The 72,089-nt window shown below is 40.6% G+C and overlaps 3 protein-coding genes across 3 annotated transcripts in view; all 3 read left to right on the forward strand.

Annotated features, from left to right (window-relative positions):
* Positions 1-3,594: 3,594 nt before the first annotated feature.
* LOC308377291 (long-chain-fatty-acid--CoA ligase ACSBG2-like) lies at positions 3,595-20,766 on the forward strand (the record flags this gene model as incomplete). Its single annotated transcript, XM_080853874.1, has 13 exons — positions 3,595-3,849; positions 9,294-9,569; positions 10,026-10,114; positions 10,537-10,657; positions 12,741-12,821; positions 12,905-13,054; positions 13,814-13,981; positions 14,065-14,246; positions 14,696-14,929; positions 16,466-16,683; positions 17,134-17,273; positions 19,009-19,252; positions 20,687-20,766. 13 exons carry the CDS (start codon positions 3,595-3,597, stop codon positions 20,764-20,766), a joined length of 2,238 nt encoding a protein of 745 aa, XP_080710000.1.
* A 3,738-nt stretch (positions 20,767-24,504) lies between these two features.
* On the forward strand, positions 24,505-35,756 carry LOC308377292 (N-acylethanolamine-hydrolyzing acid amidase-like; the record flags this gene model as incomplete). The annotated part of the gene is made up of 11 exons (XM_080853875.1): positions 24,505-24,680; positions 27,077-27,241; positions 27,894-28,017; positions 28,170-28,260; positions 28,345-28,421; positions 32,552-32,724; positions 32,858-32,917; positions 33,000-33,066; positions 33,160-33,188; positions 35,295-35,358; positions 35,742-35,756. The coding sequence occupies 11 exons, from the start codon at positions 24,505-24,507 to the stop codon at positions 35,754-35,756; spliced, it is 1,041 nt and encodes a 346-aa protein (XP_080710001.1).
* A 6,166-nt stretch (positions 35,757-41,922) lies between these two features.
* Positions 41,923-72,089, forward strand: part of ppef2a (protein phosphatase with EF-hand domain 2a) — a gene marked incomplete at both ends in the record, with an annotated part of 34,689 nt that continues 4,522 nt past the window's right edge. Inside the window, 15 exons of the mRNA XM_080853876.1 lie at positions 41,923-41,977; positions 42,134-42,157; positions 42,504-42,631; positions 42,762-42,807; positions 42,932-43,107; positions 43,372-43,486; positions 43,573-43,619; positions 43,709-43,875; positions 43,983-44,019; positions 45,116-45,265; positions 45,444-45,737; positions 45,853-46,038; positions 48,649-48,791; positions 48,903-49,009; positions 68,959-69,122. Coding sequence (XP_080710002.1) covers positions 41,923-41,977; positions 42,134-42,157; positions 42,504-42,631; positions 42,762-42,807; positions 42,932-43,107; positions 43,372-43,486; positions 43,573-43,619; positions 43,709-43,875; positions 43,983-44,019; positions 45,116-45,265; positions 45,444-45,737; positions 45,853-46,038; positions 48,649-48,791; positions 48,903-49,009; positions 68,959-69,122 — 1,839 coding nt within the window. The remainder of the gene's footprint in view (positions 41,978-42,133; positions 42,158-42,503; positions 42,632-42,761; positions 42,808-42,931; positions 43,108-43,371; positions 43,487-43,572; positions 43,620-43,708; positions 43,876-43,982; positions 44,020-45,115; positions 45,266-45,443; positions 45,738-45,852; positions 46,039-48,648; positions 48,792-48,902; positions 49,010-68,958; positions 69,123-72,089) is intronic.

Below are 72,089 nucleotides of genomic sequence, written 5' to 3' on the forward strand. Positions count from 1 at the left end.
TCGCGTCGTGTCGAGGTCTGTATGATCACAAAGTGAATAGTAATCTGAAAACCTCAGACTCCTTTCCTCAAAGCGAATAGCTGTTTGCAGGTGTGACATCACTTGGGTCCATCAGCAAAGGTCACCACCTTCCTCTCCACAAACTTGAGAGAACTGAAAAATAAAAGCATGACTGCATACATGTGCCTACACTTGTGTAGTTCTCTTGATGGTATTCCATGAGTTACACATGCTGTTCTTCAGCATGGCTACAAAGCATGATGTGGTCCAAGCTAAGTAGCTCATGCTGGTACCAGTCTATGTTGAAGAAACTGATGAAAAAGTGCCTTTTAATGTTTTATTATTGTTTCATGACATGCAGACATAGACATAAAGCATACAGACATTGTAGGGAGTACCACCAGCTGGTCCAGGAGCATCTGGGACAGTTTGACAATCTGCTGTCAATCATTGGGACTAGCCTCACAAACATGACAACCAGCCACAGGGAGTCCATTGGTCCGGCCAAGTGGTTGAGCATTTGTTTGCGGAAGATTATGTTGTAGCTGGTAAAAGTAAAAGTACACTCAAGGCAGGCTCTTGCACTACCCATTTGAACTATAACTCCCTCTTATGTAAGATTTCTGGCCACTGTTGGATTCTCAACCGTGGTGGGCATTGTGAAAAAGGTGAACAGATAGCGGCTCCCACTTCGACAATTACAAAGGCTCCTTCTCCATTGACCTAGTGGCCATGGGGGATGCCAAATATTCAGGTAAGGCCGGTAGTTTTTTCATTTTCACCTCAAACTATTTTCAGTGAATTTTTGAAAATTTGAAACTTCAATAGCTTTTTGGTCATGTGACTTATCATCCTCAAATTAGTTTCAGAGTGTTCACTGACTATGCATACATGTTGCACAGCCGTTAGTTTTTTCATTTTCACCTCACACTATTTTCAGTGAATTTTTGAACATTTGAAACTTCAATAGCTTTTTGGTCATGTGACCTATCATCATCAAATCTATTTAAGAGTGTTCAATAACTTCACACTATTTTCAGTACATTTATGAAAGTCTGAAACTTCAATAGCTTTTTGGTCATGTGACTTATCATCCTAAAATCGATTTATAATAGATCAATAGATTTGAGGATGATAAGTCACATGACCAAAAACCTATTGAAGATTCAAACTTTCGTAAATTCACTAAAAATAGTGAATTTGGTCATGTGACTTATCATCCTCAAATCGATTTATAATAGATTAATAGATTTGAGGATGATAAGTGACATGACCAAAAAGCTATTGAAGATTCAAACTTTCGTAAATTCACTTAAAAAAGTGTGAAGTGAAAATGGAAAAACTAAAGGCTGTGCAACATGTATGCATAGTCAGTGAACACTCTGAAATAGATTTGATGATGATAAGTCACATGACCAAAAAGCTATTGAAGTTTTACATTTTCAAAAATTCACTGAAAATAGTGTGAGGTGAAAATGAAAAAACTAAAGGCTGTGCAACATGTATGCATAGTCAGTGAACACTCTGAAATAGATTTGATGATGATAAGTCACATGACCAAAAAGCTTTTGAAGTTTCAAATGTTCAAAAATTCACTGAAAATAGTGTGAGGTAAAAATTAAAAAACTAAAGGCTGTGCAACATGTATACATAGTCAATGAACACTCTGAAACTAATTTGAGGATGATAAGTCACATGACCAAAAAGCTATTGAAGTTTCAGACTTTCATAAATTTACTGAAAATAGTGTGAAGTGAAAATGAAAAAACTAAAGGCTTTGCAACATGTATGCATAGTCAATGAACACTCTGAAACTAATTTGAGGATGATAAGTCACATGACCAAAAAGCTATTGAAGTTTCAGACTTTCATAAATTTACTGAAAATAGTGTGAAGTGAAAATGAAAAAACTAAAGGCTGTGCAACATGTATGCATAGTCAGTGAACACTCTGAAATAGATTTGATGATGATAAGACACATGACCAAAAAGCTATTGAAGTTTCAAATTTTCAAAAATTCACTGAAAATAGTGTGAGGTGAAAATGAAAAAACTAAAGGCTGTGCAACGTGTATAGCCTACATAGTTAATGAACACTCTGAAACTAATTTGAGGATGATAAGTCACATGACCAAAAAGCTATTGAAGTTTGAAGATTTATTTTGAATTAAAACATTTTGTTACAACCTGATATGAAAATAAACAAAATAAAGGCTGTGCAACATGTATGCATACATTTTGAACAGTTCAACATCATTTTTATGTTTTTAGTTCATGTTGTTGAAAAGCTATTGACTTTTGAAATTTGAAATGTGTAATTTGTTGATGGTCCCTAAACATACGGGTGTCCGAATGTCTGTTGAATATCCAACTTCCAACCAACTTTACCACGGTTGAGTTGGTTGGATGGAAGATGGATAAAGCAAAAAAGCTGTTGGGAGCTTTGGGAACAGACAAAGAAAGAGGGAAAAGGAGAAGACATGTCAGGGGATGCGACAGCAATTAAATAAGTGGATGATGAAAGGCAACAGGTAGGTTTTAAGGTGACTTTACGTTTGTGCTTGGAGGCTTGCAAATAATGTTAACAGACTAGCTAGCAGGCTAGCTAGCGTTTGCTGACATAGAAATGTAGCAGCCAAATGGGGGTTTATGGCTAGCTTAAGCCTCATCAGTTAGGCTGATGATAGCTTCATTTAGATTTTGGTTAAACCCCTACTGTACCAATCCCATGTATGACACATCTCAATTTTATTAACGGCATAATTGTTGCTGCATACCCCCCTGACACTGGGCAGTTGCACCCCTGGTTAGAACCATCAAGGCGGCTCCTGGCCTTTTGTCTAGGTTGATGGGCCATCAGACTTTAAATGACATTGCTTGACCGTGTAGCTATTTGTCTCTGTTTTGTTACCGGCTTTCAACCACGAGAATGAGTAAGATCTTTAATAAGGGTCTCAATAACGTTTATAGGCTATGTGTAGCTATTTGTTTTGTCTTTGTGAGAATGAGTAAGATATTTTATAAGAGTCTCAACAACGTATGTCTCATATGCGACCGTCTCTGTGCAATTCAGATCGCGTCCTAAGTGAAGCGCACTTCATTCACAAAGTGGTATATAGTAGGCCAAGATCTTTAAGAGTCTCAACAACGTATGTCTCATATGCGACCGTCTCTGTGCAATTCAGATCGCGTCCTAGGTGAAGCGCGCTTCATTCACAAAGTGGCGACTCTCGCCCACGCGAATTGTGCCTGATCGCATCCCGGACCTTAGCTCAAATATTGCTTCAGGATGATTGATATGGGAGCATATGGCAAGAGCAGTTAAGGAAGTACATTTTCATCATCAGCTTTCGGCCAAGCGCTTCACCATGATGTCCTCAACCAGGGGCGTAACTGGGCCCGTCGTTAGTAGCCTACGTTATGCCACTTTCCTCAACCTTCCATCAGGTTCACCTCTTCCAGGAGGCAACGGAGCCATACCTTATGCTTTTGTGGGAGAAGCATTTACCTTGCAGAGGACAATGATGAGGACATTTCCTGGGCACAATCAATCACCTGAGCAGAGGATCCTCGAGTTCCACCTGTCTCAGGCCAGATGGATGGTGGCATGTGCCTTCGGCATCCTGGCTTCACAGTGGCCAGTGTACAGGAGACCCATGGAGTCTCACCTGAAGTTGCTGAAGTCATGGTGAAGGTGACATGCATCTTGCACAACTTAGTCCTCTGGCACTCTGCTGATGAAGACCCCAGACACACTGCTTTCATTGAGCCCTGGCACTCTGCTGAAGATGAAGACCCCAGACACACTGCCTTCTTTGAGCCATTAGTCTGGATGCAGGGTAACAACCAAGTGGGCAGCACGATGGACCTCATTCTAGAACATTTTCTTAAGTGTCTTAAATTCTTACGACCTTTGTAAGACCAACCCCTAAGAAAGATCCCCGCCGGATGTGCTCTTAAACTGCCAAAGTATTTTCAGCTGGGCTCCACCAAATGAGGAATGTCACTGATTCTTTAATTGAACTTGCGTTCTTGTACACATTCATAGCTCCTTATAAGGGCATGCAACCACAGGACCGTATGCACACAGAATCCACAGGCAACGTGAAAGCAACTTGAGACTGATCAAAATTATGTCAAAGTGGAAAGCGAACACTGGTGGTGCATCGGCCAGTTTACGCAGACCTAACTTCACTGTGAAAAAGAAATGGGCTGATGTGAAGTTGAGTTAAATACATGAGCAGGCTACTTGGGGATCTTCATAGGCCCTATCTATATTGTGTAGGCCCATATGATATATTTTATTTATGGATATTCATATGTTTATATACAGAATGTAGATGTGAAAAGGTGAATTCCCCCTTCACACTGATTGGCACTAAAATGGAGGCCCTGCTTAGCAGGTTTTTTCTTTTCCTGTTAGACTGCTGAATGTTGTCCTCTGCTGATGCTTAGCAGATTATATTTTCAGTGAGATTGATGATTATTATCCTCAGCAAATTGCAAGGCTTAGCAGGTTTCCTGGATTGGAGAGGGTCGGTCCGTCACAGAGTGGATGACCTTTTCTTAAAAGGACGGACTCCCCCAATGTGACAGAGTAGATAATAATTTATGGGACACACACAAACTCTTCTTTTTTCAATAAATACAAATAGAATTTTGTATTACCAAATGATGAATGCACTTTAGTAATATCCTATTTAGCAAAACAATAATATAAAGAAAGTATTGTCATTTTATGATGTGACTATATTTTACTCACAATAAATTGAATGAGGGATTTCAGAAGGAACTCCACTTCGGTGGATTTAAGAAAACATTTGCCATTCTCCATAGTTTTTTCTTCTGTGCTTTCTTCTGAACTTCAGACGACTTTCAGAACGCTAAATAGCAGTCGTAACTCTGCCGGAATCTTCTCAAATGCGATTCCACGGGCCATCTTGTGTTTATTTGAAGAATCACATTTAAAAAATCTGTCGGTGTTAAAAGGCTTAACGGCTGAATTTGTGAGAAATCGTTGGTGATTGCGTTCACATCAACTCTATAGACATCCTCGGATTAAAATAATAATACATAATAATAATTACGAGAATATTTGTATCATAAACAATTACCTTTCACATTTATAGTCATGATTCTACGAGGTAGTATTTATTACATAGGTCTCTATTGCTCGTAGCTTGACTGTTCTCTCCCTTGTACGTCACTTTGTACAAAGGCGTCTGCTAAATTACTGAATGTGAATGTAAATGTACACGAACACTAGCCTGACGATGTCATACTCATAATTCTAGTCAGAATATGAGTCTGAGTCTGCTCCATTGAGTTGTGATTATGGGGCGTGTTTCAACGAACCAGGAAAGAAAATGCCTCTTCGCTCAATTGGATACCTAGAACTAATCAGAGCAACGTAGTATGACCATCTGATACATTACACTTTTACAGGATCCCGTAGGAAGGACGGCAAAAACAGCTTTACGATCTACAAATGCCTTGATTGCGTTTCTTTGTTCCTCTTTCAAAAGTTAAGGGGCTGTCGAGGTCTTCTAAAACCGACTCAATGGCAGAATCTACACATATTAGCTCTCCAGCGGCAGCCATGTTTGTTGAACACAAATTTGAACCGAGCGCTCTTAGGTGACGTGGTTGATTACGTTACTGTTCATCATCTGTCGATCATCGTATAAAGCCCGCCCTGGCACTTTGATTGGCTGTACTGTTTTCTACCAGGAAAAATGTCTCCCCAACGGCCGAAGAGCCAGACCGAACGTCCCGTCCAAATTTTCTTGTGGGCGGAGTTCGGGCTGGTATCCAGGCTACACGAACACTGCAAATGTAAGTGAATCAATAAATAAACACTAAACCCAATCTCTAAGAACTGTCACATAAACTTAGCCTACTGCATTTTATACTCCTACTCGTGACCTGTCTTCACACTTATGGTAGCCATTTTTCGATTTTTTTTTTTTTTTTTTAAATGACTTCTTAAATGTGTTTTACGGACTTCGGAAGTTCAACGTAAGAAAATATCTCCACCTTATTAATAAACACCTGTTACGAGTTGCTTTTGTGTGGATTTGGGAAATTTGACAGCACACTTGGCTATGGCTGCGTGCCCTAATAAGGACCTGGCGGGGCGTGTTTGTATGCAAATCCACTTTCACGAGAACGCGCATCAATCTAAGAAACTAATCGGAAGGAACACAGCTGAGAAGACTTCGGCTGCTTATGAACACATTTTCAAGCGTGCGGGAATGCAGCAGAAGCGTTTCTCTTACGTTGTTTTTGCGAAGTCGTGTAAGAAACATTTCTGAAGAAGTACAGAAAAAGATCAAGAATGAGGCCCAATGTATCTAAAGAGCCAAGTAATGTTTTTTATGAATATAACAAACCCTTTCATAGTTATTGAAGTTAACATGGGGAATTGATTATTTATGTACAGGACACCAAAAATGCACCCTAGCGATATTCAGTGTTGGGCCATCAGCAGAACAGTTCAAGGCAATTCACTTTCATTTATTTTCAGTTTTTTTTTAGCCTTGTTCCTGATATGCCACTTACTGGCAACTGTTACAACTAACATGAGGAAATGGATGGTTGAGTGGAGCTTCCTAACATTTTTCAAATTTTTGCATTATCTATTTGTATGTGTATCTAGCATCTAGGGGGGGTTTCCAGTAAGCAGGTTGAACAACTAACGAACAGTGAGATAATAAACCCTGACATGGGGGGGAAAGGTCATCCTAGTTTAGCCGACTGGAATTACAAATGTTGGTATGTGCTTCCAGCAAGAGTGAGCACAGTTGCATTTCCCCGGGGAGAAAGTTACTGCCCTAGCCAGTGCATACGATTGAAGGCCCTAGTCCAGGGGTCGGCAATTAGATTTGGACACGGGCCAATTTTTTTTCAGACAATGGCATCGCGGGCCATAGCTTTTTTTTGGGGGGGGTCTACTATTTAAATTATTATTTATTTTATTATATTAAAATAAAATAAACATCATCTAATAAATGATAAAACGTTTATTTGCTTATGTTCGCTGTTTTTATGCCGCCTGCTGCATCTCGTGTCGTCTCTCATGAAACAGGCACTTGCTTAGCAACCTGCCGTATACAAATATTCTTTTAGATGACGTGTAAAAATGATTAGCTGAACATTGCTATGCTAGTTATCGATGCGAAATGTCGTTGTCGAAAGCCTTGAAAAGAAAAAAATGATTCAGAATGCAGGACCTACAAAGAACCCTTTGAAGCTGGTTTATCTGTCGCCAACAAGTTGCGCAGGAAATTGTACGTTTTTGCACCCATGACACTCAACAGCACGGCTACTTTTCTGTCGTTCTCTATTTTGTTCGCAAAACAATACTGCTCAAGTCGTTCAATGTATGAAGCCCAGTCTTCCACAGTACTATCAAAACTGTCCATTTGCCCTACACATCCAGCCATCTTGTTAAATTTTTTTTTCTTTCAACTTACAGTAGCCAATGTCCAAGTTTTCTTCTTTTAGTAGTTTACTTTGTCACTCACTGTTTTGTTCATTCCATGCGTCCTGTTTCCCTCCTCCAGTCGTGGTTGATGATAGCTTTGCTGGTCCATTGATTCAGCTTAGCATCCACAGGGTTGGCAAAAACAGACGGTAAAAATGTCGACAATTTCTTTCTTCGTGATACTTTCACTGTACATATGGATTCAGTCCAGTCTCGTCGCCAATTGCTATGTTTCTACACTTATAACAAGATGAATAACCACGCAGGTGAATATAGATATAAACTCTTTACTGATAGTTTCAGTTATACACAGGATCACTAAACGGTATTTTACACAGTGCATTACTACACATAAAATAGGTCCTGTAACAAGAAGTTCCATGAACATAACAGAGACAGGACACTTTTTTTTTTTTTTTGCACAAGATTACGCGCACTCGCGTGCCAATACCGTTCCGACCTGTCTGTCATGGATAACTGCACAGATGTTCCACCTGTTGTTTTGTCACTTTAGGACGATCATCTATACCTCAATAAATGTTTCGAAATTGATGGGATTGCTGTATGCCTTTTTTGGGGTTGAAAAAAAAATGATTTTTTACATCAAATTAACGTCATCTCGCGGGCCAGACAGAATAGATGGCGGGCCAAAATTGGCCCGCGGGCCCCATATTTGCCGACCACTGCCCTAGTCCATTCATTTAGTGTGGAACCACACATTCTTTGAATATTACATTTTGAATACATTTCAATTCTGTTTTCATTCATTACATTTAAGAGATTTGACAAATATAGTAGTTTAAAATATATTGACATGGAATGATCTTCATCACATGATGATGATGATGATGGTGATGACTGTTGCCACCAGGAGGAGTTCTGAAAGGCCTTCAGAGGTATACATCTTCAAATTTGGTTTGGTAGCTTCTGATGCTTCTTTCTCCATTTCATTTTTTTAGATTATTTTTTTGGAATTTGAAATGTGCAGTGAAGTGATGAGAATAAATAATGAATGTGAAAACAATTTGCACATTCCTATCTTTTTTAGCACAGAAGCACAGATGAACACAGTGAGATGTTTATTTTAATGGAAGGTCATTTCTGTGTGGAGAACTGTATAATTAAAAGTTATCTATATGTTTTTCCAGTTACCTGGCAAGGAATCGTACAAAATGCATCGTACAAAATGGGGGAAAAACATGAACTACAAAAGGTGTTCTTGAAGCAGCAAAAACCAATTAAATGACTGGAATGTCAGTTAGAGGTGGGTGCATGGTCTTCTTCATTGATCATTTGTACGGCAGGGTGTTGCTGTCCTCTAATTATAGCAATGTTTATGGTGAACACATGCCACAATAATGTCAATATTATGGTGAACACATGCTAATGTCACATATCCTCTCTGGGGTTACCCTGACTTTACGTACACACTGGAACCGCAGGCAGTCAAATTAAATTGTAATTGTGGGATTGATGTGCATATCTGCAACAGAGGATGTAGACCAGCTGAAAGGTTAGTAGTTAGCAGGTGTCACCAGTGAACATGATAAGCAGTTAAACAGGAACACCTGCCCTGTGACATTCCACTGGCTTTGTCTCGGGAGTAATCTGATAGGGAACTTCTTTGAATTCAGCAGCAGCTTCAGCATTTGTGTTGTGTTGTGCTGGTGTGCACAAGTGAAAGAGAGAGAGGAAGAAACGCTTCAGTAGGCCTACATTACGCATTTGTTCCAGTGATCAAAACATTGAACTAACCTCTAGAATCGATGTCGTGGACTTGCTGTCAGTCGTGTTGTCCTGGTTCTCAGGAAGAGCAACTACCAATATACCGTCAACACAACGTCTCCCCGAAGCCAGCAGAGCTCTTATGGAGCACAGAGAGGGATAAGCCCGTCAAACTTCGCATGACTGAGTCGGGACCTGGCTCTGAGGCACCAACTACTATCCACCAGATGTTCGAGAGGACAGTGGATTGCCACGGAGATGAGCCAGCATTAAGGTGGAAAGAGGACGGAAAGTGGATCACCATGACTTATAAGGAATACTTACTTCAGTGCAGGTCGGCTGCCAAGAGCTTTATCAAAGTGGGTGATTATAAAAACATGCAACACATATGATTTGAAATATGTAGACAATTAACTAATGGCGTAGTATAGGAATGGTTGTTTTAGTGTTTTTTAGTCTTTGGTCATGGAGATGTAACCAGAAATTATCAGTTGAACATTCAGAGAATACTGACATGCCTGTTTGCCACTCAGCCTCACAAGTTCCATTAGTAGTGTTTCAAGGTGTTTTAACACAACAATTTGAAAGTGTCAATATAATTTTGAATACAGTAATTTGGAGCATGACAAAACAATATATTTTGTATAGTACACAATCTGCTTTAGTTTACAAAAACTGTAAACTGTTGCTATGGAGATAGAGCTACATCTCCTCTTTCTTGGTGAAGTTGATACATGCATGACAGTTGTCTACAAAAAAGTGATGTAGGTCAACAGAAACTAGACATTCATTCATTATGCATGTTTTTCAACTAGTTGGGGCTGGAGCGTTTCCATGGCGTTGGTATTTTAGGCTTCAACTCCCCTCAATGGTTTATTGCTGACATTGGTTGCATCATGGCAGGGTAAGCCTTTCAATTAAATTAAATTAAATTGTATTTATTTAGCGTGTGATTTGAAACGAAGTGATGTACATTTTTAGATGTCTGTCTATTTGCATACATTGATTACATTAATATAAACAATTTTGTATACAGTACCTGAACTTTGAATTGCAAAATTTAAATGTTAAATTAAGTTAGTTCATGCATTTATTGACATGAGTCAGTGTTAAACACAAAGATGTATTGTTCATTTATGTTAACTCATGTATTAGAACTGGCATGTAACTAACATTAGTCAGTAGGCTATATTACTAAATATTAACAAATCATCAACTTCGCACCTTTCATGTACTTCAAGGGAACTTTCATGTAAAATGTTTACCATCCCGGTAGAGAACATATGTATTATATTAACCTTTTGTTCTTTTGATTTTGGTGAAAAGGGGCCTTGCCACAGGGGTTTATACCACCAACACTCCTGAAGCATGTCAGTTTGTGGCCCACAACTGTGAGGCCAATGTATTGGTGGTAGAAAACCACAAGCAGCTTGTCAAGATTCTTCAGGTGAACTGTTTGTTACATTACACACCTTTATTGTCCTTTATCACTTGTGCATACAAAGTTGTTAAGCAGTAGAAGCATTTTCTGTGGTAGAGAATAACAAATAAAAACATAGCTGCAAGCAGCGATGTGGTAGCCAAGCAGGTCAGATGACCCAGGAGGCCTTCAATACACTCAGAAGAGGCTTTTGATATACTCAGCAGAGGCTGGATTCGAACCGATGAGGCTACCAACTACAGGACACCAATCACCAAATCACTTACCTAGTGAGCTATTGTCGGTGATGGAATTCAAAGAGTTCAGTTACTCTTTCAAAATAGAAGCGTTTTTTCTTGTGGCAATGGTTGTCAAATATGGACCAAGTTTTAACAGTTTAAACAGCTGTAATTCAGTCCTATTTTGACAAGTCGAGGTGATTGTGGTCTGAAGATAATCTGTGCCAAATTTGATGAATATTTGATATTCACCAAAAACGTTATATTCATTCATTCAAAATGGCAGCCACATCAATTCGGCCACATCAATTTGATAGACTGAAACTAACAAACGGTTCGCAAAAATCAAAACGCCAGGGGATAACTTTTGTGAGGCTTGGTTTGAAGATCATGTGTGGCAATTTTTTTTTCGACAAGAATTGTAGGAGGAGTCGCGAAAAAATGCTTTACCTTAACATTCAAACTAGCGGAAAATCTATATAACTGGGTATTATGTCATAGAGTGCGAATTCGTCTCTATCCAGGGAATCCAATGATATCTCATTTTGGAAAATGGGGCATATGGTTCAAAAGTAACGTGTGTAAACACATCTTCAACTTTGACCCATTGGTGGCGCTTGAGGGTTTGAGTAGGAGACATGAAAGTTGGTGAAATTGATGAGGGGACTAGTCCCAAAGAGTGTGCCAAATTTCCCAACCTTTGACCATGCGGTTCAAAAGTAACGTGTGTAAACACATCTTCAACTTTGACCCATTGGTGGCGCTAGAGGGTTCAAATGGGAGACATGAAACTTGGTGAAAATGATGAGGGGACTGGTCCCAAAGAGTGTGCCAAATTTCACAACTTTTGACCATGCGCTTCAAAAGTAACGTGTGTAAACACGTCTTCAACTTTGACCCATTGGTGGCGCTAGAGGGTTCAAATGGGAGACATGAAACTTGAGGAAATTGATTAGAGGATTGGTCCCAAAGAGTGTGCCAAATTTGGTGACTATTTGATATTCACCAAAAACGTAATATTCATTCATTCAAAATGGCAGCCAAATCAATTCGACCACATCAATTTGATTGACTGTAACTAACAAACGGTTGCGAAAATCAAAACGCCCGAGGTTAACTTTTGTGAGGCTTGGTCTGAATATGATGTGTGGCAATTTTGAAGAAAATTCGACAAGAATTGTAGGAGGAGTTGCGAAAAAACACTTTTACTAAACATTCACAAAAGCTTGAGAATCTATATAATTGTTAATGATGTCATATAGTGTGTTAAACTCGTCTTGATCCAGGGAATCCAAAGATACCTCATTTTGGAAAATGCGGCATATTGTTCAAAAGTAACATGTATAAACACATCTTCAACTTTGACCCATTGGCTTCGCTGCTTGGCCACCAATAAACGAACAAACAAACTAAGTTCACTCAATCACTCATTCTTGCCAGACGACCATGAAAGATGACACATTTGAAAGATTAGATTGAAGCCTCTGTGTAAAACTTCTCTAATTAAAAGAGATTAGATTGAAGCCTATGTGTAAATATTCTCGAAATTAATAGAGATTAGAATGAAGCCTATGTGTAAGACTTTTCTAATAACTGAAAGCGCCCAGACCTCCTCGAAAAATTGGTTATAAGAAACTTAATTTAATGTATTTACTTCTGCTAAGCACTTTTCAAAACTACTTAGCGCCAGAACATAGCTAAGATTTCAGATAATGTTTTTTTCCATGAACAATCGTTCCGCACATGTGTGTTAATTTGACCTGCACAGAATCAGATATAGCTTAGACTGGTTAGCCGGTCACTTGTGATGATTAATTATTATCTATGATCTATAATCTATGATCTATTGTCTGCTCTTTGTGTCCTACTAGGTGAAAGATCAACTGCCGCATTTGAAAGCCATCGTTCAGTACAAGGATGATCTAGAACAGAAGCTTCCCAATGTACACAGTGTAAGTTTGAAAACCGTGAGAAGAGGTAATAAAACATTTTATCCAGTATTTCACATCTTTTATACATCTTGTTATTTTCTCAGTGGACAGATTTCATGAAGCTGGGTGAGAATGTTCCAGAAGAAGAGCTTGATGCTTTGATTAAAGACCAATCACCGAATGAGTGCTGCACACTTATCTACACCTCAGGGACAACAGGAAATCCCAAGGGTGTCATGCTGAGTCACGATAATGTGAGTACCTTAAGGCCTATTCAGACAAGATCAGGGTTCAACACAAGTCATCAGATTAGAACTGGTTGCGTGAATCCGTGCACACGAACACCAGCCCGCAAACAGATTCAAATCTACTCACTTTGGACCCGCGATTCGAACCAGTGCGGATATAGTGTGCGGATTCAGTGTGTTTCAATAGGGCGATCCGGAAATGTTTCTCTCTGGATTCATTCAGACAATCTAGACAATCTAGTCTGCACGGCCCCTATTGTCTGTTATCATTATATAATTTCTGTTGAATGTATTATCAGTTGGCAGAGGATAAGGAGAGTACTGCAAAATGAGTATTTTCCAAGTTACCTTACATTACCTTATGTTAGATAATGGCGAAAGAAAACATAACGTGGTTAAGTTTAGTAGTTCAGTAGTTTTTAAATAAAAAGAAAATGTTCAAACATCAAACATGTATTTCAAAAATCAATGCATGTATAATATTGTTAGAAGTAAGCCTACTGCTGAGTGAAACGCAGTATGGTGCTTCACCTTGTACCGCTTGGCTTTCAGCCCTTGGAAGCGCATAGCAAAGGCAGAATACGCATGAATTGTGTTTAAATAAGAAACACACAGATTTAGATATTTTTGGGGTCCAACTAAATGGCAACAAATACAAATGAATATAAGATGCATTGGATTTATGATTATTGTCAATCATCATTCACTCTGATCTTTAATTCTGATTTGCAAGTCCTTCACACACTGTATGTATCACTTGTGTAGATCACATGGATTGCTAATGCTGTAGGAACCATGACTAATTTGAAGATGTGTGAGGAACAGCTGGTCAGTTACCTGCCTCTCAGCCATGTGGCTGCTCAGATGAATGACATATGGATTAGCATGCGCTTTGCAGCCACAACCAGTTTTGCTCAGCCGGACGCCCTGAAGGTAATGGGTTTGTTCATTTCATTCATTCCTAAACAACATAATCCTTGAAAGGATTTTACAACAAATGATCATCTCCCCTGCAGGGCTCTTTGGTGGAGACGCTACGGGAAGTGCGTCCTACAAGTTTTCTGGGCGTGCCACGTGTGTGGGAGAAGATGCAGGAGAGGATGAAAGAACTTGGTTCCAAGTCCACAGTTTTACGAAAACATGTGGCTGATTGGGCCAAAGCACTAGGGCTTCAGGCCAGTTATAATGAAATGAATGGGTGGGTGAAAGCATTTACAAATGAAATCAGCTCACATAAGTTATAACTAGTCATTAAAAAATACATATGATATAAAGAATAATTCACAGCTCACATTAGTTATAAATAGTCATTAATACATACACATGATATTAAGAATAATTCACATACATTTGCTTTATGAGGAAATTATTTTGTGTCATTATTTTGCATTGAGCTAAAACTCACTCAAAGTTTCCACCTAGAAGGAGTTGTATCTTATGCTTTGACCAACAGAACAGCTGTTATCATTCCTCACGTTTTTGGTCTGAAAGATCATGAAATCCACACCACACCAAACTACAAGCTGTCATATGTAGAAATGAGGGTGTATGCACTCTTCAAGAGATGTTAATATGTAGAAATAAGGGTGAATTAACTCTTAAAACATGTTAATCAGATGTTAAGCTGATCTCCTCTGTTCATTCCAGGACTAATGTGGCGCCTTGGGGCTTCTCTCTTGCCAACAAACTGGTTTTCACAAAGGTGCGCTTTGCCTTGGGCCTTGACCGTTGCAAGGCCTGCTATACGGGGGCAGCTCCTATCACCAAGGACACGCTTGAATACTTCATGAGCCTGCACATCCATCTGTTTGAGGTCTATGGAATGAGTGAGAGCACTGGCCCACACACCATCTCCTGCCAGGATGGCTTCCGGATCACAAGGTAATCTTGCTTAGGTCTTGTAAAGTTTTCCAGATTTTCAACTTTCTTCAATATTTCAGGCAATGTGATGTGTATATATTTTGCTATTTCGCTACATGCAATGGAAGTGGTGCAGAGAGATATAATGCATGCCTTCATCTTCAAACACTTTCTTTTCCTAACAGCATGCACACCTGAGTTTAGACGGCACTTTTGTTACCATGGTAATGCATGAGGGTGTAAACATGACCCACAAGCACAGAACGGTTGTAGTATTATTAATCAAAGTGCTTATTTCCCCAGTAATAATAGTAATTTTCCTTTCCTTTCCTTTGCTTACCAAGGTTAATAATTACATTAATAACTTAACCTAAATACCTCATCAATAGCCATAGGTCCCCCCAGAAATGAATGCTACTTCACCAATAAACTGTATAAAATAAACTGTAAAAAAAAAAAATCACAAATGGACTATGACTGTCAGTACGGGCACACTGGTGTGACAACAGAAATGACACCACAGCTATGAGATAATTGTAGTTCCATAAGTCTTGACCAAGCCGGCTTTTCAGCATGTCACTAAGCAAAAAAAAACTACAGCCAGCTAGCCAAATGAAAAAAAATTAAAAGGATTCAGTTCTGCACCAAGTGTTTAAAGTGCCAGCTTAATAAGCATTACAGCTGCAAGAAATAGCCTAACAGTCTTCATAGTCTACTGTATATAACCCACTATAGTGTGCCATTTATTTTCATGAATAAAAACATTAAAAAAGAAATAGCACCCTGGGTTTGCATACCTCTACCTCCTCTCCCTTCAAAGAAGTAACCAAAACGTTTGACCAAGATGATAGAGGCTAAAGGCTACATGATGATGGAGGCTAAGGACTACATGAAGGCTACATGATTGAAAGATATCTAGGTGACCAGTAGTGACTCTCCATCACCATCTATTGATATATGTTACATTACACGTTGAGGAAAACACACCAATGTAGATCTTCATATACTGTAACCACTCAAGCATCTATTGATATATGTTACATTAACTTAGTTGAGGAAAACACACCCCTGTAGATCTTCATAAACTTTCTAAAACTGATTGTTCAAATCCTTGATTGTGATTGGCTAAAAGCCTTTGTAAAATCCAGCATAACCTTACAAGTTGTCCTCTATGATAACATTCGATATTACTGCACATGGAATATTTAAAAGAAAAAAAGACGTTACAAAGTTACAACGTAGCAAGCAACCTAGGTAAAGAGAATGGATAGGCTACCGTCTCTACAGTGACTTGCTATCGACTATAGAGGTCTACAGTTGTATTATGAGCGGCCAGACCGACGCTAGCTGGTTACCATGCATGCAAACTAGTAGATATCTCTGCAATACAGTACCTAGGCGTTCTTGAAACTTGTATTTCTTCAGACTCATATGGCATTTTAGTTCAAGTTTTAAATTCAAATTCTTACATATTGCACCTTTAATAAAACTATGACACAGTGTTGATTCATGTGCCCAGATGTGTATGTCTTTTGTTGTTTCTTGATATTGGTCTAGTTGCGGTAAAGAGTTGACTGGTTGCAAGACCAAGCTAGATAAGCCTGATGCGGACGGCAATGGGGAGATTTGCTTCTATGGACGCCATGTGTTAATGGGGTATCTGAATATGCCTGAGAAGACCAAAGAGGCTTTGGACGAAGAGGGCTGGCTGCACTCTGGGGACCTGGGCAAACATGACAAAGATGGTTTCCTCTTCATCACAGGAAGAATTAAAGGTAGGCCAGAGCATGACTTAAGTTCTCAATGTGATATTTTTGTGTAATTTCCTTTTTCTTCACAGAAGAATTTCCTCCAATAGCAGGCCCAAGCAGTCCCCTATGCTGTCCTTCTTGGACTTAAACCATGTTCTCTTCTTCATAGAATGCTGCTCACTGTAATCTGCTCACGCTCTCATTTAAAGAATATATACAACTGTCACGTCACATTCAGGCAGTCGTGTAAGGAAGTTTCTGATTATTTGGACGAGTTGGGAATCGATTCTGGGCATCACATTTTCCCATTTCAAAGCTGAAAAACAGAATGGCTCTTATGTTATGTTATCTCTCATGAGTATACAGTAATTGCCATGTTGTGCAAAACCTCTATCATTATGAAATCCTGACAACCTATGAGATAAAAAGAATCTAAAAGCCATGTGTTATGAAGAAATTCATTTTCTTTTGCAGAGATAATAATAACTGCTGGAGGAGAGAACATTCCCCCAGTGCTCATTGAAGATTCTGTGAAGGAGGAGGTGCCAATCATTAGCAATGCTATGCTAGTTGGAGACAAGAAAAAGTTCCTTTCCATGCTTCTCACACTGAAAGTAAGAATTATTTGTGGCCTACTAATTGTATCACTATTTTTCTCTTCAAATTTATTTCTCAAAATACAGCCGCGGAAAAAATTAAGAGACCACTTCAAAATTATCAGTTTCTCTGGTTTTACTATTTATTGGTATGTGTTAAAGTAAAATGTACATTTTAGTTTTATTCTATAACCTACTGGCAACATTCCTACCAAATTTCAAATAAAAATATTGTCATTTAGATCATTTATTTGCAGAAAAATGACAATTGGTCAAAATAGCAAAAAAGATGCAGTGTCTTCAGATCTCGAATAATGCAAAGAAAACAAGCTCATATTCATTTTTAAACTACACAATACTAATGCTTTAACTTAGGAAGAGTTCAGAAATCAATATTTGGTGGAATAACCTTGATTTAAAATCACAACTTTCATGTGTCTTGGCATGCTCTCCACCAGTCTTTCACATTGCCGTTGGGTGACTTTATGCTACTCCTGGCGCAAGAATTCAAGCAGCTCGGCTTCTTTTCATGGCTTGTGACCATCCATCTTCCTCTTGATCACATTTCAGAGTTTTTTTTATGGGATTCAGGTCTCGAAATTGGGCTGGCCATGACAGGGTCCTGATCTGGTGATACTCCATCCACACCTTTACTGGCCTGGCTGTGTGGCACGGAGCATTGCCCTGCTGGAAAAAACACTTCTCAGAGTTGGGGAACATTGTCAGAGCAAAAGGAAGCAAGTTTTTCTTCCGGGACAACGTTGTACTTTGCCTGGCTGAGGTTTGTAAAAGACCAAAAGGATTGAACCGAAGCCGACTGGAGGGTCTCCTAGTTCGTCTTCTCTGATGAGTCCAATTTCACACTAGGTGCAAGACTCTGTGGCTTGTAGGCCTCTCCAGGTCTCCGTCTAACCATCAGACGACCATGTGTTGGGCAAAGCTGAAAATTGGACTCATCAGAGAAGACGAACTAGGAGACCCTCCAGTCGGCTTTGGTTCAATCCTTATGGTCTTTTACAAACCTCAGCCAGGCAAAGTACAACGTTGTCCCGGAAGAAAAACTTGCTTCCTTTTGCTCTGACAATGTTCCCCAACTCTGAGAAGTGTTTTTTCCAGCAGGGCAATGCTCCATGCCACACAGCCAGGCCAGTAAAGGTGTGGATGGAGTATCACCAGATCAGGACCCTGTCATGGCCAGCCCAATTTCGAGACCTGAATCCCATAAAAAAAACTCTGAAATGTGATCAAGAGGAAGATGGATGGTCACAAGCCATGAAAAGAAGCCGAGCTGCTTGAATTCTTGGGCCAGGAGTAGCATAAAGTCACCCAATGGCAATGTGAAAGACTGGTGGAGAGCATGCCAAGACACATGAAAGTTGTGATTTTAAATCAAGGTTATTCCACCAAATATTGATTTCTGAACTCTTCCTAAGTTAAAGCATTAGTATTGTGTAGTTTAAAAATGAATATGAGCTTGTTTTCTTTGCATTATTCGAGATCTGAAGACACTGCATCTTTTTTGCTATTTTGACCAATTGTCATTTTTCTGCAAATAAATGATCTAAATGACAATATTTTTATTTGAAATTTGGTAGGAATGTTGCCAGTAGGTTATAGAATAAAACAAAAATGTACATTTTACTTTAACACATACCAATAAATAGTAAAACCAGAGAAACTGATAATTTTGAAGTGGTCTCTTAATTTTTTCCACGGCTGTATATTCTCTTATTAACCCACAATACTTCCTTAGTGTGTCATGAATGATGCAGGAGAGCCAACTGATGAACTAACCCCTTTGGTGGTCGAGTTCTGTCGACGGCATGGCGTCGGTGCCACCAAAATATCAGAGATTGTCGGGAACAAGGAGCCTGCTATTTACAAAGCCATTCAGGAGGGGATGGCGCGTGTAAATGCTAAAGCCCCTTCCAATGCCCAGAAGGTCCAGAAGTGGAGTATTCTACCTGAAGACTTCTCTGTGCCAGGAGGAGAGCTTGGTGGGTCAAACATTCAGGGTGGATTAAACAAAATGAAAAGTCCTTTTTTTTGTACTCATGGAATGCAAATCCTAATCTATTTTCAGACACTACTTATGTTAAGGAATTGAAATAATGTAAAATTGCATAAAGTCTTTTGTGATAGTCATTATCTGTAATCAGTGACGTGCGGTGAAGTCAGTACGAGGGTAGGCACTGAGTTATGAAAGCCAGATTACTTTATTTATTGTTTAGGCTAATAGGCTACGTCACAACAGTAGGTACAAGTGCAGCACACAGGCACGGTCGATCGATATATATATAAAAAAAAAATCCAATCACGATAACATATCGTACTCTCAGTCTCGCACACGCACGCACACACCAGTTAATGTCCATCATCAGAATGCAAACATCTTTATCCGCACAGCGGCCAATTATGTATGTCAGTCAGCAGCAATGAGAACACACACTGCTCAATTGAATATGAAAGCAAATGGCTTGCAGTCGGCATTAATTCAACCCCACACTTATCATTTCAAAATTAAGCTCAAAATAATTTCTAACTCACCTGACTAGCACAGCCACAATGCCAATCTTTTTTGTCATACCAGTCCGTTTGAAACGACAATTTTTGGTCCCTTTTTCTGCAGAAGTTAATTTAGTGTTGGAATAGGCCTCCCTCTTGCTAGTTACTACTTTTTTCTATTAAAGTCGAGTTTGGAGAAATGTCTAAGTTCCACAATATCGGTAGATACCGCTGTTGTCATTTTTACTTTGATTTTCGCGGGGATTACGCTTAGCTGGTGTAATGACGTCAGCTGCGCAAATGTCCAGTAATATCTCAATTTTAATTGGTCCATGTTTGATACGTAACGTAGATGATTACTGGCATAACATATTTACGTGCAAAGGCACAGTAGAGTTGTGCCTTTCGACGTACATATTAAAGAATACAGAATCTAAGTGCGCATGCGCGACATGACTTTTTGCTGCCGTTCAAAATGAATGGACAGTAAAGGCACTGCTTATTCTACCGGTTTTTTGTATTTGTTTATGCGTAACTGATACAATTGTCATCGTAACGTCTAAACAATTGGAATAACGTATGTATTGCATATATAAATCACAAGAATACTCGGTACAAATACAAGTTTATTAAATAAAATTATTTAATAAACATTTTTACGTTTGAATTTTGTCAGGGTAGGCAGTGCCTACCTTGCCTACCCTGACTGCACGTCACTGTCTGTAATGTCGAATCACAAGACCTGTATTCTATGTACCAAACCACATTCCTTGCATTTCTCCTCCTAGTGTGTATTGGTAAACACTCTTATTGGGAACATCTCTTAGTGAGCAGCAATTGTGAAAAAGTGTGTAACATACTGCAGCAAAGCAAAAAAAAAAATCAATTTTCTTGATAAATTGACAATTTTCTTTTTTATCACTCAGGTCCCACATTGAAGCTGAAGAGGCCATTTGTCTCTGAGAAATATCAAGGAGAAATTGACTCATTTTACGCAGAAACATAATAGTCTGTGGGAAATGCCCTTTTCATGAGCCTTTAACAGGTAAAATGCTTTTCTATTAGAGATCAGCATGAAATGTGCCAAGCATTTGTGTATGTTGATTTTCTGAGCAAATCAATATTTAGGATATTGTGATTGACTGCTCTGATATTATTCCAGGATAAAGATATTAGAGAATATTTGGATATCATTACACAGAGTGTGGCAATTGCAGAGGTGGTTCTTAAAGTAACACTATGCAACAATTTGACACTTTTTGAGGTATGGATTTATAGGCAACTAGTTTTCATTTTGATAGCATACGGTCATGTGAAGGACAGATAAAACACCGGTGTCTTTCCCACTAGCCATCCAGGATATGCCCTATGTAGGTCTGTGTTTCCTGGCTGGAACACCTTGCAAAAATGGAAGAAAAGCTTTCACAGCATGACTTTGCCAGCTTTACTGCCAAAAGACACCAGTTAGTGTGTTGGCAAGCTTCTATCAGTGTCAACTGGGCTGTTGGTGGTGTTTGCAAGGTTTTTGCATACCTTTTAGGTAGTTAGCTTGCTAGTTTAGGAAAAAGACTCCTTATTGCTGGTTTAATTACATGGTTTACATACATGTTATGTTTTTTATGTCTGATATTTTAAATGTGTGATATGATGACTTTTGCAGGGACAAGCTCTATGTTTATACTTCTTAACATTCTATTTGTAATTCTTAACATTAGTTTAACAGTGTACTCAGTTCATCACTGATATTGTTGTTTTGATACGTTTCACAATGTATTTCCTTACATTTTTCTGTATAACAAATACATTTTGTTGGTCTGAAGTCAAAGACTGTCCAGACATTTGAACTGTACATCTAGACTCATGATGTTCAATTCAATTCAATTGTATTTATATTGCACCAAAACAATAAAACTGTCTTCAGGCGCTTTACAGAGTCCTGATCATGAACCCCACTGGAGCAAGTATAAGACGACACCTCTTACAAGGAAGAAACCTTGAGCAGAAGAGAAACATCAAAGAGAAACATGTCTCTTACAAAATGCCAAATATAATGGATATAATACAATTATTACATTATTGTGAGAAAGTGCATATCACTGTTCCTACATCCCACCTCTCACCTTGAGAAGCTACTCTTTGTGTGCCCTTTTGGGTTTGCTTAGCCAGTGGAACCAGGCACCTATTAGCATGCCCAGCTTCACCCCCGGATATGCAAGAAGAATCCACTGCAGACCCAACTCTTCTAAATTCTAATTCAACTTCTTATGAAGAAAATCCCTCTTCCCCTCACCCCCTTTGGCCTATCTGGTCCTGAATACTAAAACATGGATATTACATCACTTTGATTTTACAGTTTTTTCTTGATTGCATTTGCTGTGTCTCCTCCTATTCTCTGTGTCTCCTCCTGTTCTCTGTGTGCTGTGTAAAATTATAGTAAAACAACAGAAAACTCTAAACTACTCAAGGTGTTCACATACTTTCAAGCAACACTGTATGTACTTAATGGATTTGGTGGATCAATGTGTACACATCCATCAGCATTTGTGAGCAAAGGTCTCTCTATAAGAGAGAGAATTTGGTTAGTAGACATCAATTTGATAAACAGATAAGGAGATCAATGTAGGTAAACAATATCAGTATCAGTATTAGCATTAACAATATTGATATAGAAGGAGAGGAAGATAGAGAGACTGGCAATGTGTAAGGGAATTTTGTTTATGTTTAGGGTGGTAGGATTCAATATTAGTGTACAACTGGCTGGCAACAGCCACAACATGCACCTCATGCTGTACCCGGGATCCATAGTGGCCCTCCCTCACAGTAAAACCAATGCTGTAGCGGTAAAATTAGAGGTGGGTAAACTATGAATTTTGTGATCATACAGACCTCGACTCGACGCGATGCAACACAAAGGGTCGCAACTCTTTAATGCTGTCCTTGCTATATTGCATTATGTTATCAGTTAAAGTCATATACAATCAATGTCAATGAATACATGTGTTTGTAGTTTGAAGTTTATTCAATTTCAAGTAACAGTAAAGAAAAGTATGTCAACACAACACAACAAGAGAATTGCTAGATTAAGAACTATCTAGATATGGAGTCTCCTTTTTACAGTAGTGCCCAGAGGGCCTCCTTGTCCTCCACCTCAGGTCCTGCCTTGCAGGGGCATGTTCTGGGGTTCATGGCTCCCCTGTGCTCGACCAGCCAGGACTTCACATAGTGGGTTGGATTGAATGTTGTGAGTGACGGGCCATTCAGGTTAATAAACATCAAGGACGACCCTTGGCAATGTGCCGACTGCATCTCAGGGGGCACACTACATGCATTAAGCTGAATCCCCTCTCACACCTGCCTATGTCTTCATAAATAGCCTTTAGCCTAAGCATGTTTTTTTCCACATTGAGAACTGACTTGTTTTCAAAATGATCCATGTTTCCAGTGTATTTCGTTTACAGGCTACTCTACACCTTTTCATGACTTCAAATAACGCATTGATTAATATAAGCATAAAGGCCTATTCAGTGAATCAACAGCTTTGCTCCCTGCTCATGTTTCTATGCGAGAGCACGGACGTGTCATCATGAAAGTAAAAAACAAATATATTTGACCTTGACCGCGAAAATGGAAGATTCTACAGCTAAGCTAAAACATTTCACTTAGCTATGTCTAACTGGCTTGCACATAATCTGTCTACAATTTATCCATGAGTAAGCCTTATCTGCAACGATGCGTGAGGATAATTACTGCGGGCATCTGTGGGAGTGGGAGCTCTCGATGCTCTTTTCAAAAATCGCCTGATATCCATGGCTAATTACCGGTAATATTTTCCTAACAGGTAGGCAGGCAGACTAATCCAAAATGTGAAGGCCTATGTGTTAACATCCTTCCCGGATCCTGATTGGTGTCGCCGCTGCAGTCACAAGGTAGGCTCCTGATTGGAGGGTCACAGACCATAATACAGCAAATGAAAATGATTCAGACTACAGCGTTTGTTCAACAATATTGTGCGTTTACCCGCCACTACAGCCGCCCTGAGTATACAACATGTGCTGTATGTAGCCCAGTTTTATTGATATTGAGAATTTGATATGTGTTTAGTTGTGATGAGATATGTTTGGTTATGTTGGCTGGCTTGGTGCATGGGAATTTTTAGTTATACAAGCATAGTAAAGGTGGCAGGATAAAATAGCAGGGTAATTGCAGTTCAGTACAATAGCAAGTTATTTGGAACAGTCACCTTTTAAACACATGGATAAAACATTTGCCTGCAGCATGAATCAGATTGTAGGTTCATTTACATAGTGACCCACTCCAACACAACTGGTGTAGGCAGTTTCCAACAAAATGGGCAGAAGAAGCTGAGTGGTACAGTTATCTTATCACGAGAATGTTAATGGCACTTTCTCTGTGTGGAGATCTATTTAGGCTATACACCCATGTTTGACACAGAACTCGCGATGAGATGTTTGGTACAGAGGCAATGAAGTTAGTTTAATTTTTCGCATAGCATACTGGCTCGAAACACTTGTATCCAACTGTCATTTCCACGTGAATGGTGACGTGCGAATCATCGTACGTCACTTAAACACAGGTCGATGTTTTTGCCTACCACATACACTTCTGCAAACCACCTGATGTCACTGTGCTGTCTGTCTTCGACGCTTCGGACCTTTTTTTGGCACAATCTGGAAGAAGCTTGAAAAGCTTCACAAAACTGTGTTCGCCCATCCTTACAGAGAACATGGCTATCATTATGGTAGAACTATGGATTATTAGTTTGACCGCGTTTTGTATTGCAGACGTTAGTCCACCTTTGCTTACTGTAAATCTGGATTTACCGCCAGAGGAACGATGGGCACCACTTGTGGAATTGTTCAACATAAATTTACTACGACAAGTTGCAGCAGAAGTAACTTGGTAAGTTGTGCATCACGAGTCTTTCGCCTCTAAGTGGTCTTCTTGCGCCTGGGCCTAAAACAAATGTTGTAACTCTGCAAATTAGGCTACTGCATATAGTAGGCTACCTAAATTCTAGTGACGGCGAGATGAAGTTTAATTTCCAGCCAAATATGTTGAAAAGCGGATCATTTCTCGAGGCACTCCAGGGACACCTGCTGGACAATGGAAGTACGATACGAGATGACAGAGCAGCCTGTACGGAAGTCAATGGGTTATCAGAAGCCAGATGCACATATGAAAGTCATGTCAAGTAAAGAAATATGCCTAGATTATTTTAAGCATTTATGGTTAGTGTTATTTTGTTATGAAATTGAACTTATAGTTTAGGTATTAGTCTTTTCATAGTAATTGCAATGCCTGCCTGTAGCCTATATAATGTAATGGAATACAATATAGCTACTGATAAGTGAATGTTTATCTAGGTAGTGTAAGCCATTTTGACATTAAAGGTTCTTTAAAATGACAGAGGGGAAAATGTATTTGCAAATGATCCGTGACAACATGAAATAACAACAAAATAATTAGGCTTGTGTTATATTTTATAGCTTACAATCTGGAGAAATCAAATCAATTCAATTCAATTCAATTCAATTCAATTCAATTCAATTCAATTCAATTCAATTCAATTCAATTCAATTCAATTTTATTTGTATAGCGCCATAACAATACAATTGCCTCTAGGCGCTTAACAGAGCCCAGAGCCTAAACCCCCTGAGTGCATGCACAACGGCAACAGGGGCAAGGAAAAACTCCCTGTTTGGCAGGAAGAAACCTTAAGCAGAACCACGGCACATAAGAGGGGACCCATCTGTCTGCTTGAGGTCGGCCGGGTGGAGACAGGAAGGTGGGACGGGGGGAAATTGGGAAGGGGAAGGGTTGTGTGGCAGAAGGGGAAAGGAAGCAACAGGGGTTATACACAGCCAACATTTAGTCACTGGATATAATAAGTATACAGACATCTGGTGGTAAATACATGATACAGGCAAGACCAGATTACTGTGCCAATAGGCTTACTGTTAGAGGGGTAGGGGATGTAGGGACGAAGAAACATTTCAGTGGTGGCAGTAATGTATATTGTATATAAATGCTGGCATAGGGTATTGGGTAGAGTAGATGTACGGCAATGCAGTGGCGGTGGGTGCGATTGGCCGAGGGTTCAGCTGTCCATGTGCGTAGATGCGGAGTGGTAGGGGTGAGGAGCGATAGTTCCACTTCCATCAGCGATTGGAACACGCCTGGCTCCGGAGAGGCAGTGGACCTTGCAGGGGCCGCTTGTTGAAGGGGGGATGTGGACATCTTGGGCCATTGAGCTGCCGATGTGCAGAGTGGTGGTTGTCACATCCAGCGGGAGAAGTCGTCGAGGGGATGATGACTGTGTTGAGGGCCCAGGATGGGGAGCAGGGCGGCGTGGGCGATGCTGGTGTTGCTCTAGAGCCGGTCTGCAGGGGCGTTTCGGGGCGGGCTGAGGAGGGGAGTCATCAGGCCCAGGGGGCTCCTCCTGATCCATCTAACAAACAGGAAATGACAAATCAATCTGCAGGTCTGTCAGTCAGGAATCAGCACAGACAAACACACAGGTGAAACATTTCACCAACCAGGGACATGTCACTTGTGTGTCGGTTTGCCTGTTGCATGTTGCGGTACTTAGATATGTTTAGTTTTGCTGGCATTGAGCATTTTGATTTCTGTTGTGTTCTGTTTGCTGGGGCCGTACATGCATCCACTCGGCAAACAGGAAACACATACGATGTTGCGGTATTTAATTGCAAGTAATATTTTAATTTTGATTTTTATTCAGCATTATTTGGGTTCGGATATGTCTGGGTGGCTGCTAGATATGTTTAGTTTTGCTGGCATTGAGCATTTTGATTTCTGTTGTGTTCTGTTTGCCGGGGCCGTACATGCATCCACTCGGCAAACAGGAAACACATATGATGTTGCGGTACTTAATTGCAAGTAATTGAAGTATAAGCTGTTATGCCGGGGCCGTACATGCATCCACTCAGCAAACAGGATACACTTTTAGCTAGCGCAGCAGGTGATGGGTTTGTTGACGCAGTTACTTTTGGCTGTAAAATTCGTTACATTGAAGTATGAGCTGTTATGCCGGGGCCGTATCAGAGTGCTTCAAGTTTGTTTAGCCTTGGTTCAAGGGTTAAATAATTACAAAACTCAAGTTTAGTAGCATATTCAGCCTAGAAACATACACACGGGCTATAAAGGCCATATATTATTAAGGCACTATTTGTGTATTACATAATGTTATTTACATTTGTGTCCAAACATGATGTGGGTTATTTTTGAGGCTGTGTGACAGAAAAACATAATTTGAACTATCTTGTATTGTATTGTAGGTCAATGGTACCAAAATGGGTTCAGCAGGCCGTTATACCCATTGTGAAGGCCCTTGAAAAATATATGCCCCCACCATATGGCAAAGAGATACAAGGAATGGCATCTTATTATGGAACTAACATTTCCAACATTATTCTGCTCAATTTTGCCTATGAATTTACAGCGTAAGTATAATCTAAAATGCCAAAATATTGTATTTTATTTGACTTTATTCATACCACTTGGTTGAACTATACAATAGTACACAACTCTCTAATTCTAATAAAATGTTATTGTTTATATTGCTCAATATAATCTTTCTCTGCCGCATATATTGATTACACATGGTTGGGGAAGGTATATTGGGTAGCTCTTTATTTTCTTTTCCAAAACATATAACACATTATAAAATGGTAGAAACAGGACTACGCCACTTAATAGAACAATTACACAGTGTACAGTCTACTTTATATAAAAACATGTTCTCCCCAGTGATCAAAATGTTTGTGTGTAAATCCTATAAATGGTTCCCATTTAATCAACCAGGTGTATGGTTGTTTATTTTTATTATCATCTGTCTTTCTCCATTCTGTTTGTTTGACTAGAGTATAGATCAAGCTGGATTCTCTCTGATGAGAGCCCTCTCTACCCGTCTCCAACCCCAGTAGTCAAAATAATCATATAAACATGGATAGCCAAGAAACAGTTTAGCCATCTTAACAAGTACAGTTCAGTGTTGTTGGTATTGAAAATGTGTTCTGTATCATAAAATGTTATATGTAACTTCATGTAGCGCTTCATTTTTCCTGAACATTACGCTGTCTTCACTTACGATAGGTTTTGCACTAGTGTTATAGCTCAGGACTCGAAAGGAAACCTCTACCATGGTCGAAATCTAGATTATCCCAATGGTATTCTCAGAAATGTCACCATTGATGTCAGTTTCATAAGAAATGGAAAGGTAATGTCATGCAAGCCATGTGACAGTTCTAGAATGATATGTCCTGTATTTAGTTGTACCCACAGTCTGTTAAAATGGAAAAAATACTTCTTTAGTTTTTCTCAGTTTGTGATTGTTCAAGTTTCACTTACTATATCTATTTACCTTTGCAGGAGTTGTACAGAGGAACCACGTTTGCTGGTTACATTGGTCTGTGGACGGGACAGAGTTCCAAAACATTTAGTGTGACGGGAAACGAGCGCTGTAGGAATGAACTCTTCAGTTGTCATATTGTACATACCAAGTAATCTTGGTAAGAAATGCATAACAGTGTCTGTATGTTTACAGCAAAAGAAGGCCATTGGTGGGAGAATCTCATTGCTGCAGTGATGAAGAACATGCCTGCTGGCTGGTTGTTGAGACAGGTGTGTTCACAATTATATGAATGATTGAGTGGTTAATTGCAACATTTCAACTGTCCTTGTTCAGATGATGTCTTCCCAGAAGCAATTTCTGTGTCTGTTTCATAGGACATTTAACAGTGGCCCTGAGAGCTCAACCCACTGCAACTTAAGAAAACATCATCAATTTGAAAATACATACACAGCATTTAGAATATGCACTGCAAATTCAGACGACACAACACAGAAACGTGCGGCAAATTCAGACACGGAAGGGTTTACAGAGGACACTTACATAGAAGTGATGAACACGTCTGGATTATGTGAAACATGCTATGTTAGCTGGAAAAAAAACGTTAATGCTTACTTTCAGTTACCCTCACTTTGATTTTTTTTTGCAGTTAGCAAATATGGCTTTTGGATTCTGTGTAAAATATTACTTGGGAGAACAGAGTTGGAGATAAAATCCAGGCTAGGCTCTGCAGTTATTTTCGGTGAACAAGCCAGAAAAAATACACATCATTGTTTAGACTTTATAAATATCTTTACATAGAGATGTAGTGACAATAAACGCTGCAAGACTTTATTTTCCTTCTTGAGTGGGTTCCGTTCTTCTTAGGTAGTATCTCTGGCTTAAATCTCCCAAACTAATCAGTGCCATGAGCTATGATACAGACAAGAAATAACATAATTAACTTTACGCTAGTGAACACACGCGAGTGAAACTCATCATTAGAGCTTAGATGTATTAACTAAAGGAAGAAAGGAATGTCTTTGAGCGTTTATTGATTGATACAGTCAAAGCCCACAGCCCGTTCTCAAAGGAGGTGGTGGTCGTGGTCATCATAGACATGTATACATGTCTATGGTGGTCATCGCCAGCCATGCTTGCCCTTTGGGTTAAAAAAAAGTCACTGCCAGTAATCACAAATGAGCAGAGGCGTAACTATAGGGAGTGCAGGGAGTGCAGCTGCACTAGGGCCCGTGGCGAAAGGGGGCCCGTCCTCAATCTCAACGCGGAACAAGTCATTGAAGAACTGACCGGGCCCCCCGGCATGCTCGCCGGCTCATCGAAAATCGTGTATGATCCAGTCCCATCAATTCGCAAACATTTCTCAATTACGGTGACAGTTATTCACAAATATGAGCTATCACTTGCCCAATAACCATTTTAACAATAGTCAGTCTTGACAACAGCAAATAATTAATTTAGCCTCATTTGCCTTTTGCTGAATGAAACGAGTCTCGTTTTTATTAAGTAATATTGCCATCGAAAAATAGCAAGGATGTGTCGGTAATTTTGTTGTCAAAGATTCTATAGCCCACCCAAACATGTTGCGATTGTTTCCCATCCTGTGTTGTGCTGCATTGCGTGTTGAGTAAGCGATAAGTAGGCTACCCCATGCCCTTCGAACACAAAAGTGGCTGCATGAACGCAACGAGCAGGATGAAAGGGTGGCAAAACTGCCAAAATTATCTTCATTTGGATTTGTGGCGAAGAGTGTTCAGGAGAACGCTACGTCTCTGACCCCCAGCCCAACGGCAATGAGGCCCACCAGGGTAGGCCAATCACTTAGCGTTTACTGTCTGGTATACTGTCTGATATACTGTCAACTCCCATAGTTCACGTCCTGCTTTTCAAGCAGCGATCTCTCAGCAGTCATGAGTGCAACAGGTAGCAAAAGCTCAGATTGTGGATAACCACTTGGTTACATCAGCATTTGGTGAGGTGTGCAAGGCTCTACTATTGTTTCTTACCGTAGAATGCCATTCTAAACGTCATGCATGTTACGTTTTATAATACGCCTAATCATAGACATCCTATGCGCCTAATGCTACTTGAAATGTATTTTTTCGCGTCAATGTCGTTAAAAGAATAAGTTACTTTGCGCATAGGTCTAACAGATATTGTTGGAGGAAGTTTGTTTTGTAATTGGTTGCAGCAGACGAGGCGCTGTTGAGCGGCTGTTCCCATAAATCCATGTAAATGTTCGTAATTCACAATAATGTTTGATAACCCCCTGAAGAAGTGGTATTAATGTTTTCCCATGTGTTGTCTATCAGCTCATTATACACTGCTTCTCCAAAATCAGTTTGATCGGTGAAATACTGTGTTCATGGGTGCTTTCATGACAACATATTGTAGCAACCCTTAATGTGTATTGTACATGCGTCTCACTAGACTGCAATATCAAGTATTAAGTATTTAGGCATAGATATTTACTAAGAAAATGGTATGGTCTATATAAACCCAATGCATTAAATGAGATAGTGATAAGCTAAATATATACAAAATCTTCATTTATAGGGTACTTTCTATTGGGAAGTAGCTGTCCCCAACCCTGACATCTAAATTTCAATTCCTGTAAATAACACTTTTCATTTTTTTTATTTTTATTTTTCAATTATCTAATTTCAAAGATCTTTAGCCAGAATTGTCACTACCGAAACAGTCACTACCTAAACATATGGTAGTGACCTGATGATTTCGGTAGTGACAAAATGAAATGGTATGTTCAATTTCATCAATCAACAACTCTGGAATCAATATGATCAGTATTTTGCATTTTACAAAGAAATATTGCACTTAGATTTTGATTAATTGTTTTAATTGAACTTGGAAATTTGGTAAAAATTTCATTTTTATGGATTTCATCGTGAAAACCTTCAAGAAATATTTGTAAAAATAATCTTCAGAGAAGGGAAGGAAACACAATCTGAACAGGTCAATAATAATACTTTTTTACTATAGTAAATGTGATGTGATGTGATGTGATGTGGAAGAGGAAAAACATTCCAACACATTCTGAAAATACAATATAAAAATGTACTGTTCTTTTACTAGATATGTGTACTTTAGATATGCTACGATATACATACGGACAAAGTTTTGGGAATAAAACATAAACAAAATTTCAAATATTTTCGACCTGACTTTGCACCAATTCGGTAGAATGGCCCATATACTTAATTATGCGAAATGCAAAGTGTTTTGAGCTTTTGGAGGATAGTCTAGGTAATTCTTTGCAGTCATCTGACTATGTCAAGGCATTCTCTATAACTGCAACTTTATTGATGAGACATGAGGAAGAACTAAAGTTCTTGAGATTACTTGGAAGTATGCGCTCCCAACCATTCATCAGTTTGGAAAGGAATGAGTATGGTATAACGCATTATAAACTGTGCTGATATACAACAGTGCAATCGTGAATAACCCGGGGGTCCCCATTCCCCCATACCAATGTTGAGCCTTCTCAAGGCATAATCAAGGTGAAAGATTCTAATTATTCAATGACGAATTGTGATCCCTCACTTCTTTGGGGCGTGCATGAGGAATTGATTCCCTATTTTACTTCCACTAAAAGCTTATGAAAACCTAGTACACCAGAGCCCCAAGTTGGACTTGTGATGGGAGATGTCTTTGGTATGGGATCTCTGGTGGTTTCTGTGGAGCAGGTGGGCCAAAACGTGCATAAAAGGTGTTGAGTTTGTCGGAAGAGAGGTGGCAGGCTGGGCATCACTGCTATTTCTCTCTTTGTAGTCTGGTGATGGAGTCCACACCATCTGTTTGGGGTCAAGGCCTCCAGGTCCCCAGAGCTGAGACAGAGGCTGTGTTCGAAAACTTAGATAGCTGTCTTGATCCTTGATCTCTCGTTGGACAGGTGTCTGATGAGACACGTCTTTTCGGGGAAAGGTATCTCAAAAAAAGTCTTTGAGATAGCGTGTACGATAGCATTGAGATACTTCCTTAAAAATGACCATTTCAAGGTATCTTAACCTGCTGCCTGTGTACCTCCAAAATTTGAAATGCTTGAATGTGAAGTACTATTGCAATGGAGCAGCTCCTCCCATGCCGCATCTCACAACTCTCACACACAACAGACACTAAATAACAAGCTAAGCTAACGGTCTAAACTGAATTATACCTGCAGTCACTTGAAGGAAAAATTCTACTTTTGAACTTATAAACCTGAAAACATTTGCAGAGGTCCAGACCTGGGTGACCCCATAGCTGCTTACAGCCATGATCCTAACTGTTAATATTGTTCTGAAGTTTTCACGTTGTGCTTAAAACCGTTAAATATAATGCAGCTGCTCATGGTCAATTCCGTCATTGCAGTGTTAATGTTTTACCGCTCATGTACTGTTCAAAGACTTTGGAGGAAGCTGCCAACTTCCAGGAGGCTGTGATGCGCCTGTCCACGGTGCCCCTCATTACCGATGTGTACTACATCATTGGCGGGGTTCATCCAGGGGAAGGGGTCGTGGTTACCAGAGATAGAAGAGGCCCAGCTGACATTTGGCCTCTGGATCCCCTTAATGGAGGGTAAGACACAAGGAGTATGTGGTCCTTTCAATAGTTGCTACTTTTATAGCACAATGTTTAACTGACGAATATCCCTTCTTACTTTTATAACACAATGTTTTACTGACGAATATCCTTTCTTACTTTTTTGAAGATGGTATAGAGTAGAAGCCAACTCTGACCACTGGCTGCCTGCTCCTCGTGATTATCGAAGGTGTGAGCCTAATGTCTGAAAATGACCCAGAGACTGGTACGTTAAAGGACATATAACTAACTCACTACTTCATCTCTTTCAGATTTGCTGCCAGATGGACATTAAATCGTATCGGCCATGATAATATTAACCTTGAAACGCTCTATAAGGTCATTTTCATTACATTTGCTTTAAATAAAGAAAGTATTAATACGTAACCCAAAATATGTTTTTTCACTCTTTCTCTTCATATTTAATTACAGGTTTTGTCTGTTGTCCCAGTATGCAACAGGTAAAAAAGAATTGTAACATGTCAGGTAGTTCAGTATACTCACTCTTTGTCTTGCACACATCAGTATACTAATTATTTGTCTTGCACACATGGATGTATTTCCCTGTCAAGTTTATTCTGGCTTTCCCTGCCATTCTAATATATTTGCCTTCCTTTTGACATAATGCTTTTGTGTATCAAGGAATATCAGGACCATACACACAACAGAACAAAGTAAAATCAGGAATGTTGTACCAAACCGGGCAACCAAATTTCGTCAAAATAGATGGAAATTTGACAGCAAGCACTATGACAGTTGCAGGGCTCATTGGAAAGTGTTAGGTTTAGTAATGAAGTGTATAAGGCGGGTCTGTGGGGCGTATTGCTTCTTAAAGGTCGAGGTGAGTGGGGCATGTTGTCACACAGTTGATCTTACAAAGACTGCAAACAATATCAACTTGGGGAAAACATGCCACATGAGACACCCTGATCTTGGCCACATATTTCATATTCATTAGATTGACATAGAATATTTCATTGCAAAATGATTAGCCATTAGCTTTAGAGTGCCGTCATTTCCAGACTATTACCTTCCGTTTATACATTGATTTTGCTAAATTACTGCAGTCCTGCGGTTAATACTTGGGTGCATCCTATACACGGGAATGCATTTTCATTCACCTGGTAGACCAAGTAACATGCGCAGTAACTTTGCCAGATTAAGTGTGAATAGGTCTCTCTCTCGCTCTCCCTCCCTCTTTCACATACAAAAACCACATCGGATAGAGAACACGTTTTCCTTCACTCTCAGTCACATTCAGTCTTCCATAATGATGAAGTAAGGAGTGTTGTGTATTCCTACCAGATTATATTTAACTACATGCTATGGAGTTCAAACATCTGCAAGAGGTGTGCGGGGTCTCATGCCAGTTAACTTGGCTATGAACTATCCTAGCTATCTCTTGCATAGGGAACCATGTTAACAGTTGGCAGCTGCTAGCATGTGATGAACTCGTGTTAACATGTGTGAATATAAACTTGTTAATATATAGTGGCAGCCCCTGAGGGTTTCTACCTTTCCTATTATAATTGTATACGTTCAATTGAGAAGACTAGCTATCATCTTATGCAAATGGAACTCACTTAACCTGTTTAAACATTTTCCTTAGCTAGCTAGCTAGCAATAAGATTACTATTGCAACCAGGCAACACAACATGAGCTGCAAAGTTTAATATTTCAAAATCAGCTTTAAAGTGGTCCCTTTGCAGAGAAGTCACCCCTCCCCTTGTCCTACTCGAACACTTACAATTCCAACTGCAAGCATGTCAGAAAATCATCATTTATGGTACTAGGTCATCTCTCCGTACTTCTGTCTTTCTTTTCTTGCCTTATTTAGCAGTACAAGCAGTTGTAGGTAGGTGGATCTTGACATTCTGCACTTTCTTTGACATTCCTGTGGGACTTGCTTTATAGCAATGTGTATGCCTAGCCTTGTAGAAGACTCTGTGAATGGGCAGAGTGTACACAGGTAGGAAGGAGGGCAGTCGGATAGGCCGTTCAACAGTTTCATCCACGTGTTTTACAGCCCTGTAGTCCATCTGCAGCCCACAGATGACAGAATTGTTCTTTTTGTTGTCGGAGCATTTCATTTATTCAATGCCTCCGAAATAAATTGCCTGCCCTGCCTTAAATGTCTTCTGACCTATGTTTATATTGAGACAGCGCCCCTCGTTTTGGAGGAATTAACCTGTGAGGCAAATCCCCCGGCTCTGTATACACTGTATAGTGCTGCAATGCATTTATAAGTCAGTATGAACTATAGAACTGTTGAAATCTTTGAAAGGTTTAAACAATAAACAATATTCTTGTACACCTGACCTGTTATATAAATTAGTAATACTATTGAAGAGACTGTTTCATGCTGCAAGCATGGGTTGTTGTCATGCAAGTATCATAAATTCAATGAATCACAGATATTCAGCAGGACAGGGACATCACTGATGTGCTGTTAATGAGGAGACTTGGTGTGTCCAATAGGAAGTCAAGAGTCATCATGTCAAGAGGAAGGGAAATATGATCATGCAGTCAGATCCTTAATGTTTTAATTTCACTCCTTCTATTTACAGGGGAACCATTTACACAACAGTGATGAGTGCTGCGGAACCTGAGTACAAGACTGTGTTGAGAAAGGTAAAGGAAAGTCTTCATTCAGTGCTCATTCATCCAATCTTATTGTAAAAGTCTTATTGTTCTATATGTTCTATATTCCATATTCCATACATGATGGTAACTTATTAACTTTACTTCATATTCACAGTGTATGGATTGGGTGGATTAGTAGAAATGGACAACAACCTTTATTGACTCTATTTTTGAATCCATAATGTGAATGGCCAGAGGTCCCTCTATTTTAGGTAGTGTTATAGTAAATGAATGTGTACTGTATTCAAAAGCCTATAAGTGTATAATGTGGTTACTGCATTTGGTATGTATGTTTATCATATGCAGCAGATAGAACACAGTTGCCATATTTTAAATTTTGAAGCTTCAAAAGTATCGCTTTTTGCCCCTAGCTCTTGCCTGAATGAAAAGCCACCTCTGGCAGTAGACAGAGAGTGTTTTTTAATGGCAGTCTCTCTGATAGCAATACTGTTTCTTGTGGTGTTGCACAAGGGAGATTTTTATAAATAATTTGCCATCTGTTATTAGAAATGCTAATGTAGTCATGTATGCGGATGACTTTACTTTTTTTACCTCTTCACACACGTTAGTGGACCTGAGAGAAAAACTCATTCTTGAGCTTCAAAATATAATAAGCTGGGTGAGAATTAACAAATTAGTGTCGAACATAGCAAAGACTTAATGTATTGTCTTTGGAAATAGGAACACCCTTGACTATGTCTCAGCACTAACTCTGTCAATCGATGATATACCTATTCTTGTCACCAAAACAAAACTGTTGGGAGTCAAGCTTGGCAATTTGCTCTCTTGGTCAGATACAATTGATGATATCGTCACAAAAATGGGGAAAGGCATTACCAATGCAAGACAATGTATTGCTAATGTTTCTTCCAACATTATGGCTGATAATGACAGGTCTATTGTGCTGTCACATTTGGAGTACTGCCAAGTTGCTTGGTCTAATGCTGTCAGAAAACACCTACTGAAACTTCAAGCTGCTCAAAACAGAGCAGCCAGAATAGCTTTAAATTGTTCTTTTTGTACAAATGTCATGGAAACGCACAAAAAATGATCACGTCTAACTGTGGAAGCAAAGTGTGAATATCACATTCTACGATTCATACATAATGTGATTTGTAAAAAGACTAATTTCTTTTGTGAATGTTTGCTGGGGGCAGGCTTTTGCCATACAAAACTCGCCACTGGTCTATTTGTTACATGGTTCTGATTGTGTTTTGTTCATTTCTTTTCACTTTTGTAATTTTGTTTAGTATGTTTTGAAATCTTTGTCTATTTGTATTGTTTAATATATACTATAGTCTCTGTATTACTTGAATTCCTACTCTCCTATGTTTTTTCTCTGTATAACCTGAACTGCTTTTACTTAAATGTATGTTCTTGAAGGACCCCAGAGAGACTAGCGACCACTTTGTGGAAGCTATTGGGGATCCAAATAAAGAATAAGAATATGAATATTTGATGTGATAAAAATGGCAGATTGGTGCCATTACATGTAATATTCATAGTAACAATAAAGTACTTCACATTTTTGACAAGTAACACATGCATCATACTGTTGCTTAAAGGTGGTGTTAAAATGTTCAATTTTTTCGGTATGTCTGTCTGTGTTAGCTGACTTTTAATGAGCACTGTTTACATTTCATTTGGGATGGGGCCCTAATTTCATCGATGGGCAAAGCAGCCGTCAACACACAAAGTGTTTACTCACCACTATGTTTACTCACCACTGTGTTTACTCACCACTGCCCCTTCCACAAACAGGCACACATCCGTCCCCTCTTCCCCGTCATGCATCAGTTTATAAGATTACATAAGTTATCATTAAGCTTTTTGCAATACAGTTAGCTGGCTAACATAACATGAACTAGGGAACCTGTGTCTGAATCAATGCAAATGTATTGCTTGCTGGACATAAACTTATCCATTTCCACACTGAATGCACTTTGTGTTGAGAGAGGGAAGCAGACAATGGACAGGGACAGAGACACAACAAGTTGAAATTTAGCAGGACAGTGAAGGCACCAAGCAAACACATGGGCTTTTGTTTGCAAAGTGGAAGTGAATGAAGGGCATTCTCCTTTGGAAATGGGGGAGCAGTGCAGCCGAGGGTCAGGGTAGGGTCAGGGTCCTTCACTTCATTAGAAAAAGATTATAGACCATACGATGAGAATCCAAATAATTTAATTGCAGAAAGCACTGCAGTGAGTAGGTAGGTTAAAAGCGCTGATCACACTTAGCTGCCAAACACGCTCACAGAGAGAGAGAGAGATAGTGTAGCATTATATCCCCATCCCCCTTTGCCATTAACTGGTCAACAGCACACAACAGAAATGTCAGCCCTGTGGGGGACAGACAACAGGAGGTTACTGTTTTACTCAGGAAGGAAAAATGTGTACGAAAAATCCAAGAGACATTGACACCCTTATGACAATGTGCTGTTAAAAACGTTTTGTAAATGTGGGAATGGTAAATGGGGAAATATTTCATGCTTCAGAATTTCAATTTTGTAAAATGAGAGAGAAGCACTATTAAACACATCGCACAGGTTTATATAGATAGAAGTTTTTCTAATGCTGACGCCGTAAATGTTTAACATCTCAGTCATTCTAGGTCCATGACTGAGCTTCTTGTCTTCCAAGGATGTCTGTTCTTCCCAGGGTGGAGAAAGCACATTTCGACCCTGTCACCAATGAACTCACCCAAACATGCTCTTGCACATATGCAGACTAAGTGGCACCTAATAATCTAAGTAACACACACATAGAAACACAGAAAAGCCATGTTCCTGCTTACATAAGCACATGATTCATACAAGGTATGCAGGTGCAAATTAGAATATCATCAAAAAGTTGATTTATTTCAGTAATTTGATTCAAAAAGTGATATATTCATAACACAGACAGAAGTGTTTATTTGTTTTAAATTTTGATGATTATAACTGACAGCTTCTGAAAACCCAAAATTCAGTATCTCAGAAAATTTGAATATTGTGAAAAAGTTAAATATTGAAGACTCATGGTAGGCTATAAGTCTCTAATCAGCTAATTAACTCAAAACACCTGCAAAGGTTTCCTGAGCCTTAAACGGTCCCTCAGTCTGGTTCAGTAGGCTAGACAATCATGGGGAAGACTGCTGACTGCTGACAGTTGTCCAAAAGACGATCATTGACACCATGCACAAGGAGGTTAAGACACAAAAGGTCATTGCTAAGCTGGATGTTCACAGTGTGCTGTATCCAAGCACATTAATGGAAAGTTAAATGGAAGGAAAAATTGGGTAGAAAAAGGTGAACAAGCAACAGGGATAACCACAGCCTTGTGAGGATTGTGAAACAAAGCCCATTCAAGAATTTGGGGGAGATTCACAAGGAGTGGACTGCAGCTGGAGTCAGTGCTTCAAGAGCCACCATGCACAGATGTATCCAGGACAACTGTCACATTCCTTGTGACAAGCCACTCTTGAACCAGAGACAACGTCAGAGGCGTCTTACCTGGGCTTAGAAAAAAAAGGACTGGACTGTTGCTCAGTGGTCCAAAGTCCTCTACTCAGATGAAACAAAATTTTGCATTTCATTCGAAGGTCCCAGAGTCTGGAGGAAGAGAGGAGAGGCACATAATCGTAGTTGCTTGAGGCCCATTGTAAAGTTTCCACAGTCAGTGATGGTTTGGGATGCCATGTCATCTGCTGGTGTTGGTCCTGTTTTCTCAGGTCCAAGGTCAGCGCAGCCATCTACCAGGCAGTTTAAGGGCATTTCATGCTTCCCTCTGCTGACCAGCTTTATGGAGGTGCGGCTTTCATTTCCAGCAGGACTTGGCACCTGCACACGCTGCCATAGGTACCAGTACCTGGTTTATACCATGGTTTATACCATGGTTTTCCTGTGCTTAGCAAACTAACCTGTCCTAAACCCTATAGAAAATCTATGGGGTATTGTTAAGGGGAAGATGCGAGACACTAGACCCAACAATGCAGAAGAGCTGTATGCCGCTATCAGAGCAAACTGGGCTTCCATAACACCTCAGCAGTGCCACAGACTGATTGCCTTCATGCCACGCCGCATTGCTGCAGTAATTCATGCAAAAGGAGCCCCGACCAAGTATTGAGTGCAGTACATGTTCATACTTTTCAGTAGTCCAACATTTCTGTGTTAAAAATCCTTTTTTTATTGGTCTTAAGTAATATTCAAATTTTCTGAGATACTGAAATTTGTGTTTTCATTAGCTGTAAGTTATCATCATCAAAATTAAAAGGAATAAACATTTAACAAAACACTAAACAAATATATCAGCCTGTGTGTAATTAATCTATATAATATATGATTTTATGAATTTTTGAATTACTGAAATAAATTTCTACTTTTTGATGATATTCTAATTTATTGAGATGCACCTGTATATTAATACAGGGCACTTGATTAATATATTCTGAAGTCATTAATAGTGTTTAAAAATGATCTCCATCATGGACTGTGTATGTAACACTTTAGTTAAGTCACTTTAGTTAGCTGAGTGCAAACACTGAATGGACAGCTAGAGGACTGTGAGGAGCAATTTGCTGAATTGCTGAAAAGTGCTGAAAATGACTCAAAATGCTAGAGGATTTCCACTTAGCAATTACTTTTTATTTACATTACTTTTTATTTTTGCTTTGGCGAATTTTTCCATTCACTGTTTACTTTTTCAAAACAGCTCACACACAGCCCTTAACAGAAGCTGAAATGACCAAAACACTAGATGATGTTTGCAGAATGACACTGCCTTCTCAAAAACGTATCACACACCCATCAAAACCAAACATTTCCTTCAAAACCTACAATTTGTGCTCAATTGAAAATGTATGTTTTCTCATTTATTTACAGTAACAATGGATAACAAAACTCAAACTACTGCTTTCAATATCAACCTCTGAAACCATCACTTCAACTTTTGTGCAACACCCTCACAGTATTGACTATTTTACCACTGACAACGTACTACAATTTGGGTTTTGTACTGAGCACTCTTACTTAGGGAGTATACTGTCAGAAAGTATTTGAAATCTGAACATTTGTTTACAGAAAAATATCGTAGTTCTGTTTTTGTATTGCTAAACACTATACGTAACATATATTCTAAACAAGGACCTGTCAACACCATTGATTACGTAACATTCGTTCTACTGTGTACAAAATGGCAAAGATTCTGACTCAAGAGTATTTATTGCAGGTTTACAGATGGAAAGGATATCCGTTTTTCAGATGGCGGAAGGAAGATTATTCCACAGGAGAGGGGCTCGATAGCAGAAGGCTCTGCCTCCTATTGTGCTTCATGATATTCTTGGAATTACAAGAACAAAACCTGCACTCCACACATTACTTAGCAAGCAAAACTTGAGAAAGATTTTTCATCTTTTTTAGCATCAATCAGCAGTTACACCAGTGGGATTCTCAGTGGATTGTTTCTCACAGCCACACCCCTTTGCCAGGGCCTGCCCTTTAGAAGCTCGCTCTTTATTTGAAGTTCTGTCTAGCCGCATCAAGGTATTACCCTAATCCACTTGAGGATTGTTATCTTAATTAGGCAACTTGAAGAAATGCTCTTAGTCTGCCTTAAGAGGCAGAAGAGCGCAGAAGCCAGAGTGCATCTGATCTGAAGTAACCCAACCCATGTGTTTAGGAGCTAAGGATAGCAGTAATGGCTGTATGTGCACAGCCTCTTCCACAGTTGAAATGGGCTTGTTGACATGTCTCTTATGACACGTCCTGGATACGTTGATATCGCTTAATAGACATAATTTGTGTTTTGATTATAAAAGATAATGGGGAGATCCCAGGGCAGTGAAACCAAGACCATCTGTTGACAGAGAAGCTGCAGTTAGCAGGTACGTTTTTCACATTTAGTTAAAAATAAATGGTATTTCTGAATAATAAACAGAGTTGTGAAAGATTAAACGACTGCCATTAGTTATTTTAAAACATTTTATTCCTCCAAGAATATGTTGAGCCTGGCAGCCTTGTGTTCATGTTGTTGATATTTGTTTCTTGTCTTCTCAAGTATCTTGCAGAGTAAAAAGTACATTGCAAGCTTCATGAATAGACCTGTGTATTGATAAAAAGGTTTTTCTTTGATGAATGGGTTGATGGATTGGTGATACATTGTATTGAATCCAAGATTATTATATGGCTTTCATGTTGAACAAGCAGTGTTTGCTGCTATTTGCAATGTTTTCTTTAATATTTTTACAGTGAGGTATACCACATGCCTTGTCCCACAAGCTTAAGTGTCAAGTCATAGCTTGTGGTAACGAACTGTTAAGCCCTCATAGAAACTAAGAAGTAGTTGATGTCGTCAGTGAGGTAAACCAGGGGGGATTGAGGCCAATCAGAAAAGGTCATGGGTAGCCTGGGCTGGGTTGAGCTTAGGCCCTTCTTGAATCTCATTACTGCTTCAGGAAGTCCCTCAGAACTCTGATCTTTAAAACTCCCAGGGAATTGTTTTTGTAACTGTGTTGTTATGCCTCTCTGTTTGGTTTTGTTAATGATTTGTCCATGATTTGTAGTTACCAGGAGGAGAAATGGGATGTGGTGTATCAAAATCAAGTGAATTCTACAGTAAAAAAGGCGGAAAAGGTTTGGATGTTAAGTCTGTAGAAAAAGCAGCACACAAAAAAATAAGCTTAAAATAGCTCAACTCATAACTCAAATAAGCTTACAATAACTCAACTCATAACTCAAATTAGCTTGACCTAACCAGCAACTTGTATTTTTTCTTTTGATCTGTTGCAGATGTGCCATTGATTGTGGTCCCAGGTAATAGCTAAACACAAGTCTCATGAGAGCACGGTGTATTTTGAAATGTCTGAAATTGTTTCGCCAAAGACCCCTAATTATCGTAGGCTGCAGTGACTGGAAAATATAATACTTCTGACCTTTGCTAAATATCACAGAAGGTTTTGAAATGAATTTGCTATAAGTTATTTCTTTATTGTCTGAATCCAGCATTTAACTCTGTTTTTCCTTCCATGCAACATTAACAAGCGGCCACATGTAAGACAGACATTAAATTGTCCTTTAATTGATTTTGACTTATGTCCTAAAACACTTCACATCCAAGCTAGATGTTTGTATTTGTAAATCCTGTGTTTTGCCTTGCAAGCTATGCGAGCAGCAGTCCTGATCCAGCGATGGTTTAGGCGCTATACGGCACGCATGGAGATGCGAAGGCGATACACATGGAATATTTTCCAATCGATGGAATATGCCGGAGAACAAGACCAAATCAAAGTAATGGCTAAATCTAAGTAGTTATGGATTATCAATTTTTCAAATTCTTCTGAAAAACACATCCGTATTTGAATGGTCAAATGAGCCTCCTTTTGGCACCTTCTCATGTATTTTACTTTCCTTGGTCTAGCTCTATAACTTCCTTGGTTACCTCGTGGACAACTTCACACCATCAGGTACTGAGAATAAGTCAGTTACTACTGAATTCTGAGAGCTCCCTGTAACATAATGCGTTGTTACACTCCCTGTTCTTGACCGCCTTACAAAACTGTTCTTTCGTTCTTTCCTCTTGGGTTGCAGGGAACCTTATTTCTCATATCTTCCGAGACCATGATGTGTGTCGTGACACTGAATGGGAAAGGTACTTCTCCTATGAGAACATTGATGTACCTGAGATCTACTCTGGCCCTCAGCTCACCTTCCCCCTTACTGTCAGCCAGGTAGCAGGGCTGGTGGAGGCCTTCAAAAACAAACAAGTATGTTCTCCTATACGTCTATAGCATTTTCCATTGTACGAAAAATATTTGACCTGTTTGCTTTTGTCATAAAAATAACACTAAAGGTATTTTTCAATCACTTCAATAATTAGCCTTGATACAGTTAATAACAACAACTACAAACTTGTATTAATAACAACTGCCACAGAAAAATGATTAATCACAACCACAGAAACATGTTTAATCGGAACCACAGAAACATGTTTAATCGTGCATGTCTATGTCTTCTATTGTATCTGGCAGCAACTTCACTCCCGATATGTTCTTCAACTTCTTCTTGAGACTTGGAAACTTCTCAGATCATTGCCAAATATCAATCGAGTGTCAACCTGTCAAAGCAAGGAGATCACTATCTGTGGTAAGAACACAGGACAGACTGTTCAACACCAGAGTCCAAAATAAATGGACCTGAAATCAACTGTTCTGTTTTTATCTCTACTTCAGGTGATTTGCATGGGCAACTGTTGGACTTGTTACTTATATTTTACAAGGTAACATTTATATTCACAAAATGTAACTGGCAAATATACAGACATTGAATGTGATGTTTGCATGATTGTATTGTTCTGTACTCTTTTAGAATGGTATGCCATCCCAGGCGACACCATATGTTTTCAATGGAGACTTTGTGGACAGAGGCAAGGACTCCATTGAGATTCTTCTCATCCTCTTCTCCTATCTGCTTTTGTATCCTGGTGATGTGCACCTGAACCGAGGGAACCACGAAGACCATATTATCAACCTCAGGTATCAAATCAATACTTCTTTATACAAGCTTGTGCACTCTGAAGAAAGGAAACTAATTGTATTTTTGAAGAAAGTGTAAAATCTAATGCAAAATCTATCTCTCTTAGATATGGATTCACCAAAGAAGTACTTGGCAAGTACAAGGTATGCTTGTACTTATATTTCACATTTGTTTGTATTTCATTCATTCATTGTATCCCACAGGAAGCTAGTGGAATCAGCAAGCACCACTGTAGTTTGAAGCCTGTTGCTGTTTTAACTCATGTGTAACCCTATTGAGAACTGAGATTGGAAAGGGCAGCTGTCACCTCTGGGGCCTGTCTCTCAAAGTTCAAAATACTCAGGGTTGCGGAAAATGACCCAATCTCACCATCACAACACCTAACTTTCCCTTCAGAAGGTTGAGCCAGAGTTAGAGATGCTTGAGACCCATGGGTGTAGTACATGTAACATGGTGACGTTGTGGCTAAAAGATGGGACATGTCTTGGAGCAATTTATAAATCAGCAAAGACTTTAGGAAAAGTAATTATGGACTATAAACAAACCAGTACACGTATGGCTGCTACCAAGTCCAGTGAAAAGTACTAGGAAACAATGCCTAGTGCTCAAGGCACAATGAACGCCATTTTTTTTTTCCAATATTGTTTGAATACAATCTGGACTCATGGGATCTCGCAAAACACAGTTCTGCCACAGGATCAATATCACTGATCAACTTAAACTAAAGTCACAGTCTGTAATTCGGCTTTGTGAAAGGTTGATATTTGAGCTCAACAGCCATACAACTCTCCCTCCTGAAGCTTTGTGTTGATTGGCTGGGATTGTTTATAGCATTTCTTTAAGCGTAAACATGGACAGCTAGAGGACCGTGAGGAGCAATTAGCTGAATTTGACAAAAAGTGTACGATTTTAGAATCGCAGATTCTGTCTTTAAGAGTGACAAAGGCCAGGTGTCGTAGTCATAACTCATTGTAGTCTCATTTGTGTAGTCAGCATGTCTCATAACTCATTGTAGTCTAATTGCTGTGTGGTCAGTAGTCTCATAAATCATTGTAGGCTAATTTGTGTAGTCAGCATGTCTCATAACTCATTGTAGTCTGATTGCTGTGTGGTCAGTAGTCTCATAACTCATTGTAGTCTCATTTGGGTGTGGTCGGTAGTCTCATAACTCATTGAAGGCTCATTTGTGTGGGGTCAATGTATTCAATGTACCTTTCCTTGAATGTATTTCACTTACAGCTCCATGGCAAAAGAATTTTGAAACTCCTTCAGAAGATTTTCAGTTGGTTACCCTTGGCGACTGTAATTGATCAGAGGGTGCTGATTGTGCACGGAGGAATCTCTGATACCACTGACCTGGCACTCATTACAAGAATTGACAGACACAGAGTATGTTAAAATATGAAACATAACATGCTTTTTCCATGATGCCTAGATTAATGTAGGTGCTGTAGTGTGGTGTGCTGAGTGTGTGTAATATTATGTATGTGTAGCATATGTTTCCATAGCTCTTAAACTGTGCAGTTATGAAGGATGTCATCTCTAAAAGCATCATCTCTGTTTTAAGTACGAGTCAGTTCTAAGGCCTCCAAAGCAAAAGGGTGCTCTGTCAGGTGGACAGTCATCCCTGGACGACGACGATTCTGTTTCAAACATCAGTTTGCACAATAGGAGACGTTCCTCATTGGCAAACGACAAACCCTTTGGCACTCGTGATAGTTTCCTGCGACGGTCACTGCAGGATTTCTCTGCCACGGTGAAGAAAACAGTTGAAGAGGAACAGGAGGCTAGACAGAGACAGGGCTCCAACCCCTTGAGCTCAGAGTCAGACTCGGACTCCACTAATGATGAGTGGAAACAGGTCTATTACATTCTCCCTTTCCTACTCCAGTGTCAAATATTGTGCACCTGAACTCCTTCTAACAAGTTTGACTTTGGCTTGCTTTGTATCTTCATGACCTGCTGCTGCTGTTCAGATTCTGGACATGCTGTGGAGTGACCCAATGGCTCAAAATGGCTGCTTCCCCAATGAGCTGCGGGGCGGAGGCTGCTACTGGGGACCGAATGTGACGGAGGAGTTTCTGAGCAGACACAACCTCCAGCTTATCATCCGCTCCCACGAGTGCAAACAGGAGGGCTACGAGTTCTGCCACAACCGCAAGGTGAGGAAATGTGCTCACGGTATACTGTGAGGTAGCTCAGTTTTGAGATGCATAGCTTGAGAGGTATCACGGTTTTACATTCATCATAATCTTCATAAACATATGATATCAGTTGCCTGAGGCACTGTCATTAGTTTCACTTTTGGCCTCAGTGGAGGTCTGCGCTCTCAGACTGTCCTCCTTCTTTTCCTTACTTCTTCATTTGTCACAAATTGTTGTTGGAGGGCAGCAGCAAGATATTTCTGTGTGTTTGCTAATGAGAGGACTCTCCATGCTCCACCTGGTATATGGATGTGGCCGTGTGATGGTGACGTCAATGACAGTCTCAGACACCATGTCAGAAGTCTTTCCACTCGAGTAGCCAACAGTGGCAAAACAATGCTTGCAGACTGTATTTTGTTTGTTTACGGTCTTCAAAATTGAACAGAAAACAAATCCAAGTAGTGGTAATACTATTCTTACATGTCAAGGACAGAAGAATAAAGGTCATAGTTTTAAGGGTGAAATAATCTTGTCATATTTACTTTCTTTTTCTCATTACAGTTTTTCTCCATTGCTTTGGATCATTTTACAAAACAGAAATGACATTCTCAAATATCTTAGTGCATTTGGCAAAATAGCCTATATGGTTCAGCACAACTACATAGATCACCTTAAAAAGGTTATATCTGACCCAAAACATTTAACTTAAGCTTCAAAACCAAATAATTTTCTCATCTAAATAGTCAGTGCCCCCAAAATGAAAAGTTCCTTCTCGATTTCTGTGGCTCATCTCTCGAAAATAAAAAGGACTATGCTGTCCTCGTGGTGATGTGTAATAACATCCACTAGACAGCTAGCTAAACTTTCTAATTTTTCTGTTTCGTGAAATGATCCAAAGCAATGGAGAAAAACCGTAAACACTGCAGGTCAAAACTTTTAGAAATACGATAGAAACGATTGAAATATCCCTCATGTGCATATTTCAATCTTGGCTCAGTCCTTTGACACTGAATGGTTACTGTAGTAGATGTTTTCTTTCCAAAATACTATGTGTATCAAACAGAAAAACGATGAATTCAAGAGGAGCCAACAAGGTTTCACATCACATACTGTATTGCACTCATACCGCCATGGAAATTGTAACAGTAATTGTTACAGTAATTGCCAAACAGAAACAGAAAATGGCTACAGCACAATATACTGTCAAACAATATGCGCATCAAAACTAAAATTATGTATAGCCTACACTCCTATAACAACACAAACAGTAGGAAAGTAAAGCAAAGCTGGAGTTGAGTTTTCGTCCTCACTCTCCTGCTTATCCTCACGCTCATGTCTGTCTGGCCACAGATTTCCATCCACATCACATCTGATGTTCTCCCTTACTATGAAACGGGGGGAAGATTGGCATGCATGCCGCAACCATCCCTTACACTGATCTGCTGTGACATCGACACAAGCAGCATCCATTGCCTGGAGAAGGGACCTCTGGTTTAGAGCCCGATGCTCGTAGACCCTCCACCTACATGCAGAAAAAAACTCCTCGATAAGATTGAGGTATGGGGAGTAAGGTGATTAGAGCACCATCAGTATCCTTGGATGGGCAGCGAACCACGCCCTGATGAGAGGGCCTCTGTGGAAGCTAACATTGTCCCACACAATGACAAATGTAGGCAAGTGAGGCCCTACCAAGCACCCCTCATGTAGAGGGATAAGATTAGAGTGCAGGCGGTCCAAGAACACCAGGAGCTTCTGTGTGTTGTATGGGCCAAGACTGGGAATGTGGGTGACTACACCATTCTCTGAAATGACAGCACACATGGTGATGTTGCCCCCACGCTGGCCTGGGACATCCACCCTTGCTCCTCTTCCTCTTTTTCTTCCTCGAGCAGGCAGTTGCCATTGGTTGTTTCCCTGGCCAGGTGCTTACATGTTCATAAATTGTACTGAACTTGTTCAAGTTCTAGATATTTGATGGGAGCATTTTATACTCCTGGATAGGACCTGTCAGCTAACTAAACTTACTGTGTGATCGTTGATCAGACGTGTGAATCTCCCCCTTGATTAGTAAAGTCCTAGTTGCACCTGGAAATTAAGCCGATGATCCAAGACATCCATATTACAGTATATACCATGATGTTTTTCATGGTATTATGTGCCTGAAGGATTTTGACAGTGGAGTGAACTATTGTGCAGGTGATGATGTACACAAGGAAATTATGCCAACATGCAGAGAACAACGACTTGACTGAGAAGCAACAGTCAGTTTAGACCAGCAAGATATATTCAATTGGTAATTGGGCTAACTGAAGGCAAATGAACCTAACCATTTTCAAAATGTGCTAAATCATTTGAAATATGTGCAAACTCTAGGCAATTGTACTTGTCATTTACAAGAATGTGCTAATGCAATTGCATTTTGATTAAAGGAATGAGAAATTCCAATCTGTTGTGAACAAGTGCCCAGTGGTTTGGAGGTTTGCACGTGTTGTTTTGAGAATGTAATTTCTGTTTTGTGAAATGATCCAAAGCAATGGAGACTGTAATATCACCAATAACTGCATTGCATTGTATTTCTCAAGCACTGCCTCTGTGGGCGTATTGTTTTGATGGTTTTGATGTTTACAGGTGCTTACCCTTTTCTCTGCGTCCAACTACTACGAGGTTGGCAGTAACCGTGGGGCAGTAATCAGACTGGGTCCAAACCTTGTGCCTTATTTCATTCAATATCAGGCTAGTGATTTGACACTGGAACTTACCCTCAAGCAAAGGTAATCATTTCATACATTTTTCATCATTATTTCATTGTGGATTTCTCATAATCCCCATAGGCTGCTTTCATTGGATTGAGTAGGTGATGTTTTTTTTCTTTCCCACGGCAGTGTTGGTCGAACAGAACGCTCTGCTCTCAAAGCCCTGAAAGAGCAACTGTTCGCAAACAAATCTGACCTCATCAGTGCCTTCCAAGAATATGACAAAGACAACACAGGTACCAATTTATTGTGTCCTTAAAAAACATTTTTCAGCTGGAACTGTAATATCATAATATGACGTCTGTGTTCATGAAACTGATATGCGGTGGAAGGGGGGGGGGGGGGGCTCCTGTGTGGTGGAGGCGGGGTCCTGTGAGGTGGAGGGGGGAGGGGGGCTCCTGTGAGGTGGCTTCTGTGCGGCTCCTGCACTGCATGAAATGTGGGATTTACGACAGTCGCCGACTCTGTGTATTGCCGTGGAAAGCAAAATTGGTGTGAAAGACCCCCCCCTTCCCCTTGCCCAGGCTGAGGTTTTGATATGTTAATTTAATTGACCTGGATTGAAACACCCCCCCCCCCCTTGCCCTCCCCTGTTAAAGGCAATGCTGTGAGCTAAACAAATGCAAATAAGGCTTTGAGTGTATGTGCCTTTTATCAGCTTTTCATGGTAATTAGTAGGATTTATGCTGTTAAGGCTGTTTATACGAAGTCTATTGTATCCGTCCGTAAAGTTCAGAATACAGATAGCCCTATCATTTAGACCAACACTCTCTATCCGCACACGGTATCCGCAACGATCCGAATCGGGGGAAGAAAGTGAGTAGATTTGAATCGGTACGGGGGCTGGTGTTCGTCTGCACGGATTCACGCAACCTGATGACGTCATTGCCCCACGTGATCGCTTCGCGATATATATCACTTGTTCTCCATCAACTTCTCACTCGTGGTGGCTCTCTGTTGAGCCTCCTATCTTAAACGAATTCTTTTTATGCAGACGTTACATAACTTTCATGACCACAAATATAGATTGGCCAGCGATTTAATTCGCTTTTTTCTTCATATATTAATGTAGAACGGTCGGAGCAAAGCCTTGTGGGAAATGCTCAAGCTCAGCCTCTCAAAAAAGCAAAGGCATTTAAACATCTCACGGACATGTCATGTTGCACTGTTCCAAACTCTTTATTATCAATAGAAAATAAATAAATTTTCGCATAACCTATAGTCTGCTCTGACCACCGATTGTATTAACCACCATAATGTATTACTGTGCAGATTTAATTTAGGCTATGCGGTTAGGCTAAACGTTGCTAATTGTAGATTGTCTACTGGAGTTTACCCGTGTCCTCCTGTCTTTTTCTAAGTTTTTTCACGTTTTTTCAGTTGTCTGTAGCAGCGCTAAAGCGCCACCAACAGGCATGGGGTGTGTACTACAGTCAGTTCATCCCAAACGGGTGTGTTAGTCTTTACGCAATTCTCTCGTTACCAGGCTCCATCCTTACGCAATTAAGGCCATGTACAGACGAATTCTAGTTTGTCTTCGTCCGTAAAGTTCATAATACATATAGCCCTATCATTTAGATGAACACTCTCTATCCGCACACGGTATCCGCAACAATCCAAATCGGGGGTAGAAAGTGAGTGCAGGGGCTGGTGTTCGTCTGCACGGATTCACGCAACCTGATGACGTCATTGTCCCACATGATCGACACGCAATCTCCAACCAATATATATATAACACTTGTTATCGCTTTACATCTCACTAATGGTCTGTCTGGAACTCACTCTCATTAATCCAGCCTACTGATTTTTGTTTAGCCTCATATCTTGATCTAATTCTTTTTATTCAGACGTTACATTACTTTCATGACCACAAATATAAATTGGCCAGCGATTTGCTTTTTTGTTAATAAATTGAAGTTAAAATGGTCGGAGCAAAGCCTCATGGGAAATGGGATGACAGACATGTCATGTTGTACTGTTCCAAACTCTTTATTATCAATAGAAAATATAATTCATCTTCGCATAACCTTTAGTCTGACCACTGATTTTATTAACCACCATAATGTAATGTTGTTAATTGGAGCTTGAATGTCTTGTGTCGTGTGTTTATCCGTGTGCTGTGCTCCTTTACCGTGTGATGTCTAGTATTTTCTTCTACGTTTTTCACGTTTTTTCTGTTGTATGTAGCCGCGCTAAAGCGCCACCCACAGGTTTGGGGTATGTACTACAGCTACTACTACTGTCGGTGCTAACACAGATCTCTCGTTACCAGGCTCCGTCCTTACGAAATTAAAAGATTTGATTCGTGTGAAAAATGAACCCGATTCGGTGAAACTAGACTTCGTTTAAAGGGCACCTAAAAGATTCAATAGGTGTGAAAAATGTGAATCTAGACTCCGTGTAAAGGGGGCCTTAAACTTGCCAGATTACAGTCAGAGAAAAGGAAGGGAACACAAGAAAATAATGTCTAATTTTTTAATCTTTAATGAGTACAACATATTTGAAAATATCTACAAATTGTCATTAGCAAACCTTACAGAACTCTGTGTAATCCTACAGGATTTAGCACTTAATATGCTAAATTTCAGCCAGTGTGCAGAGTGGCATGACAACAGTAACCTTTTCCCTTAACTGCACAGTGGATGTGTGGACAACACATCTTCCAGGAATGCGTTCTATAAGGAGGAAAAATGCTGGGTGGGTGGTGTGGGTGGGTCTGTTCCCTGCAAGCTCCAAACTTCTACTGGCTTTCCATGAAAATGTCTGTCAGGATGGGGATTAAGTCAAGAAACTTTAGCCAGAACATGTTTGAATGCAGTACTTTTTGACATTTCATTACTGATCCTGCCAGTAACATATGCTAAACCACTACAGATGATCCAGAACGCGGCGGCGCGTCTGGTGTTCAACCAACCAAAGAGGGCACATGTCACCCCGCTACTCACTGAGCTCCACTGGCTGCCGGTAGCTGCTCGCATCAAGTTCAAGTCACTTATGCTTGCCTACAAAGTGCTTACTGGTTCTGCTCCCACCTACCTAAATGCTCTTGTAATGGCAAATGTTACACCCAGGACGTAGCGCTAATCCAGTAATCGTCGTCTGGCACTGCCCCCGGTGCAAGCACGGCAATCCAGACTATTCTCAGTTGTAGTTCCACTTTGCTGGAACAACCTGCCTAGCACTACCAGAGCAGGGGCGTCCCTCTCTACCTTCAAGAAGCTCTTGAAGACCCAACTCTTCAGAGAGCACCTCCCTTCCTAACTGGCACCTTGGCTTAACTTGCACTTAAGCAGTGACAGGCCCGCACTTCTTTTTTTTTCTATGTCGTTTTCTATTTTTTTGAAAAAAATAAGCAGTATTTATTGTTACACCAGGTTTTATAGCTCTTGGCTTGATTGTTCTCTCCCTTGTACGTCCCTTTGGACAAAAGCGTCTGCTAAATGACTACATGTAAATGTAAATGTAAATGTTGTCTCAAGGATTAAGCCATTCAGGTCTAAGTGCACACGGCGTGACAGTAAAACTGCAAATGGCTAATTTAATCAGTTATGGTTCCTTTGATCGCTCCCACCCGTACTTGGATAACTGTGGCCATTCCAGAGTAGAGAAATACCCTGGAGGAGTGGGGAGTGACATATCAGTAACTGAGGAGCACAGGCAGGGGCGGACTGGGGGGAAAAAGTGGCCCGGGAGTTCCTGTCAGACCGGCCCACTCAATACACGGCGCGCGGCCCACTAAGTACACGGTGCGCTGCCCACTCAGTACACGTCGCATTGCCCACTCAATGGATCACACGTATCGACCAGTCAGTGGCCTACTGGGACAAATACGCCATACACTTAACATTATTTTGGATGATTACAAAGAAATTACATCATATATGCTTGTTTTTTAATAACATTTGGATCCGCCAATTTGCCTGGATGGACACATGGAATAAAATGATACTGGCTATTGTAACATTCCAAGGTAGGTATAGTTGGCTAGATGAATAGTATCAGATCAGATCAGATGGTTATCAGATCAGATGGTTAGTATACGTATAACTACAAAGCCTATTGGTTAGCACACTCAAAGCGTATTAGATAAATATACTTGAAATTAGTGCTGTCAAACAATTACAATATTTAAACACAATTAATCGAAAAAAATAATCTTATTATAAATGTCCCTTCATTTATTTTGTATCCATTTTTTATTCCAGCAGCAGAATCATCAATCTAGATAACATATTAGCATAATGTTGTGAAACGCAAGCTATACTTGGCCAAGTCAACACCTCTAGATAACATATTAACAATCTAGATAACATATTAACATTGTTTATAATGTAAGTGTTGTGTGTAACACAGTGATTTTAGCATAACAAACTAGCTGGTTAACTTATTGACACAAGTTAATAGAAATGATAAGATTGCCCTATTTACAACTACCACCATGGATAGCTTGCTCATCGATTGTAAGCAAGTGACATGTTAAAATAGATAATCTCGATGTTGACAACAGCACCAGCTTGCTTATTTTACCAGAAGGTCTCAATTTAAGACATACCGTTAGCTAGGCTAGCTGTAGGGAACGTTACTTCTTCTGTGAATAGCAAGCTAACATTTGGCAAGGTCAACGCCACATCTTACCTTATCACTGTCACCAGTCGGTGGTTTTCCAAATAAAATGTAGGCTAGAGTAGTTGACATTTAATAACACCTAAAACAAAATTAGACTGACGGAAGAGATTGACAGGCAGCGGCGAGCTGTGCCTCATCCGTGTTGGGCTGACTGCACACGTCACTACGGTTGCGTGCCCTGGCGGGGAGTGTTGCGTGTATGTATGCAAATCCAAATGTATGAATCCTCTACCTCAATCGGCACAGCTGACAACACTTCGGCTGTGTAAGAACCAATTTTCAGGTGTTCATTAATAACGTGGAGATATTTTCTTACGTTGAACTTCCGAAGTCCGTAAAACACATTTAAGAAGTAACTTGCAAAAAAAAAATTGAAAAATAGTCACCATAAGTGTGAAGACAGATCGCGAGAAGCAGTATAAAACTCAAAAAGTGCTTCTGTAAGGTTACGATTCTCAGAGAAAAGTGGATTTGTGTTGTCTTCAAAAGGCTTAAAGTAAACTGCACTGATTTATGCTGGTAGTGGGCCGGTTGATGATGATAGTGGGCCGGTGTTTTGGGCCATCGGCCCACCAGGGATTTCCCCGGTATTCCCGATGGCCAGTCCGCCCCTGAGCACAGGTTCGAATCCCGCGAATGGCAAGATTTCAAAAACTACCCGACAGCCACAGGTTCGATTCCCACTAGTGGCAATCATGTCCCAAGTGCTGAATGACTCCCCCGGTATCAGAGGAAGCCTGACTCTGTAGGCTATAATTACATGCCAGAAATGAATCGCAAGAACATTGAGGTGAAATAAACATTATATAAGTTAGGAACACTACACATAGCTTTAGTTAACACTATTAAGTTGTGACGTGTCGCCGCCTTGAGTGGCAGCCTGTCTAGCAGCTCTCTGTTTCTCTACCCCCCCATGGTCTTGTTTGGCCAGTTGGATGTGATTTTTGAGACCAGCCGGAGCAACGGACACAACCGGCATTTCATAACTGAATTGGTTGCCATGGCGCAGCAAGTGGCAGTCTGTTTGGGCTGCTCTCCTGCTAAAAAAAAAATAAAAGGAAAGAAAAACAGCTCTGCAATTCATAGGTTCAAAAGTGAGTGCTTTTAATCGGGTTAACCTGTATATAAGTCATGGTACGCACCCCTCGATTTTTTTTCTTCTGTTGATTCTAGCATCAAATGCTTTTCACGGTACGCAGATGAGACTAGTACGTGTAACCAGAGTCAGTTTAGTGCATGTGACAGCTTCACAGTAAGAGTTATGCTGGGGGTACATATCACAGGAAATGGAACACAAGGCCTGCCAAGAAATGCATCCCATCTGCATCATTTTGTTCCTTTGACCTCACTATTGGTACTTTGAACTGCATGCAATTGGTGCCAAGATATGTATGAGTTTGATAGGTCTGACAACAGATAAGTCAGTGGTGGAGGTGGAATTGGTTTATTATATTTTATCTTATAAAGCAGGGGTCTTCAACAGGGGGTCCGCGGAGGTACTGCAGGGGGGTCGCGAAATCTTTGGTTGATAAGACATTATTTTTTTATATTTCAAAAAAAAAAAAAAAAAAAATTCAACCAATTTTTTTTCCCAGAAATTTAAATGTCTTCCGAATCAGAATTGTATTTATTCCGTTTAAATTCACATTTACATAAATCCAACATATTGTAGCAAACGCATAATTGATCGAGAAAACGTTATCTTTCAGTCCAATCGACACATTCAGCTACCCACAGGAGCTCTCTCAAGCTGGGCACCGGTTCACTCACAACACCTTTCATGCAAAAACGACAGCACAGGCACTAGCCAATCAGATCACGTGACTGCTCAAGTCTAAAGAGCGCGAAGATCAAAAATAAAAGATGGCGGAACAAACTCCATAGCTGGTCTTGTTTGTAACTATAAATAGTTAGTTTGACATTTTTTTGCTTAGATTTAAAAAAAATAAAATCAAATTAAGAGAAATAGACACTGTACAAGGTCAAAATACGTTAATTGTAACTGAAAAATAAGTCTGAGAGGACTTGCGAGGTGTATGAGCCCCCTACCTAATGTTAGCATGCTACTTCCTACAATCTTAACAACTTGCTAGCGGTGTGATTGGTTTGTTGACCTGTCAATCTCACTATAACATCTATGTTTTCAACACAACTCCATGCGCCAGACTCCTCCTCCGTCATCCGTTGGATCGTGTCAGTCAGGAGTTATTGAAAAGAAGATCTCACTAATGTGGGAGGATGTGTGCCATGATCGACAGATGCTTGAGGATTCACTGTCCCTTTTTTATGTATGATGAAACAAAAACATATATCTGTGAATTATTTTAATAAGTTGTTATTAATTGTTAGCGTTGTTAGAGTTGTTTGCAAGATGAAGGTTTATAAATGGCAGTGGCACACCCTGTACCTTTCATGTTGTTAAATGTTAAATTAAGTTCAATGTTAAAAAATGTTAAGTTAAATTCGTTGTTCAAAAATGTTAGGTTAAATTCAATGTTAAAAAATAAAAATGTAAATAAATATATTAGCCTTTGTATTATTTGAATAGCTTAGTATTGAATACACAATAACAGGGTAGCTATGTTTATTTGGCACTAGGCCCAGTATATTATAAACAAAATGTTATTCAATTTATATAGTAGGGGGTCCCTGCTCATCTCGCCATCAGTTTGGGGGTCCCTGGCCTGAAAAACGTTGAAGACCCCTGTTATAAAGCAGCAAGAATTAATTTCACAAACAAGTGTAGCTATTTGATGAAGAGAATATGCCCTTTAATGGTGAGAAACACACAAAGGTTATGACGTGTCTATCAGGCATAGATCACATTACATTTTCATCAAGTGATATTCAGGATCAGAAGGCAATTGTTTCGACTTATATACAGGTTAACCCGATTAAAAGCACTTACTTTTGAACCTATGAATTGCAAGAAATGCTAGAATCATATTTAGTCTTGTGAAACACCGAGTCAAATACATTCAACTTGCTCAAAGCAAAATTAAGTTAAATCATTTTGTAGTCATGGCTGGGGTAGGCTATATACAGCCGCGGAAAAAATTGAGACCACTTCAAAATTATCAGTTTCTCTGGTTTTACTATTTATTGGTATGTTTTAAAGTAAAATGTACATTTTTGTTTTATTCTATAACCTACTGGCAACATTCCTACCGAATTTCAAATAAAAATATTGTCATTTAGACCATTTATTTGCAGAAAAATGACAATTGGTCAAAATAGCAAAAAAGATGCAGTGTCTTCAGATCTCGAATAATGCAAAGAAAACAAGCTCATATTCATTTTTAAACTACAAAATACTAATGCTTTAACTTAGGAAGAGTTCAGAAATCAATATTTGGTGGAATAACCTTGATTTAAAATCACAACTTTCATGTGTTTCGGCATGCTCTCCACCAGTCTTTCACATTGCCGTTGGGTGACTTTATGCTACTCCTGGCGCAAAAAATCAAGCAGCTCGGCTTCTTTTCATGGCTTGTGACCCTCCATCTTCCTCTTGATCACATTTCAGAGGTTTTTTATGGGATTCAGGTCTCGGAATTGGGCTGGCCATGACAGGGTCCTGATCTGGTGGTCCTTCATCCACAATTTTGAAGTGGTCTCTTGATCCATTTCCGCGGCTGTATTCCACAGAACAAAAAGGTGTTCTTTTGCGTTCGCTATTATCCGAGTTTTTTGGAAGAAAAACATCGGTTGTTTGTACTCTTTAGAACAGTTTTAAAGACTGTAAACACTTGTGTTCTTCTCTTCCATCACTTTCACAAATAATGAAATCGTAGTATAGTATTTTTCCCTGCGTTTGTTTAGGCGAACTGCTTTCCTTTCCGATCAAGCGAGTGCTGCGCGCTTCCGCGAGGGTGTGCATCTGACGCGGAGGGTGCTGAATCGGGTACAACACCGGCCTTATTTAAAAAGAACTAAATTGGTTGCCATGGTGCTGCCGCGAGTGGGGGCCTGTCTTGGAGGCTCTCCTGCGGGTGGACCATGGCCTGGATCGCGGACTGCCTCGCCGGCTGACCAAAGTGCCTGGGACTGCGGGCTGGCCTGTCGGATGTGCTGGTGAGCAGCACCGACGCCACCCAGGGAACTCCATCGTTCTCCATCATAGGGTACATTGGCAGCGAGGCGGAGTGCAGAACGCTGGTGGAGTTTTGTGGGCTCAGCGTCGGAGAGACCAGGGAGCTTGTGGTGGACTACCGGCGGAGGGGGAGGAGGAGCCCCCCAACAAGAGACGGTTGGGGAGGAGAAAACGCAGATTTTTATATGTTTTATGTGTATGCTTGATTCCCATTCCTGTTGTCCCTTTTATTCACTACTTTTTCCTGCTGCTATGACACCTGAATTTCCCTAACGGGATTAATAAAAGTTTATCTATCTATCTATCTTTCTATCTATCTATTATTAAACACATAGCACAAAGCTCAAGCTTAAGTTAACATTATTAAAACTTCACATAAGTCCACTAGTCATTTCCCACTTAAACTAACTATAACTAGATCAGAATTTCCAGTAACAAGGGAGGTAAATGTGGAATTAAAATAAGAAATAGCCTACCCCAGAGGAGGGGGGAAAGGAGGCTCAGCGGTTAGGGCACAGCACCTACTATTATTATGATTATTTAAAGGATCAATAAGAAATTAATTCATTTCATATATAACCATTATTAGTATATTATTATAGATACATTATGAATTTCGTTTTTATGGGGCAATAGCTGTAACTGGGAGGGGATACTTTTTTTGTCAGTTGAAAGTTGACCAATAGAAAGAATCTCATTGTGGTGGTTTTTCAACCAATGGCTGCAGGGTGTGTGAGGCTAGATTGGTAACAATGTCAATATGCTTATAAGAGCCTCTCGCACCTCTGTCAGCGGGAGGTGAGAAGTATGCTAAACACATCGTCCCCCCTCCCCTCGCGCGTTCCTTCCCGGGATTTCCGTTCATATGCGGCAGACAGATATTTAGGCGTGAATATCCGCGATCGACCAGGAATGCTGATTATTTGCGGCTGTACACAGCGTTTACGTGTCCGATAATATTAGTTTTCGTGCAGTGCTGTGCGGTGGAAGGGGGGGGTTATGTGCGGCTCCTGTGCGGTGGAAGGGGGGGGTTATGTGCGGCTCCTGTGAGGCGGAAGGGGGAAGGGTGCTCTAGTCAGGCTCCTGTGCGGTGGAAGGGGGGGGGGGCTCCTCTGAGGTGGAAGATGGAAGGGGGGAGGGGGCTCCTGTGCGGCTCCTGTGTGGTGGAAGGGGGAACTTATGTGCGGCTCCTGTGAGGCGGAAGGGGGAAAGGTGCTCTCGTCAGGCTCCTGTGCGGTGGAAGATGGAAGGGGGGAGGGGGCTCCTGTGCGGTGGAAGGGAGGGCTCCTGTGAGGTGGAAGGCGGGCTCCTGTGCGGTGGAAGGGAGGGCTCCTGTGCGGTGGAAGGGGGGCTCCTGTGCGATGGAAGGGAGGGCTCCTGTGCGGTGGAAGGGGGGCTTCTGTGTGGTGGAAGGGAGGGCTCCTGTGCGGTGGAAGGGAGGGCTCCTGTGCGGTGGAAGGCGGGCTCCTGTGCTGTGGATGGGGGGAGGGGGCTCCCGCAGGCTCCTGTGAGGTGGAAGGCACTTTTTTCTTCTCCATTAATGTTGGCCTGTGAGATTCACTGCATTTAGCCTTCCACTGTGAATCAGTAGAGCGGTATTGAGTACGGTAACCAAAATTATTTTGGCCATATTTTGGTGTTAATTATGTCGTCATTAGTTAGGCTAGTATCATACTTCCTGCATCCATTGGAATAATATCACGCATTGAAAACACAAGATGGCGCCAGTGCCTTGATGATGCCAGATTTCATTCAATATTCAAAGTTTCATACATTCAGATTTTTTTTGTCGATATATATATTGACTGCTATTATATGTGTGTGTGTGTGTATATATATATGTATGTAAGGGATAACGGCCTCCGAGCTGTACAGTTCTACAAAGATAATGGACGCTGCGGGGCAAAGAACACCACGACGAGCAGCGGTGTGGTGTTGCTCCGCGAAGTCCATTATCTTTGTAGAACTGTACAGCTCGGAGGCCGTTATCCCGCTTATCTCCCGTTTACAACATCCAAAAATGTTTTTATTATTATTATTATTATTTCGAATTTCCTTTATCTTTAGGAAACTTAATATGCATAATAACCTGATGAATTCTTGATTTGAAGCCTAGTGCTCCCGTTAGAGAAAGAAGTGCCTGGAACAGGCTGTTTAAAAAAAAAAAAAAACGTTACGTTGGTTGTCAATGGTAACCATTCAAGAGCATTGATATGGAACGGCGATTTAACTTTTCTACTGGGACTACGTCCAAGGTGTCCATCTATATGAACTTATTGTACACCCCATTAGCCAATCAGAAAACAGTATTTCGTTCCAGAGGGAGATAAATATTTATATCAAGCTTTATCAGCTCTTAATATCTAAGTATTTATATATATATCAGCGTTTCCGTTGTCCGGTACCGGTCTTTGTCCGGAAAAAAATTGAAACGTCCGAAAATATTAGATCTCACCGGTCAAATTGTCTGATTGGAATTTCTTAAAAATCCCGTCCAGCAAACACAATCTGAATTAGACAACAATCCTAATATTTAGGCCTATAAAGCAAACGTGCACTGCCCTTATTATGTTTTAAAGGAACAGGCTATTCTGCCGCTTGAAAGTTATTAAACAACACGCATATGCTGCATTTTAAATAAAGCGCAAACCGTCGGTTACAAACGGAGCGAACTGAGTGATAAGTAGGCTATCAAACATGGCCAAGCAGACTAGCCTTAAAAGTTTTTTTCAGAGGCCAAACGCAACTGATGAGGGTGAACCTTCTGATGAGGATGAACCTGTAATACCTGCAGTGTTGCGTCTGAACGCGTTTAATTTCATTCTGTCTATGCCCGTGCGTGAGAGCGCGAAGTTGCGTAGAGGCAGAGAGCAGACAGACAGATAGAGATTTTATAAAATAGCTCGCAACATATTGAAAAAAAGAACTGGACAAGTTATTTTTTTTGGAGCTGTGAACTTAGTTCAAAATGTAAACTATGAACTGAACCAGGGCTGGACTGGGACAAAAAATCGGCCCGGGCATTTTGAACCAGACCGGCCCACTTAATTCGATAACACACCCTTTGGTCTCTCGAATGTCTACACACCAACCAGGCTTTTAGCTAGCAGGGCGTCTGCCCTATCGTCTACAAAAAAATAAGAAGAAATGGGACGCTCTACTTTTAGGCAGGACGGCCTAAAGACGCCCTATTTTTCTCCCGTTTTACCTGTTAACTTTCGCTGAATGTGATCAAAATTCACCGTTTCAGTCGCTTCAGCGAAGTCTAGAATCATATGCCCTGCCAATTAGAAAATAGCATTGCTGTATTCCCGCTACAACAACGTTACATCATGATTCCAACGAAACATTGATTCATGGGCTCGCAGAAGCTACAGAAGACAGCTGTCTCACCGCACGTCACTGAACCTACTACTTTATGAGTTCAACAAGAGTTTGTGTGTTAAGGTGGTGGTCTTAATTAATCTAAATTCAATAGAATACAATACAATATACATCATACACTTTAAAGCTTTGTTCAGAATACGGAGGTTTAAGATCGGTCGATATTTTCCGTCCTTTTTTGGAACCAGAAAATAGCGACTGAAGAACCCCCTGTTCTCGTCTACGAGTGGTACAGACTGTATTGCTCCCTTTCCTAGAAGGGAGTCTATTTCCTCCTGTAGGAAACGCGCTTGATGAGGTGGCACTAACGTTTGTACCACGCCCCTGAACTTCGGGGGGCAAACTGGAGCGTATAACGGGCTATCATAATTCGCTAGCTGGACAAATTGGCATATTTTCATAGGGTTTGGGAATACTGGGCTTTCGGAACATTGACATGGCACCGCGCACCAATAGGCTAAGGGGCTTGCCCACCACTCAAACACACAACATAGAGTGTAGGCTAACGGCTGGCTGTTTCAGAGTAGAGTAGGCTGAGGGCTAGCAACAGCTACAGACTTGTCTTGTATTTACAATGCAAACGAACTTGGCCATAGAACATAGGTCCTAAGTCAAACATATTTTAGAGACGTTTGAATTCATGATCAGTAAGCTTACCGTAGGTCGTTGTATCGTATCTCCCTGGCTGTCGCCACCAGTAGGCCTATCACTTTCATCCACGGTACCTGATGATGGACCTGCCGTGGCAAACATTTCCGATATTTTGGCACATTTGGCAGTGTAGGCTTGAAAAGCAAGCCTCTTCTTATCTCGCAGTTTCTCCGCACCCTCTTTTCGCTTTCTCTCCATTTTGGACTGGAGGATTCTAACGAAACGTGCGTTTCTGTGCACCGCCCAAGCCAAAGGTAGAAGGTGTTTGGTGATATGATTGGACGAGCCCCTTGTCACTAAAGAAGACAGCCAATGGGCCGCAGACTAGCATGCGCTTGTCAAGCATGTCAAGGCCATGGGCCACGCTGAGTTTGTTTCCCGTCCTAATGCATTATGTAGGCAGGTCCAAACCGAAAGGGGTTGGTGTTGGGTCAGCCCAGGGGATGTGATTGGGCCAGCCCAGTGTCAATAGGGCCGCTCATGAACTACTTTCGTGGGCCAGCCGGTCAGACCATTATATGGGGAAAAAAAAAAAAATATATATATATATATTTTTTTTTTAAATAATAAATTCGGGACTCTCGGCCCATATTGCACCTCGGCCCACCGGGAAAACGCCCGGTATGCCAGATTGCCAGTCCAGCCCTGAACTGAACTAGTTCATGTAGAAAGTGAACTTTCCAAACATTGAATAGCCTACCTGAAGCCCTAGATGTTCAAACAGCTTTACCAGAGAAAAGGCCGAAGTGTCGGGCGTTTATGTCCGAATGAAGTTCCCATAAGGTGCAAAGTAATTGATGGTAACAGTCAAATGTTCTGTTAGCTCTTCGAAATGGCAGGACGACGCAACGGATTCATAAGAGGGTCTAAACATTTTAGAATCTCCGCTGTCATTGAACATAGTCAGAGAGCAATGACCTTGTTGCAGCGCTCAATATCACACAGCAGGTTGCGATTAAAGGCCATTTATTGACGCGCATCAGGCATTTATGTTTTTTTTCCCATTGTAAACTTTGGCAAATAAACATGTTTCATTCTAAACGACCTGATTATGTAATTCTTTAAGCTAAACATGGCGTCAGTTTTCTTCAATAGGCTAATTTAGAAGCAGAAATAGATATATGACCGGCTTATCATTAAAATGTCCGGAAAATGAAAACTCTTCCGGTCATTTTGACCGGCAACATTTTTCTCTAGCGGATCCTCTGATATATATATATATATATATATATTAGTGCTCAGGCACGTGCAGAGGGGGGGGCTAAGGGGGCTTGAGCACCTGCCCCTTTTGCCCTTGATGCCTAAAGTGCCCTTTTGTCAGAGTGTTTTTTTATTATTATTATTTATTTTTAATTTGTGTGTGAAAAGTCTGTCTGTGCGGCCCAAAATAATAATACATTTAACGAAATGATAATAATTTAGATCTACCTTGGTCGGTCACATGATCCACAACGTGCCCTCTCTCTGCCCTGACGTGCCCTGCTGACCGACGCCTCGGATAAATTTCTCTACAGCTCCCGTTTTCTAGGTAAGCCGAGTAGCCTTGTGATGCCAAATGTGCCATGATGACTCGGGAATAGCTTGGTGTAAAGTTTGCTATAGGGGCTTATATGCCTCTCTCTTGTACGTCGCTTTGAACAAAAGCGTCTGCTAAATGACTGCATGCAAATATGAGCCAAAAATAGTTGATTAACTCCCGTAAATAAACTTGTCAACGTATGAAGTTTGTATCGTTTAATATAGAGCGTGGTCTTTAAATCTGAGAGCATTTTCGTTCATTTCACGTCATGATTTTGTATTGGTTGGTGAATTTTTGTAACGTTATTTTCTTATCAATCAGAGAGAGAGAGAGAGAGAGGGCCAGATAGCGAGAGCGAGCAGAAGTCTTTGAACTTAAAATGAAACACAGGGAATTTCTGATAGCAACAGTGTATTTCAGTGCGACAACTTAAACTGAAACACGGCAATTTTGCAAGCAACAGTGTATTTGAGTGCAGACAATCCGTTTTGAGCAGGATCTCTCTCTCCCCCCCCCCCCCCCCTCTCCATCCGTCTCATTCCCTCTCTCACTATCTCCATCTCTCACTCCCTCCCTCTCTCTCCATCCATCTCACTCATTGAAAATTGTATGTTGAAATGGACCCACATTGACTATAAACATTGCACCCTTTTGACAACTTTCATACTCACAGTGAAACACAGCTGTCTACAGTACTTGCTGCCTGTAAAATTATAGTTTAAAGGCCTTGTTCCCATATAGTTCCCCCGCTCATTTAAAACCTAATGAGTATGCACCTGTTTGTGAAATGGATGTATGTGTGTGTGTGTATGTGTGTGTGTGTGTGTGTGTGTGTGTGTGTGTGTGTGTGTGTGTGTGTGTGTGTGTGTGTGTTGGCAGCTGTGGAGACACTGTAATGTGTCTGGGGGTATAAACCAACCCCTTGTGATAACACTGTCCTATAGTGTGAAATGAACTCAGCGTCACACTGGTGGAAATGACCGTCACACCAGTGGACATAGGCTATAGAAAAGGCCTAGATAAATACATTTTTACAAATCTGTGCTACATGTGCCCCCTTTTTAACTTTGAGCACCTGCCCCTCCAAAGGTCTCTGCACGGCCCTGTTAGTGCTGTCAAACGATTAAAATATTTAATCGCGATTAATCGCATTTTTGTCATAGTTAACTTAAAATTAATCGCGATTAAATTAATCAAAATTAATCGCGATTGACATTTTCAGACAACAGTGAAGCTCGCTTCTTTTGCACAACACAACTTTTAAAGGTAAACTTTCTATTCAGAAGCTGTTTATCATCCATTTCGCTGTATCGCGCTCATCATTCACTCAAACGTGACGTTAGCCTACTACAAAGTTTGGGAGCGCAAAATAATGATTTCTTTTTTTTACAACGCGTTAATCGCGCGATAAAAAAATTAACGGCGTTAAAATGGGTTCGCGTTAACGCCGTTAATAACGCGTTAAACTGACAGCACTAATATATATATATAGTATATATCAGGCTATATATCAGCTCTTAATATCTAAGTATATACAGCCGCGGAAAAAATTAAGAGACCACTTCAAAATTATCAGTTTCTCTGGTTTTACTATTTATTGGTATGTGTTAAAGGAAAATGTACATTTTAGTTTTATTCTATAACCTACTGGCAACATTCCTACCAAATTTCAAATAAAAATATTGTCATTTAGATCATTTATTTGCAGAAAAATGACAATTGGTCAAAATAGCAAAATTGATGCAGTGTCTTCAGATCTCGAATAATGCAAAGAAAACAAGCTCATATTCATTTTTAAACTACACAATACTAATGCTTACACTTAGGAAGAGTTCAGAAATCAATATTTGGTGGAATAACCTTGATTTAAAATCACAACTTTCATGTGTCTTGGCATGCTCTCCACCAGTCTTTCACATTGCCGTTGGGTGACTTTATGCTACTCCTGGCGCAAGAATTCAAGCAGCTCGGCTTCTTTTCATGGCTTGTGACCATCCATCTTCCTCTTGATCCCATTTCAGAGGTTTTTGATGTGATTCAGGTCTCGAAATTGGGCTGGCCATGACAGGGTCCTGATCTGGTGGTACTCCATCCACACCTTTACTGGCCTGGCTGTGTGGCATGGAGCATTGCCCTGCTGGAAAAAACACTTCTCAGAGTTGGGGAACATTGTCAGAGCAAAAGGAAGCAAGTTTTTCTTCCGGGACAACGTTGTACTTTGCCTGGCTGAGGTTTGTAAAAGACCATAAGGATTGAAAAAGCGGACTGGAGGTTCTTCTAAGTTCGTCTTCTCTGATGAGTCCGATTTCACAGTAGGTGCAAGACTCTTTGGCTTGTAGGCCTCTCCAGGTCTCCGTCTAACCATCAGACGACCATGTGTTGGGCAAAGCTGAAAATTGGACTCATCAGAGAAGACAAACTAGAAGACCCTCCAGTCCGCTTTTTTCAATCCTTATGGTCTTTTACAAACCTCAGCCAGGCAAAGTACAACGTTGTCCCGGAAGAAAAACTTGCTTCCTTTAGCTCTGACAATGTTCCCCAACTCTGAGAAATGTTTTTTCCAGCAGGGCAATGCTCCATGCCACACAGCCAGGCCAGTAAAGGTGTGGATGGAGTACCACCAGATCAGGACCCTGTCATGGCCAGCCCAATTTCGAGACCTGAATCCCATCAAAAACCTCTGAAATGTGATCAAGAGGAAGATGGATGGTCACAAGCCATGAAAAGAAGCCGAGCTGCTTGAATTCTTGCGCCAGGAGTAGCATAAAGTCACCCAACGGCAATGTGAAAGACTGGTGGAGAGCATGCCAAGACACATGAAAGTTGTGATTTTAAATCAAGGTTTTTCCACCAAATATTGATTTCTGAACTCTTCCTAAGTGTAAGCATTAGTATTGTGTAGTTTAAAAATGAATATGAGCTTGTTTTCTTTGCATTATTCGAGATCTGAAGACACTGCATCTTTTTTGCTATTTTGACCAATTGTCATTTTTCTGCAAATAAATGATCTAAATGACAATATTTTTATTTGAAATTTGGTAGGAATGTTGCCAGTAGGTTATAGAATAAAACAAAAATGTACATTTTACTTTAACACATACCAATAAATAGTAAAACCAGAGAAACTGATAATTTTGAAGTGGTCTCTTAATTTTTTCCGCGGCTGTATATATATAGTATATATCAGGCTATATATCAGCTTTGTGAGCTGAAGTGAAAAAATGGGTTTGTGCAAGGAGGTCCACAAGCCATATTCAGTGGCAGAGGTTCTGAAGGGAGAAATGGCCATTGTGCAGAGCTTGTGGAAGGCTACCTCAAGTATTTGATTAAGGTTACACAATTTAAAGGCAGTGCCACTAAATATGAACAAAATGCATGTAAGTACAAGTTATCTCAACTATTATTCTGGAATTTCGCATCATCAAAACAAAGTAGTTGGACTACCTGAACTAACAGACAGGATACATTGAAATGAAATGCTCGGAATTGTGACAAACATATTTGTATTACAAAGTGTGCATAGATAGATGCAGTCATGCCAGTACATACTGTATGTTACAAGGCCAACTAGTAGCAGGACTAAAGATAAAACCATAGAAATCCAGTTTCTAAGAACAGTGGGATGTTCATGTGTTACAATGTTACACAAGCAAGTCACAGGCAACTGAGGTTTCTATAAAGATAAGGTCCAATAATGTCACATGTTCTGCCCAGCTGTAGATGTAATTTTAACCAGAATGACTTGAACGATCTTAAAACACTTCTTTTATATGACTTGAAATCTTGTAAAAGACACAGCATTGGTTTTGAGAGAAAAAATAAGATATGTAGGATGTCTTCTATTTGTGTTTTGCCACAAACCCTTCTGTAGCCAGACAGTAGTTACTTCTCTACTGAAAGATGTGCTCTGAGAGAGAGTTCTAAACATTATGCTCCCTCATTTCAAAGAGCGACGAGATGTGCATTACACGTCATGATGCGAAAATGACACAACGTCAAGGGAGGAGTTGAGAAGATTATCATATATGGACTCACAGGATGCTAGAGTAGTGCAAAGCCTTGTGGGACAGGTGAAACGTCATATTCATTGGTTGGTATGTTATTGAATTTGTGTCTTTTGTGTGGTGTGATGACAAGTTAATTATCATTCGCTCGGTTCAAGTCCAACAGACACCAGTGCATGTTATGAAAATATTTAAATTGTTATTGACAAATGATTTATTATGTTGTGTGGAACTAATGAAAGTACAGCACAGTTCAAAGTTCAAGTGGTTTGCAGTTCAAAAGTATCATTGCAGTAGAACATTATTTAACAAGATAATAAACACACATGACAGCCAGCTACATAAGATATTATGTAAATGATTTGTGTAGAATAGAGGGAAAAGGGAAAGTGAGGGGTTTAGTTAGCCTAATTTAAAATAAATAAACTGTGCCTTTAAACTGTTGCCGCTTATGAAGTGGAGAAAATAATGTGCGCCTATCAATCAACCAAACTAAAATATTCAGGTGGTCTTCATAGTATTTTCTTGCAAAATAGTAAAATACCATTTAAGGGCAAAACCATCCCAGCTACACTTATACAGAAGAAAAATAGAAAAGTATATATCAACAGCAAATTTGTGATAAATCATTTTCACCAAACAGCAAAGAAGTCCCTGAAACACTGGAAATATCCCATACCCACAGCAAGGGAATAATCCCAAATGGTCAATAAACCAAGCTAAGATTGAAAGAATATTAGGAAACTTTGGAAACTCTTAAATTAATTGATTCGGAATTAAATTCTTGATTTTACCCTGTTTGCGCTTCCAAATTCAACGCAAACTTGGGGCTATTTTTAAACGGTAATGGGAGAACAGTATGTTTGGTCAGTGGTCTTAACTGAGTGAGCACTAAGATGTAAAATACAAAACAAAATACTACTGTTGGGTTTCACCTTTTGTTGCAGATTACCAAAGGGCTGAATGTTATTGGATTATTTGTTTCACTGTCTGTGCAGCGTAGAGCTAGCTGTGCCTGACTGCATAGTCTACGTAGCCATTTGGGAACATATTTAGTTGACTTCAATGAACAGCCAATTTAGTAACTCGGTGGTCAATGTCATGCAACCCTAACCCTAACTGTATAGAGATCTGACTATATGTGCCTGACAGATGTTGAAAACCAAGATGCAGGCTACATTTCAAGTAAGGAAGTGGCTGTCCTCAAAACAATTGACTTAAAATGCCTTTTTATCAGACACACCCAATTGACACAAAGATCCATCCTCAAAGGAGCTAAGATGCATGATATGAAATGACCAGATGAATGAGCTCTAACCATAAAATGGGCTTTATGTGAAGCCCTTTTGTGTTGTGCTAAAGAACCCCGGTGCCCATGACTCTTATCTCTGCTCCCTCTAATTCAGACCACATCTCCTTTAATGACTCTTCTCTGCTTTCTTTTTCGCTCTCATTCAGGGCGCATCTCCTTTAATGATTCTTATCTCTGCTCTCTCTCTCTCATTCAGGGCATATCTCCTTTAATGGCTCTTATCTCTGCTCTCTCTTTCTCATTCAGGGCGTATCTGCTTTAATGACTCTTATCTCTGCTCTCTCTCGCTCATTCAGGGCATATCTCCTTTAATGACTCTTATCTCTGCTCTCTCTCTCTCATTCAGGGCGTATCTCCTTTAATGACTCTTATCTCTGCTCTCTCTCGCTCATTCAGGGCGTATCTCCTTTAATGGCTCTTATCTCTGCTCTCTCTCTCTCATTCAGGGCGTATCTGCTATAATGACTCTTATCTCTGCTCTCTCGCGCTCATTCAGGGCATATCTCCTTTAATGACTCTTATCTCTGCTCTCTCTCTCTCATTCAGGGCGTATCTCCTTTAATGACTCTTATCTCTGCTCTCTCTCTCTCATTCAGGGCGTATCTCCTTTAATGACTGGGCCAAAGCAGTAGGAACGGTGCTGCACCTGGACCTGCCCTGGAGGATGCTCCGCTCACAACTGGTCACTCTGACTCCAGACAACATGCTTAACTACCACAGCTGGTTCAACGAGCTTTCCTGGAAAGGACGAAACACAGAGGTAATACAAACCAAAAGCAACCCATGTCGTCAGTTTTAGAAAATGTTCTGCTTGTCCTGTGAAAGAAACTTTGCTTGACATCTTGGAATTCCTTAATGTAGAATTAATTTTGGATTTTGCAGCCATAAAGTTAGTGAGGTATTGTTGAGGACATATAATGGGGGTGATTGTGTGACAGTTTAAATATAATGGGGGTAATAGTGTGACAGTTGAACTGAAATAAGTTCCAGGGAGTCTGTTTTAGGGAATGTGTTCCTAGTAACAAATAATTGGTTCAGCATTCAGGTAGCGTTCTTGTTGCTCAACTTGTAGAGCAAAGCATATGCTTGAGGAGTCCTAAGGCCTAGAATGCCTGACTTGTATACTCAGTTTGTTATGTGGCAGTTTGTCAACTCGGCTGACTTTCGGACCCTGGTTCACTCGTTCGACTTACAGCAGGTACCCACTCCTCCAACTCACAAAGCAGGGAAAGAGCTTGACCTCATCCTTGCTCGGAACTGCACCACGGACAACCTAACCGTAACCCCTCTGCATCTCTCAGACCACTTCTTCATTCGCTTTGATGTTCGGCTCATTGAGCAACCCTCTGTCCCTCCTCCTATTGTCTCGTTCCGGCGCAACCTCCGCAACCTCTCTCCCACCAACTTTTCCTCCCTGGTTTCTTCTGCTCTTCCACCTTTATCCATCTTCTCCTCACTAGAAGTCAATGATGCCACAGAATCTCTCTGCTCCACTCTGAGTTCATGCCTGGACAGTTTGTGTCCACTTTCTACCAGACCTGCTCGATCTACCCAGTCTCATTCATGGCTGACTGATACCCTCCGAATGCAGCGCTCCAATCTCAGAGCGGCTGAGAGAAAGTGGCACAAACCTGCAGCACAGGACGATCTTGCAAGCTACCAGACACTGCTGGCCTCCTTCTCTTGAATTGCATTTAATGTACGAAATGTGCTATATAAATACATTTGCGTTGCCTTGCCTTGCCTTCTCATCCAGCATCACTGCTGCTAAGAAAACTTTTTTCAATGACAAGATCAACAGTGCAACTGATGTTCGGAAACTATTCTCCACCTTCAAAACTCTGCTCTACCCTCCTCCTCCTTCCCCAGCTACTAACCTCACAGCTGATAACTTTGCTTCCTTTTTCACAGAGAAAGTGGCAGCCATTGGGAAAAAATTCGACCAACTGTATGCCCCCCCCCCTAAGGGCGCAACCATCAATGGCTCATCGTTTCCCTCTTTCACCCCTCTCACTGAGAGTGAGGTCACCAGGTAGCCGTCCAACTTCATGGCCGCTGGACCCCATCCCATCCAGCATCCTTTAAGCCATCTCCCCTGCCGTCTTACCATCAATAACACAGGTGATTAATGCCTCATTTCATTTTGCAACATTTCCTTCTTCATTCAAAGTGGCCCGGGTAACGCCGCTGCTCAAGAAGCTGTCTCTCGATCCCACTCAGGTGGAAAACTATCGACCGGTCTCACTTCTCACCCTCCTATCTAAAACAATTGAGAGGGCAGCTTCCAAACAGGTCACAGAGTTCCTGTCAATGAACAATCTCCTCGATCCAAACCAGTCTGGATTCAAAAGCGGTCAGTCCACCGAAACAGCCCTGCTATCTGTGACGGAGGCCTTAAAAACAGCTAGAGCAGCAGCTCAATCCTTAGCTCTTGTCCTGCTTGACTTATCAGCTGCGTTTGATACAGTCAACCACCACATCCTTCTGTCCATGCTGTCAATTATGGGCATCTCTGGCAAGGCGCACTCCTGGTTTGAATCTTACCTCACTGGGCGCTCATTCAAGGTGTCATGGCAAGGTCATCTGTCTGTACCTCACAGCCTCACCACTGGGGTGCCCCAAGGGTCGGTGATGGGACCACTTCTCTTTGCCATTTACACCACTTCGCTGGGCCCTATCATCCGCTCGCATGGTTTTTCCTACCACTGTTATGCTGTGATACTCAACTGGTGCTGTCTTTCCCTCCTGAGGACATCACTGTTTCGGCGCGGATCTCGGACTGTCTTGCTGATGAATCCACATGGATGAAAAACCTCACCTTCAGCTGAACCTGGCCAAAACAGAACTGATGGTCTTCCCAGCCAAACAGGTCATCCACCACAACATCAAAATCAATACTGACTCTTTATCTCTTGCTCCATCCAAAACAGCAAGAAACCTCAGGGTCATTATTGATGACCAACTAACCTTCACAGCCCACATCGCCTCTGTCTCCAGGTCATGCCGCTTTGCGCTATACAACATCCGCAAAATCAGGCCGTACCTAACCCAGTATGCCACCCAGCTGCTGGTGCAAACCTTGGTGAGTTCCCACCTTGACTACTGCAACGCCTTCCTAACGGGCCTGTCGGCTTGCGTGATGAAACCACTACAGATGATCCAGAACGCGGCGGCGCGTCTGGTGTTCAACCAACCAAAGAGGGTACATGTCACCCCGCTACTCATTGAGCTCCACTGGCTGCCGGTAGCTGCTCGCATTAAGTTCAAGTCACTTATGCTTGTCTACAGAGTGCTTACTGGTTCTGCTCCCACCTACCTAAATGCTCTTGTAAGGGCAAATGTTACACCCAGGACACTGCGCTCATCCAGTGAGCGTCGTCTGGCACTGTGCAAGCACGGCAATCCAGACTATTCTCAGTTGTAGTTCCACGTTGGTGGAACGACCTGCCTAGCACTACCAGAGCAGGGGCGTCCCTCTCTACCTTCAAGAAGCTCTTGAAGACCCAACTCTTCAGAGAGCACCTCCCTTCCTAACTGGCACCTTGGCTTAACTTGCACTTAAGCAGTGACAGTCCCGCACTCCTTTTTCTTTCTATGTCATTTTCTAATTCTTGAAAAAAAAAGCAGTATTTATTGTTACTTACTTATCCTCTTCGTCCCGGTTGGGGCATAAGGCTGCAATCATACACTGCCACTGAACCCTGTCTCGTGCTTTGGCCTGTGCTTC

This window comes from Sprattus sprattus (assembly GCF_963457725.1).
Source record: "Sprattus sprattus genome assembly, chromosome: 16".
In the NCBI taxonomy this organism is placed as follows: domain Eukaryota; kingdom Metazoa; phylum Chordata; class Actinopteri; order Clupeiformes; family Clupeidae; genus Sprattus; species Sprattus sprattus.